Source organism: Silene latifolia, chromosome X, assembly GCF_048544455.1.
Source record: "Silene latifolia isolate original U9 population chromosome X, ASM4854445v1, whole genome shotgun sequence".
NCBI classification, from domain to species: Eukaryota; Viridiplantae; Streptophyta; class Magnoliopsida; order Caryophyllales; family Caryophyllaceae; genus Silene; species Silene latifolia.
The window spans coordinates 301,883,053-301,955,141 of NC_133537.1; the positions used below are offsets into that span (position 1 = coordinate 301,883,053).

Here is a 72,089-nt window from a genome sequence, read left to right on the forward strand (position 1 = left end):
TGCAGGTACAATTATCAACATAAGAATTGTATGTTCTGATTTGTTTGCTAGACAAACTTGTGTATGTTGTTTGTAATTTGTTTTGCATTTGCTCATTTACTACTTTTTTTATATTGTTATTGTCTGCTTAAAGAGTACAACAATGTAGTCGTTGTACATGTCTGTATATGCTTTGTCGTTGTGGTGCTATAGCTTTTAGGTGAGATCATTATGAAATGGTTTTTGCTTTTCACCATCTTTATTAATATGTTACTTAAGATTGTCTTGGATTTTAATGTATTACTCCTTATTTTGTTGCTGCGCCTTCATGTTGAAACTTGCTAAAATTGCTACCGCCGAACTCATTTCATCTAAGGGTTCTATGCTACTTATAATACCTGTTCATTTTGTATAGCTCCGCTTATTAGACGTTCATCATAATGCTTCTAGTTATTGAATTGTACAGTAATAAGTTAGTAGCGTTGTCAATAATGAAATAATTTGGTGTCTTGCCTGCTCGCGCACATTCTTAATCTATTGGAGCTCTATGTACTTTGTTAAAAAAAACACAGCTTGGGCATAATTGTGTACTGCGCATTTTACATTTGAAGAACGTAATTTAGGTTGTAGGTGGACAAAATGATGAATATTTATCCAATTAAGATGATCTTAAGACAACCATCTGGTACACGTTTGATAAATTGGGGTTTGAAGATCTTACTGGGTGATTTTATTTTTATTATTGATCCAACATAGAGCATTTCATGTGAAATTTTAGATTAAATTTGGCTTAAACTAGTCATATCATGCGTTTTGGATAGTCAAGTAATGTCAAATGCAAATGATTAATTAGTGTTACCGTGGACGTTACAGCTTTATCCAGGCATTGGTGAACGATTTACTCTTGTGTTGGCATAAAATGTTGTAAATGTGAAAGTATTAACCATGCCTAAATTAATTCAAGTTCCGTTCTCTTGTATCTCTTCCATATGCCTAGTAGTTTAATAACTCTTATCTGAAATGAACTTGATGCTTTTAGATACTCTTCAAACAGATTATTACAAGAGATATATTACAACTATATTTTTTTTCTCAGTATGTTTCTGTATTGCTTTTTATTTGTTTGCAGTTCCAGATGAAGCTAAGCTAAGGCATGTCTCAAGTCGTAATGTCATATTCACAAGAAGAGATCGACTAGATTAGTGCCTTATGGGTTGAACTATGTTCTGAATGTTTAGTCATGCAATGTACTCCGTATATGATTTTGTGAAGGATGTTTCAGTTGTGAAGATGTTTGTAGCACAGCTACATGTCATGTATATGTATGCTAATTTTGTTGGCTATTGAGTTTGAATAGGCCTCTGCCAAGATGAAAATTAACTTTTTCAAAAAAAAAATTAAAAAAAAAATTAATATTCCCGACGGAAAATCCGTCAGAAATATTGACTTTCCTGACGGAAATTCCGTCAGAATCATTTTTTTTCAAATTTTTTTTGGAAGCACTCAGATGCCAGCTGGCAACATCCTGACGGAAATTCCGTCAGGAAAGTCAATATTTTCTTGACTTTCCTGACGGAATTTCCGTCAGGAGTCACTTTTTTCATTTTTTTTTTAAATCACTGATGTGCCACGTGGCACAACAATTCTGACGGAAATTTCGTCAGTAGAGTGAATTACTGACGGAAATTCCGTCAGGATTGAGTTTTTAGTGACGAATGGTAGTGACGCCACGTCCTGACAGAATTTCCGTCAGGAATTCGCTTTCCTGACGGATAAGAGTTGTTTCTGACGGATTTTTTCCGTCAGGAATCCGCTTTTTTTTTTTGTAGTGCCGGAAACATGATAGTTGACATTAAGATAAGCAAATACGCTCTCACATATTGATGTAGAACATCTTCATTTGCATCTTCCGGAAGACCACTAAATTGTGTGTCATTACCACTAACCTATGAATAAAGAAAAATTGTGTGTCCCTAATGAAATTAACTACATGATCACTTACTAAAAACCCCTTGTGCGAAACTAAATGTGACCTACATCGGAGGGAACCAACGTCCCCCCCCCCCCCCCCAATATTGCCTTGCTCCTGTGAACCTCTTGTTGTGTGAGAAGTTCCGGGTTCACCGGGCCTGGTTGTTGACGTTATTCCATTAATCCTGCACATTTGAAAGGGTTGAAGAGTTGTTAGATTAGCATAAATAAAATAAATGTTGAAATAAAAAAAATTATGGAAATAAAAAAAATTAAAGACAAGTGTAAGTAGTAGAATACCCTTGTGAATTGTTAACTCTCATGGTACAAGTTTTTTTTATTGTGGTCTAAACCATGACACAAACTACATGACACCTTGTTCTTACTCTTCTCATCCATTTCATTAAGAAATCTTTTATTCTTCCGTCTTCCTTTTCCCCGTTTATTTAGCTCATCACACACTATTTTAGGCCCATTGTAAGGACCCTAATAAGCCTCATCTTTCAAAGGGTGAAATTTAGAAGCATATGAAGCTAAGTGTTCTCCGGTAATGTGGGCGATGTCCACAAATTGAGTAGCATTTAAACCCTTCTTTTTAAAAACGGCATTCACATGTGAACATGGATACTTGTATGTTTGGAACTTCTTACAAGTACATGTCCTCTTGGATAAATCAACGGTGTGCAAATGGTTACCATATGACATGGGTCGTGAACCTCTACGTGTTGTGACTTGGTAAACCCCTCCGACATGGTCAAAAGCTACAACCTTATGATATGCTCCTTTTTTGCAATTTTCCTCCAACAAGGTTGTGATATTCGTACTATAATGAAGCGCTTTAATCAATCGTTTCCTTGCAAACTCACGTCGCTCAACAAAGTACGCATTAACTCTAAAAAATACACACTTTACGAGTGCCGTTATGGGAAGAAAACGTGCTCCTTTATGCACATTATTAAATGCCTCCGCCAAGTTAGTAGTCAATATTCCATATCTATGTCCACCATCATGACAAATTGACTACTTCTCTATTCCAATTTCAACAACATATTGTTGTGCCTCTCTATTCAACTCACCTAGGCAATGAAATCCTATGTCAAACTTCTTGTTTTGAAATTGTATTACCATTGACCCAAACATTTCTTTCACTGCATTATTTCTAAATCTTGTATTAACATTTGAAGCCAAATGACGAATGCAAACTCTATGATAAGCTACGGCTCCTCCCCCCCCCCCACTGCCAACTTCACTCATTGCTTTCATAATCCCCTTGTGTCTATCGGATATGACACACAACCCACTTCTTTTGGTGACAAATACTTTTATGCAAGACATAAACCAAGGCCAACTATCGGTATTTTCGGCTTCAACAATAGCAAAAGCAACCGGGAAAATTTGGTTATTAGCATCAATTGACATAGCTGTCAAAATAGTTCCCTTGAGCTTTCCATATAAGTGAGTTCCATCAATGCTTAAAACTGGTCGACAATGTTCAAAGCCATCAATATATGGTTTAAATGCCCAAAAAACACGCTTGAATATTTGCACATTTGGGTTCGTTGTTGGTGTTGTATAAAATTGGACAATAGTGCCAGGATTAGATTCTTTTAAACCATGCATGAAACGAGGTAGCAACTCATATGATTTATCCCAATCTCCAAATATTTCCTCAATTGCTCTTTGTTTTGCATTCTAAGCTTTGGTGTATGAAATTGTGTCACCATACTTATCTAAAATGAAAGTAACAACAGAGTTAACTTTATATCCCCAATCTCCCTCAACAAGGTTACGAATCTCATGACTTATGAATGCTCGTTTCAAATTAATGTGGTCTTGAGGAACCATGTCACAAACACAAGACTCGTCATGAGGACCTTTGTATGTGATCATGGTAAAAATTTTAGAATGAAAGTCTTTTTGTGTAGCCCTTAAATGCCAATTACATAGTGTAGGAGACCGGCCTCATTTGAAGGTAATAGTATTAGGCTTTGATTCGGCAACTTTGAAAAATTGATTTGCTTTAACACAATATGATGTCACCTCATCGCTAAGTGAAGCTTTGTTTGGGAACACTTGTCTAACCGCAAACTCTTTCCCTTGTTCATGTCTTACCATATTTTCCCAAGTTTTTCAACTATTCAATTCATCCTCATCTAATTGATTAATCTTATTAAACTCAACAATGGGAGCACTAGCAAAGACAAGATCATCATCACCATCTTCTTCATTTGCCAACAAATTCTCATCAAGTATTGCCAATTCCTTATCAATCTCATCACCTTGTAAGTTACCATCAAATTCTCCATCATTTACGTCATAGTTTCAAGTGATACAAATTGAGCAACATCGTCTAGCCTAATACTTGGTGTAGGATTGACAATTTGACTAGTGGAAACTTCTACAAATATGTCCATTGAAGGAGCATGTGAATGATGAATATTAACCAATAATGCTTTAAAGGCTCCCTCATTATTAAGGGATACAATTTTGAACCCGGAACTTGGAAATTTCATCATCACCCTCAATTGAGTACCCAAACTTTGAATGCCGATTCCCTTATATATCTCTTCAACTAATTCAAGATATGTCATCTTTGTACTAGCTAAAATAAAACATTGATTACCTCTTATATAAGTTACACATCCATTTTGCTCCAACACTTCTCCATCCCAATAACAAATACGAGGAAAATCATAAATTTTCATTCTATACAAGAAAATTGAACAAATTTAGTATAAATCAACTAACTATAACCTAATTTCCCTAAAATACAGAACTAAACAATAATTAACATGCATAAATCGTTCATCTTAATTAGGGTTTCAAAATTTGGGGGTTTTAGACAAGCTTAAATTAACATATATAAGTTGTAGATCTAAGCACAAAACAACATAATTACCAACAATGAAGACAAAATAAGCTAAATCTACCATCAAAAGATGTAATTAAATAAGTTAAAAGGAATTAAATTACCTTGCTAATTAGGTAGAATGTTTAATTTGAAAAGCAAACCCAATATTGGCCAGAGACACGCCGGAGATTCGCCGGAGAGGAGAGTGGGGTGAGGAAAAAATGAGAGAAGTGAGGTGTGTTGTGTCGCACTTAGGGTGTTTGTGAGGAGAAACGGCGAATGGTTTGTATTTTATAGTAAAAAGTGACGGAAAAGAGACTGAAATGTTAAAAAAAATAAGGAATTCTGAAGAAACACGCCATACGTATTGGCGTGTTTACTGAAGACGACACGCCATTCCTAATGGCGTGTTTGATTTGTTTCCGTTAGCCCAACTACTGGATTGGAGTTGAAAAATTGGACTGAAGAAACACGTCATTGCCAATGGCGTGTTTTATTGCTTATACACACGCCAATACATATGGCGTGTTTGAACCCCACACAGGCTCGTAAAAACCGAGCCTACGTGGACAACATTTCGACAATTATTTTCAAAACCGACCCAAAACGACAATTATTTTATTTTTCGGCATTATTTCAAAAATGGATTCATTTACTTATCAAGTTACCTTTTTCAGTAGGAAATAAAGGTCAAAAGAGTCCATCTCTTTACTATTTTGATAAAGGTGCAAATTCAATTTCCTAAAAAAGAGGGGTCTTCATTACTCTTTAACTCCTCGAAATATTTATCCAGGCAACGCGCAATTCACAAATAGAGTACTAGTACACTCTTACCCAGACTCTTTCCCTATTAATATGAGCAAGGCAACTCATCTCCTACAAACAAAACCCCAATTGCAACAACCTAAAATGAATTCCAATAGAAAATCCGAAAAATATACCCATGTCGATATTCTAATAAACTCCAATTGGGTTTTCCTACTGTCAATTATATCCCTTGGATTTCGCTGCCGTCGAATATGGTGACAGATTTTCTAGCAATATCCAGCAAGTCTCGGACGTCATACCCAGATCCAAATTGTCGTCGTCAGTCCGGTGAGAGCGTGTTTATCTTTGTGTTATACTGTTGAACAAATTTGTTGAAGTTTGTGGGTTTGTTTATTAATACGGAGTAGTTTTTTTCCTGCGATTATTCAGTTTCTTGAAGATTTGGCTGGATTTCAGTCATAACTGCTATTTTGTGTATTGTACAGTACATTGGTTTCATTTTGTTTGGTTATTTCTCATTCTTATGCTACAATAGTACAATATGGGTTAGTCTCATAATTGTCTTTAAGACCATCTCATATGAGAATTTCTGTTTATGTATTTATTTGTTATTGTAACTACTACATTCGTGGCATAGATGATATTGACTTCTGATGAGAAGAAATATGGTGGTTAAGGAGCCATCAACACTGACCGGTGTCTCCAAAGAAGTATTCGAGAGAGGTTTGTATTTTCTTAACTCCGAAAGTGTTCTTACCCGAGCTCTTTATTTTCCATCTCTATGTCGAGCTCTCCAATTTTTCGTTTCTACTCATTGATGGTCTACTGAACTGTGTACAACTGAATTCCTGGCTTCCGTTTTGAGGAGTTGGTTTTTGTTATTACTACAAAACTATAGTAATCTTAAAGCTCAAGTGAAGTCACATGGCTCATATTCTCATATCTCTCACCCGCTATTTGCCTATTTGTACTCAGTATCATGGTATTACATATTTGTTTCAATATTTATCACCAAAAAAAAATCTATTTCAATCATAATCTCGAAACTGGTCGTCACGTCCTATTGTTGCTATTCAGTTTGAGTTTACTGATAAAGCTTAACAGAATGATCTCAATTTGTTTATCAATCTACAGGTCCAATTAGCAAAGTCCTATACTTAACTTTTCATGTTTCTTATCAATCTATAACGCTTATTCTAATAATCTCATTCTAAATGTTGATTATGTTGATTTGTGGTAGGATATTCGAGGGATGAGGGACCAACATATTAATGGATAAGTTGAGTGATAATAGTATAAGATGACTACTTCAGTATTTAAGTTAGCGGTATAATATTTTGAGAGACTTAATTTCTGGGTACTCCACATTTTGTATTAAATGATTTATTGATATTTAACGACTCTCATTTGTATATTTTGTCAAACATTTTCAGTTTTTCGTGAAAGATAGAGCCAACATCCATGATCAACAAACAAAAGACCAGCTTTTCTGAATGCTATTCTTTCTGGTGTGTTATTTCTCACTTCGCTTAAAAGAATGGAACTTTTGGCTTATTTTTCTATACTCTGATCTTTCTCCCTATTGCTTTTTTCCATTGGGGATTAGTTTCTTGGTAAGGGCTTATATTATAGTTTAGATTGTATACTTGCTCTCTAAAATTTGACACTCATTTTCAGAAGAGGACCAAACGGTTGTGGAGCTAAATCGTTTTATGAGTTACAAATTTTAGTCAATGTATATAAGTGTTTGAATAACCCATGACAATCAATTTTTGTGTCTGTCATAGATACAGTTGTTGACAAAATTTTGCTGTTGGGCTCCTGGTATGCTCTATTTCATTCTTAGCCTTTGTGATATGATCTCTTAATCAATCACTATGATCAAATCCTCTATATTACCAATGTAATTTTTAATGTATTTTATTTATAAATTCAGAATGTTGGCTTGTATTTTGAGATGTGGAATGCTGGTGTTCGTGGTCATGTCTCGCTAAGTGGTCTGAATGAAGGAAAGAGAGACTTGACGTGGCATAAATGGTCCTATATGGTTATTCTCCTTGCAATCCCTACACGTTTGTTTCCTTCTTGAGAAATGTAATTTGCCAAAAAAAAAAAAGCGTTGAGGCTGATAAGTTTCTTTACATGCCCAGACTCTAGACTATGTTCCATACTCCACCGGGAAATGAACGACTTGTTTTAGACATGGGCGACATGGGTAAAGGGAAAGTGTGGATAAATGGACATAACATATGGCAATATTAACCTGCTTAATTGTTTATACAGCAAAGGATTCCTGCGGTGACTTGCAACTATGCTAATTGATTTCCTGAGAATAAAAATGCTTAAAGTATTGGGGAGATCCTTCTCAAAGATGGTGGTTGGAGGCAGAAGAGGATGGGAATCACCGTATCATTACTAGATTTGATATCTGAAAAATTCGAATATGTATATCCGTTCGAACTTATATTTCGGAACGGATTTGAATCGGTTCGAGTGATTTGATATACGAAATCTGACAAAAGCAATAATATATGATGTTCAGTATTATTTAATTCAACAAAAAGAATATTATCTTAATGCAATTGAATCTCATCAAATTTGCACCAATTTTAAGATGCTCATTACATCTCAAAAAAACACAAAATTGACATACCAAGTAAACACAAACAAGGAATTACAAGTACAACATTGAAACTCATGTTAATTCATAATTTATTATACGAAAACGTCCTTCATTAACGTTCAAGAGTAACATGAGCGGGGTTTTTAGCTATCATATTTGTACCGTCATATTTGTACTGATTATGTAGTAGAATTATCACTTAGGCTGTAGATCGAGCTTATTACCACCGACTCATCATATTTTATTGATTTAAGTTTTTTTTTTTTTGAGATTTCCCAGTCTTTATTTTTTTTAACTTTACGTTTTTTTTTTTCATTTCGTAATATATTTAATTAAATTTATCAAAAAGTTAAAACAACCCCGTGAATTTTCACGGGTGTTACAGTAGTATTAAATTAAACTTGATCTTAAAGCAAGCGAAGCCTAAGCTAGCCATCTTTTTCACTCAGCCAAAAAAAAAAAAAAAAATAATATAGCTAAGCCACTGAACCACTTCTAAAGCTCCTTGCTTTGATGAGAGGCTATCACAAATTTGATTCCTACCGGCATCAAATTCTGCATACATTGTGCACGAGTGACCGCTTTTTCAATATCCCATTTTCCACACTGACCAAGTGACGATATAGGGCAAGGATCAACGACTAGCGTCCCTAAGCCCGAAAACCTAGCAGACAACCAAAGAGCTAATTCAACATCTTTTGTATACCCACGAAAGCCACGAAGTTTTATCACCTTTAGTTGCTTATGTCGATAAAAGGAACTTCTTTGTACCGGCGTTAAAATGTCTTTATCTTCATTTTTCAGTATGCTATAAGTCTGCATCCACAGAAAATATATATCAGATAATAAAAGAGAGAGGTTGAGTATCAACCCATAAACCTCTTGGAGAATAAATTGTCTCGAAACAAACCTGCCAAAGCTACCTTCGGCAATAACAAAAGAGAACAATATACAATAGTTATATTGTTAGAGAGGGTTGTGCCTTAGCTCATTTTTAGACGGGCTTCTGTTTATATTCCCAGGTTGAAAAGCGACTATGTCTTTATTTACGATCTCATTCATTCTTTATTTCGAGATATAATCTAGTAATCCACACATTCCTAAATCGGTTCATTTGTTGGATACAACTCAGCATAACTTCATATGAGCTCAAAGGATCACTTACTCCCTAAGTCCTCAGTTGGCCATTCCATATTGTTATCTGTGATAAGCCTTCTTTGTTTAGCTTTAACTCTACTCCCTCTATCATATTTGTATCAGAAGACAACTCGTACTATTAAGGAGTTTTAAGGAAGTGGCGGAAAAATGTCTTGGCTGGTTTACCCTTGAATTAGGATGTAGGACCGTTAACCTGTCTCGTTCTTGCCTAGAAAGTGTAAAAGTGAGTCAAACTCACCTTTTTTCACTTCTCTTAAATATGAAATTTTATCTGCAGTCGGACAAAGTGTAGGTGTGTACAACAATTAGGGGCGAAGTGTATATTTATGAAAATTTGTTGATGATTTGCTTTTCTTGAATTCCTTTTTATGCTTAGAACCGATCGATAGAACAATTTCAGATTCTAACTAATAGGAGACTGATTATTTTGTATCCAATGACTGTTGGACAGATATAGAGAGATTTTTCAGCAAAGATTTCCAACAGTCAAGCCAACAGTTACAAAAAGCCAACACCGAAAAACAGTGCAAACATGTTACGCACGACAAGGGAATAACAAGCAAGCTTTTAGAGCCAAGAGGAATATTTGATATCTCAAAAATTAACATGCTATAATGTGGAGGACAAAAAAAACAACAGGTGCACCTTCACATTCTGTTTCCGGATCCCAAAAAAAGAAAGAAAAACAGGTGTACCTTCAGGACAAATCTCTGCAGCAATGGAGATGCATTGAGTAGCCGAGTGCACAAGGCCATAAAACATTCTATGATGTTCCTTGACCAACTTAGTTTCAAGTATTTGAGTTTTTTAAACTTGGGGAGTTCTGGGAAGCAACCAACCATCTGGGAATAAAGTTAAAAATTAAAAAATACGAATATATAACCAAAGAAGAGATGAAAAAAGACCATATAATAAGCAGCAAAAAGGGACAGGAAGAGGAACACACTAACCCAGTGCCAGTCTTGTAAATCCAGTTTAAGAGACTCCAACCGAGAAAAGTAACTTGAGAATTTGTGAATGTTTTTTATCAAGAAGTCCTCGTTTATACTGGCTTCGACTAGTCGGGGAACTTTCTTGAAAAACTTCTTTACCGTGGGACCATGATAAGCAAAGGACACAATATTGACAGCATGTACTTCAAGGCTGTGCAAAGAGAAGCAATGCTTTATCTTTAGGCACCTTAGAAATGGTGACGGGCCAGCAATTTTAAGCCTTGCTAAAGACGATACTGAATTGAGATGCAAAACTTGAAGCAGAGGGAAATTCAAAAGAATAAACTCGAGAACTGTCTCAGTCATGTCTACGTTTTTCAGATGAAGACAAGTCAATGAACCAAGAGGGCAGTTGGTGAAAACATGAGTTGTAACGGAAAATTTCGCATAAGGTGAACTTTCAATGCATCTGAAATCCAACAAAAGCCGTTTGACTCTCCTTTGTAACGCAAACTTGATCCATTTATTTATCACATTTGAACTTTCATCAGAAATACCAAAACTAACTTTAAAAACATCTAGAGTAGAAGCTTTATGCACATTCAACACCTGATTTACCCAATCTATAAGCTTGAACCTAGATAGGTCAAGTATGTTCTGCTCAGTATGTTTGGGAATAGATTCAACAAAGTCCAATCCACCGGTCGTATGTGTCCAAAGATATCTCCAACTACGAGATATAACACTAGTTCTTGCTGCTTCCTTCAGGTTCAGATGAGATACTATTGAGATAAGAACATCATCTGGCAGCGCCTCAATCCGATTTTCCAACTTGCCTTCCAACCAGCGACACTGACACATTTTGAACATCATATATGCAGCAGTAATAGTTGGCTCAAATCTTTTGTTCAAAAGCAATTTCAATAGGTGGTATAATAACAACTTCATTATCCTCAGAACAACAAGCATATAAGTGGACATGCTCCAGAGTTCAGAGATGGCAGCTAAGACAAGCAAGTACTTACACAGAACCAGAATAAACTATTCCTGAAAGAAATTTCAACTTGCCTATCATGGATACGACAACATCAACATTATCTCAGTCTCTAAGGGGTTCTGCAAACTGAAGAGTAATGAGGTCGGATGTATGCAATCTTACCCTTGTATTAGCAAATACATATAGAGTATAAACTGTTCTAGATTACCCAAATTAAAATTTCATCGAGAGTGTCAGTAAATTACAGTTACTAGACAACGACAAGTACAGTCAGTTTAGTGAAACTTTGGCAATTTTATGATAAAAGGCATTCTGTTAATGGAGTGAGGGTAGGAACAGAAGTTTTAGTTTTTTTTTTGGAGAACATGAGACGCTCCTGATTGACTGCTCCCCCAAGAGTCCCAACATAATCAAAGCAAAACCATATAAAATTTCAAAAATCGTGAATTTAAGCGTATGTCGTCAACCTTGAAGGTAGAAGTTTCAACTTGAATAAAGCCTGTTTTGTCAATTATTCAGCAGTTAATTTGGCGAGTGGTGCCTAATTCCAGGATTCCAAAGCAGAGCAATATGGGATTTGAACTAATTTTTTAACTGATTTTTTTTTCCAACGAATTAGCACCATTGTGGTAAACAGGTAAGGATCTATTTTATAACAAGGAACTCATGAGCATAAGTTAATAGCTTTTTTTCACCCTAACTCTTCATTTAAGAATCAACTCTAGCAAAGCAGACAAACTTCACGATACACCATTGCAAAGATAGATATCTGACACCTGACGGGACCTGTAGATTAGAAAGACTATTCTTAAAAGTTACTCCCTCCGTCCCGGTCAATTGTTGTCCTTTGGTTTTGGCACAAAGACCAAGGAAAGGGAAGGGGGCCAATTATAAAATGACAAGTGGATCAAATTGAGTGTGAAGGATCAATTTACTCATCAAATGCAATCCTAAAATAGAAAGGATAACAATTGACGGAGACACACCAAAATGGAATAGGAAAACAAATGACCGGGACAGAGGGAGTAAAAGATAATCTTCTCTACCTTGAATAGTTTCAAGACGGTTTCCCCGATTAAAAAATTGCACCTTTTATTCCAAGGAAACAAAATCTAACACATAGAAGCATAACTGCATATGTTACTTGAGCAGACACAAAGAAAGATTTGAGGAAAAAGAATTCTCAAATGGTGTGAGAAGAAGCTGGGCACATGGTTGTCATACCTTATTTAAAGTTCTTAAATCCGAATCCATGGTTCTTCGAAATTTATAAGTTGATGCAATAATGTCAAGTCATATATTAGTCACACAAACACAGCCTGCAAAATACACACCAAAAAACGATCACTTCCATTATCTTCCTTCATTCTTACCAACCACATCGCAATATCAGGCACAAAATTCATGATCATTCCCTTGAATCCTTGATTTACTACCTCTTACCTATCAAATTGCATAAGCCTACTCTACTAGTGACTACATGTACTCAAAATTGGAACAAGAACATTTATATGACTGACAAATCCTTCTTAGATTGCCTTGTGCATATGCGCAAGGGAATAAATGATCCACCAAGTAGTCATTCCATCCAAAACCTACTCAACTAGTATCTACCCCTACTACATTACATTACACAACCCGCAAACGAATATAATGATCAACCAAGTAGTCCTACGTCCATCAAAAACCGACTCTACTAGTGACTACTTCGTTACCTTACAAAACCCACAAGAGAACACAGGCAAAAGACTTTTTCAACTAAATTCCACATAGAATTTTCCCATCTGAGCTAACTCCATTCCTTAACTTTTCAGTTACTCCAATTCTGCTATGAAAATCAACTACGGAGTATTAAAGCTGACAATACTTCTACTTGTTTATTTCTTTATTCATTCAAAAACAAAAAACACGATTCAATCAAGCTTCTAAATCGTAGCAACAAATAAGTAGTAATAAATTATCAGGAAAAAAAAAAAGAGCAAGAAATTCGAGAATTACCGGACAATATTATCTGCTTGGAGAATGGTACAATGTGAATGAAATTCAGATCTTGTATACCTCCGTAGTATTCATTCAGAGATATAGAGATAAAAGTTTAGTGGGAAAGGTAAAATTCTTTTATGGAAAAAGTAATTACCTTATACTAGGTTTAAATTCGTCAAATTGGGTCTGCTTTTAAAATTTTATTAACCTAGGTAATCATGATTAAGATATACTCTTTAATTTATTTTGGGTTAATGATTATGCATTAACTATGCCAAATGATAAGAAAGAGGAATACAACTCTCTCTCTCTTATCAATTCGTATGAGTTATCAGTTATCACACATTGTGCTCCCGTATAAAGTCCATTAGCATAATTTCAACTTAAATAAAAATTTATTAAGTCACACTTAACCTAAAAATATTCAACTCAATATTAAGATTCTAGTTTGTGTTTTAATGGATATCAAATTGCACATCCAACTCTTATACTTGCATAAATTTAATTTTATGCCTAGACAATTGACTTGAAATGACTGTACAACAAATACTCTTCTGTACCCTTTATCAGTAAGGATCATCTGTCCCACTTTTGTGTCCCATTGTGTGTGTCACTTCACTCACCTCTTGACACATCACTTGTTGCAAAATAAAATATTACAATAATTATATAAATTTGTTGATGTGTTAGAAGATGATTGGAGTGGCACACACATTGGGATACCAAATGGGACAGAGGATCCCCACTCACCCTTTATGCATTTGACTCATGTTAAGATTTAAGACGGATACTCCATCTTAAGCAGGACTTACCATTCATGCCTATAACACAATTTTGTTAGAAGACTTAATAAAAAGGTCCAAAATTATTAAAACATAAATTTAATTTTATTTACTAAAGAATGTAAATACATACCCGAAAATATAAAAGACACAAAAAATGGAGAAAGTACTCCATTCACATATAATGAGATAATAAATCAAACCTTTAAAAGTACACTCCACGCGAACAAAAGAGCAAAAAAGTATTATTTTTACTAATCCAATAAGAAAATTAGGAAAAATAAGCCAAAAATAAAAATAAAAATGAAGAGGCAGACAAACATATAAACCGACCTGAAAATAACAAAACAGAAATCAAATTGAGCTCTTTTTGCCCACCAGTGCCATTTTTAATTGACAAATTAACCCCACAAATTCATGGATGTAGGCCATATATAGTATGTAGCTATATCAAATGGAGTAACGATTGCCGGCAAGTATTACCAAAAGCAAGCCCAGAGCATCAACAGTGTTGCGTGTTCTATGCTTCAGTTTTTCCTTATTGACCGTACCTTGATTTTCAACAATTTGTTTTGATAAATTTATAAAGGGTTGTAAATCATAAATTATGTAAGGTTTGTGTTAACTTTCTGTCGCTTTTGTTGTGACTGACGGAAGGTAATTGGGACTGTCCATGATAATGCGTATTTATATTGATTTCATGGGGCATTTTCGAGAACAATCTAATTTAGACATACTATAGGGCGAAAATTTTGCTCTCTTTATCATATTTTGGCTCAATTATTCTGTTATGTAAAAGATAATTTCTAAAGATAATTAAATATGAATCTCCATGATTTTAACATAATATCAATCAAAATTTATTATATTCCTTTTCTGTATAAATTATGGAATATTTTGTTCCATATTTCATTCCTTACCCATTGAATTCGCAATTAGTTATCAATCAACTTTTTATTTTATTATTTTCTTTAGAATTTACTACTGGTGCTCATCAACTGCCACATAAGACTATGCTAGTAAATTAGGATGCCACATCAGCGGATTTGGCTACTGCTTTAGAGAAATATATGACGATAAATATATTTCAGTATTTCACTATTTGTTTGATGGCCCTTTTTTTGGACCGGCGGAACTTTACTGAACTGATCGGAAATTGAACTTAACGGATCTGAACTGAACTAAACTGAATTGACCTCATAAATAGTAAGAAACTCAACTGAACTAAACTTATAATAACTGAAATTAAGTCCAAATCACGGGGTCTAAGAATTAAAAATTGAAGAACGATAAGGGAGAAAGAAAAGATTGAATGTTATTGAATTGATGATGAAACGATACCTGGTAAGTTAAATATATACAACAAACCGAATATTTACTTTCTAATTGTTAGCCTATAAACAAGGTAACAACAATATAACACAGTACATAATTAGCTAAGATATTATACACTGAATATCATAATAATATCGTAACAATATCGTTTAATAAAAATACACTAGTTTTAGTGCCCGACGCTGTCTGAATCACCATTATTTACCTATTTAACTTTTATTTTGGGAAATATAGCAAATCACTCTCATAAGTTTGATACTATGTGCAATTAAGCCCCTTAATTTATAATGTATAAAATCGGCTCCATAAGTTTCTCTCTGTAATACTCCGTATTTAATAATTATATAATAATAATATTTCATTATATTTAGCGAGTTATGTTGAGACGGAATAATATAATATAATAATAATATAACATTAATAAGCCACATGTACCCCTTATACACCCATACTACATTACCCCATTTCATTTACATTTCCACCACACAAAAATTGAAAGAAATCTTAGAGAGAAAGAAGAGAGAAAAAGAGAAGAAAAGGAAGATCGTCTTTTGTCCCTCCGCCTCGAGTTCGTAAGGTAAGACCGTCTTATGCTAGCCATTATGTTATTTATTTTATACCTTTAACCCTTCCCGACCTTGACCCGTCTCTGGCCACTTTGAGACTGTCGTTGACCACCCGAATAGGGCGTTGACCGAGTGATTTTTTTGGTTAAGTTTTGGGATCTAAGTGAACCGGGTTAGGGCTTCGGTTTTAGGGACTTTATGGGTCAGTTTTGGTCTGATCTTGGGTAGGCTTGGGTCGAGGGTGGTGAGAGGAGTAGAGTGGTGGTCGTGGGTGGCTGCGAGGGCGGCGGGAAAGGCGGTTTCAGGGGGAGAAAGGAGGGATGTCGGGGTGGTGTTGTTGTTTGTCGTTGTTGTTTCCGTTGGTGTTGCTGTTGCTGCTGGTGGTTGGCACGGCGTAGTGGGTGGCCACTGGACCCACCGTGGTCAAGCACGGTGGTCGGCGCCGGTAAGGGTGGCGGTTTTGGGTTAGGCTCGGGCTTGTGTGTGTGTGAGTGTGACGGGTGTGTGAGCGTGGTGGGGCTATCGTGGTGGTTGTCGTCACTATAGGGCCGCTGGCCGTGGGCCACCATGGCTGGTGGTGGTGGTCCACTGTGGCAGCGGGGGTGGTGCTTGGTGTCGGTGATAAGTGCATATTCTATATATTTTTACCCCCTATATTAGCTCCATTTTACATGTCATTTAGCACTTATCATAGTGTTTTGAGCTAATATTTGTTATTCTAGTTGCAATTGCTTTTTTCCACATGTTTTGTAGGAGTTTAAGCTTTTAGGAGCCAAAATCCAACAAAAATGCAAGCTAGAGTGCAATGGCTAAACAAGACCAAGTATTGGACTAGTATGGAGTATTTGCATAGGTTTTCCATGGAGAAATTGATGGATTAATGTGTAATGCAAATATTGTCAACAATCAAAGTCAAGCCCAAACTCAAGTCCAAGTCAAGGTGGAAAGCATAGGATTCCAACATACCTAGGATGCTAAGAATTTAGGTCTTAACCGGGTGATTAATCGCTCAATTAATCACCAACATAGGATTCTCCAAGCAGGTTGGCTGTTCGTAGTGGGCTTACGTTTCTTTTGCCTCCCCTATATAAAGGAGAGGCACTTCATAGCTGGGGGCATCTTATTCTTACGTCTCATATACTTTATAATAGCCTTAAGCATAATTCTCTCAATAGTTTTCATATTAGTTTTCAATATTGTTAAGCTTGTAGTTCTCAAACATTTGGTTCTTAATACATTTCAAGCATTTGGTTCTACTTTGTTTCTTCCATACAAGTTCATTTCCATTACGGTATTTCTATTTCTAGTTTACAATTTCACATTTCTATTTAGTTATCGCATAATTATTCCTTTGCACGTTTATAATATTGCATTAGTATTATTTTTATTACATGTTATATCATTTAGTTTATATAATTCATACAATCATGTTTAGCATTTCTTAAAACAAAGTTTATAGTTTACATTGCATTATGAGTAGCTAAATTTCCTTAGTCTAGGGGTTAGGGAAGCCATGCAAAATCAAATATATAAAATGTTAAATTATGTTGATGTAATATTGTCTAATTGTTTCTATCACATGTTTGCACCTTAATGTTTAATCTTTGTTTAAGGCCTTATTCAATTGATTAAGTTTGTTCATTCGTTCTAAAGTCGAGAGGCACGGAATTGAATTAGACTAAGCATGTGTAGTAAGACGACCTAGTCATGGACGAGAGTTTCTCTAGGACCCGGTTTATGGTTGACACTAATGCCGTAAGGTGGGTGTCTCTAAGCCTAAACAATTGACAATGTTATTATTACCGAATTTATCATAATCGTATATTTACCTTTACATGTGTGACCCGACTCCCCTAGACTCCCTTTTATTATATAGTTTACACCATAATTTTTGTTAGTCATCAAACAAACAACCAAACCCAAAACGAAATCGATCTTGATAGAAATCTTCCCATAGCATTTCACAACGCAATTCCCGTCTCCTTGTGTTCGACCCCTATTACTACATTAATTTGTGTCTAGGGTAATTATCTTTGCATAGGTACACGATAAGGCTATCAGTCGGTTAAGGGAGGAGAGTTTGAGTCGGGTTTTAAATAGTTAAGACGAGTTTTGTTTAATTGAATTCATATTTAATGTTAATTAGATTAGCTAGTAATTAAATATATTTAACTAGTGTAGATCCCGCGCAAATGCGCGTTATTTTAGATAATAACTTACAAAGATGTCAAATATTATAGTTTAGTAACATGTTTAAATGATATACTCCGTAAGAAAGAATATTTGATACTTTTCACACCAGATACGATTGACGTTCTAACAGAACCTTATTATATAAATTACTTCACTATTACAAATAATATTATTATATGATTACATTAACAAAAAAAAACCTCAAGTAATGAATTAATTATACAATAAAATTAGAAAAATTGCAAAAGGAGTTGGCCAACTTGTAGTAGCTTTGTATCATAAGACAGAAAAATAGAATTATAAAAGACATATTTTTTAGCCGAACTTCTTATCATTAAATGTCAATAAATTTTTATCATAAAACTTTTCAAAGAAAAAATAATAATTTCGGTATCATAAAATAGACCGGAGAAAAACTTATAGGGAATGTAATATACATATTGAATCTTGTAAATATTTACATGTAAAAAATTATGCCCATTTATTAGATATCATACCTATAGTATATGCTACAGATACTTAGCCCAAATTAGGAAATATTTTTTAGGCGGGAAAAATGGGAGTTTCACCTATTCATATAATAAATAGGGGATTACTTTAATTAGGTGACATTTTATGAAGCGGTATTATTATTGGATCGGGTTTGCTTATGGAGCTTGCGAAAAGGTAGGTTTATCCTACTCAGTTTTCATTGTCGTATTTATTTATAAAATGAGTCTTTTTTGTCATTTAATTGCATCGAGTGAGTGTAACGCCCCGAAAAACAAGAAGGCAGCTTAAAATAGCTCTTTTTATTAACAAAAGACAACAACGGAAAATTGGGCGTCACCGCCATATTTTCCTTCCGGAAAAAAACAAGGCTTTACAATAAAATAAATACACTTATAAAACTAAAACTAAAACTCTATAATTATACATATTATACGTCCTACATGTCTTATCTTCTACATGGAATACTCATACTTGACCTTCCCTGTACCTGAAAAAGAGTGAAAGTAACTGAATCAGCCAACAACAGGCTGAGTATTACTCAGGTCACCTCCACCGGGCCCTACTTTCCTCATTTTAATATTTTAATAATGTCTCACAAGGCTGTGTGATGGGTCACATGGGTACAATTGAATCATAAAATAGACATGCACAACCTGTCATTTCGATATGTAACATTCCATTTTACTTTTATACCGGTCTACCAATATTAAAAGGAGAGACATTACGGAGTCAAAACTCCTCCGGGCCAAGCCCACCTCCATGTACATAGGATAAGAAATCCGGGTCTGAGACCCATCTCGGCCATTGCCGGATAACATAATTATCGTTCATATGGGGCCATACTTCCCCCTCCCCTCATCGTTCATGTGGGGTCATACTTCCCCCTTCCCTCTTTCCATGTACATAGGACAGAATAATGTCGTCTCTATCCAATAATCGTATCCCGAATGCTACAATTGGCCAATTATACATTATAACGACAACACCATTATCTCAACATACATTCATAAGACGGTAACTAATATAATATGTGAGCAGTATAACAATCATAAGATGAAATTAACAATAAAACTATTATAACCAATTATTTCTAATATCTTATTTCAAATGTAAACAATTAATTATATCGACGAAGGATCCCAAAATCATACCTTATTCTTATATACAGAGCAGTAATTGTATTTATACAAAATACTATAAACATTTCTCACTTTAGCGTATGTATGAGAGTAAGAGGGATTGGAACTCTTTCCGATTTTCCTCGTTTCCATGCTTAAAACTCACGGCCAAGTCTCCTATTTACAGGAATGAATTCCTTAACCATTAAGGAATAGAAAACATGACTCACAAATCTAATTTGTCATGGCTTTCCATTTGCGGTGCACGTAGTTATATCACAAAATGAATAGCATGAGTCATATGCCCTTAGAGAAAGGCACATGGACTGAGTCAAGTTGATCCGTTCCGGTCTCTCATACACCAGTCTATCCGATATTAACTATATTTCCGTATTAGCGGACAATAGAAAAATATGTCATCTTAGTCATTTAATAAAATAGTATATTGTTTTTTCGGGGTATTACATTCTAGCCTCCTTAAAATAAGTTTCGTCCCAAAACTTGAAAATAGAAAATTGAAAAGTTAAAAACTTCGTCTTCTCAAAACTTTAAAAAGTTATTAGAATATAACAAAAGTCTTTCAATCATATTTATAAAATGATTGAAAAGCGTATGTCTTATATAATGGAAGGCACGAATTCCCACCGCAAATAAAAATTCGAGTAATCCAATTCAAAGACAAACTCACATCATGCGTTAATTAGTGCTGAACCGGTTATTAGATGTCTCTAATAACAAGTCATAACATCTCACCAACCGCATAAAGTTAAAGAAAACAAAAATTAAAAAATTCATTTTCAAAATCTTAATAAAGCAATTTCCTTTTTTTTTTTGAATATACAATAAAATGCTTTGAAAATACACCAAGGACTAGCTTGAACTAGTTAAATATTTTTTTAATATGTGAAACAATTCAAGTATAAAATTTCAAATGGGAACAAAAATTTGTAATGAAGGAAGACAAAGAGTAGAAATCATAAAGGTTGAATGTCCCGAAACTTTACTATCTCACCCTGATAAATATGCCTATATATTATGGGGTACCCTATATTATGAGACTTGCAACTATATGCGATGCAAGCACAGGAAAAAACGAATAAAACATCCAAATTATACATCATTAAAGCAATGTACCAATTAATAAACAAGTAATCCGAGACACTTTATATCTACCCGACTCTCTATTAGTCGGTTTCTATTTTAGTCTGTTAGTTACGAGTTTTATAAACTAGCCCCACAGATCTTTTCCCGGCTAGACATACGGCCGAAGGCTCACCACGCGGTTGCAGGGCGGCTCTGATACCAATCTATAACGCCCCGAAAAACAGAAGGCAGCTTAAAATAACTCTTTTTATTAACAAAAGACAACAGCGTAAAACTGGGCATCACCGCCATATTTCCCCTCCGGAGAAAAACAAGGCTTTACAATAAAATAAATACACTTATAAAATTAAAACTAAAACTCTATAATTATACATCTTATACGTCCTACAGGTCTTATCTTCTACATGGAATACTCATATTTGACCTTCCCTGTACCTGAAAAAGAGTGAAAGTAACGGAATCAGCCAACAACGGGCTGAGTATGACTCCAGTCACCTCCACCGGACCTACTTTCCTCATTTTAATGTTTTAATAATGTCTCACAAGGCTGTGTGATAGGTCACATGGGTACAATTGAATCATAAAATAGACATGCACAACCTGTCATTTCGATATGCAACATTTCATTTTACTTTTATACCGGTCTACCAATATTAAAAGGAGAGACATTACGGAGTCAAAACTCCTCCGGGCCAAGCCCACCTCCATGTAAATAGGATAAGAAATCCGGGTCTGAGACCCATCTCGGCCATTACCGGATAACATAATTATCGTTCATATGGGGCCATACTTCCCCCTCCCCTCATCATTCATGTGGAGTCATACTTCCCCCTCCCCTCCTTCCATGTACATAGGACAAAATAATGTCGTCTCTATCCAATAATCGTATCCCGAATGCTACAATTGGCCAATTATACATTATAACGACAACACCATTATCTCAACATACATTCATAAGATGGTAACTAATATAACATGTGAGCAGTATAACAATCATAAGATGAAATTAACAATAAAACTATTATAACCAATTATTTCTAATATCTTATTTCAAATGTAAACAATTACTTATATCGACGAAGAATCCCAAAATCGTACCTTATTCTTATATACAGAGCAGTAATTGTATTTATACAAAATACTATAAACATTTCTCACTTTAGCGTATGTATGAGAGTAAGACGGGATTGGAACTCTTTCCGATTTCCCTCGTTTTCATGCTTAAAACTCACGGCCAAGTCTCCTATTTATAGGTATGAATTCCTTAACTATTAAGGAATAGAAAACATGACTCACAAATCTAATTTGTCATGGCTTTCCATTTGCGGTGCACGTAGTTATATCACAAAATGAATAGCATGAGTTATATGCCCTTAGAGAAAGGCACATGGAGTGAGTCAAGTTGATCCGTTCCGGTCTCTCATACACCCGTCTATCCGATATTAACTATATTTCCGTATTAGCGGACAATAGAAAAGTATGTCATCTTAGTCATTTAATAAAATAATATATTTTTTTTTTCGGGGTATTACAGTGAGTCGTATTGCATGTTGTTGGTCATGACGACTCAACGAGTCGGGATTTGAGGAAATGGTATCCATGACATGTTTGGCATGTCATGGTGTATATTGTTTGTCATGCATTTCATATTGTGACGGTTGTGATTGTATATGTTGGAGGATTTGTGTTGTTGTTTTGGAGACGTAAGACACTTGGGAGACCGTCTTGCACTTAAGTCGCCTCTTGGAGCTTCCCACTCCAAGAGGGATGTGCACATTAATGGCTTGAGTTATGGAGGGACTCGTGTGGTTGAGACACGACGTCTGGCAGAGGATTCGGTTGGCTTCCGGACCCGGTACTCTGGGCGTGTCCCGGTACCAGTGTGGTTGTCGGTATGTCTGGGCGTGTCCCGGTACCGTGGTGGTAGTTGTTGATAGTGGTTCATTCATGTTATGGTCATGTTGCATGTTCACACTGTGGACAGCGGGGGGCCCACGGGGGCGCTTGGGAGGAAGAGAACAAGCGTTTGCATTTTGTTGGAGTCGCCACCAATTTTTATGGGAAATTGGAACCGTTCGAATACCTCGTGCCATGTCAAGACACAAAGTAGAGACATGAACACCAAGCAATCGTTACCCTTAGCATTCTATGTCTAGAATGACTCTCGTGGATGCCAATGAACACGGATGTTCACAGAGATCTGTAGTAAGGGGTGAGGGTACGTATTAGGAAGCTCTTTTGATCGAACACCTAATCCCGCCCGCCTCGATAGCGGCCTCTACTAATGATTAGGGATATCATTTATACTTGATATATCGTCGATTATATGCATGCAATGCAACATCCAAGTTTTAATCCTAGCATATGAAGAATTAGCTAAGTCGGTTAACACGTAATTTAGCATACAATTAATGTCGAAGTAGGAATTTAGATTGATTGCTTGTGAGAGCATGTAAATAAATCATACAAATGTGATAAATAATACAATAATAGAAAATTACAATAATTACATTGGGTTAAGCGATTTACGTCGAAAATACCTTTAAAACGGATAATTTGAGAACGAATAAAAGAATGAATTAACGAACAAATCAGAAGGTGATAATACGAATAATAGTTAATTATACATATGCTATTAAACTAGGTCAGGCAACAACAGAAGTTCAGAGTCAGAACTCATCCTGGAACAGGCGCAGCAGGACTGCGCCCTTTGGAAGAGGCGCAGCAGTTGCTGCGTCTGTTCCAAGGGTGAGTTCTGGCTGTGAAGCTGGAACTGCAAATCGTTAATGTTAATTGGTGAATTTAAGGATTGATTACGATATTTACCCGGATGGAAGTGGTTATTAGATTATTTTCATGTGATTAATGGTCATAAAAGCAACAAACATGGATGAGACGGAATTAAGACGGATTATTTACATGAATGAATGAAGGATTGATTAGTGACATGGGTGAACTAAATAGGTTAAACATGATAAATTAACGACGAACATGCGATGAATATGACGACAAACAGATGGAAAATATATCAAAGATCGAATTCCAGAAACTCAGTATGAACGAATTGAATTTCTATAACCCGGATTGAATTTTATTGACGAAAACCCGCAAATATGAGATTATAAGGGATTTAAGTCGAATTTACGATGAATAAAACATGTTAAAGATGATAAATAATATACATGTGAAATTAATATGCTATTATGTCAAAAGAATTAAAGAAAACAAACGGAAACAAATAAGACGAACGAATTACAGAGGACGAAGGAAGAAGAAAGGAAGCAGGAACTGCGGCAGCCTCACGAAGAGGCGCAGCAGGAACTGCGCTCCTTCGAAGAGGCGCAGCAGTTGCTGCGTCCTTTCTCGACGGTTTGTCTTCTGGAAATCCGTAAAAAGAGGTTTTGAAGCACGGTTTTAGAAATCGGTTTTAACAAGTATTTTCGACATAAACGTTACATTAATGATACAAAAAGGTAAATAACAATAATAAAAGAGAGATTTACACCCTCAGACTTACATGTTTGACGAAACGAGAAGGACTAAGATATCGATTAGCGATGCTCGACTCGAACTATAATGCAAATATGAAAGTGCCCTCGTAAGAGGAAAACGATTAGATTAATTAAGTTGATTGATTGTGGAGTTGGTCAAATTGGTCGGTCATGCAAACGAGGCTAGTACTCAGAAGGATCCGAGCTTACGTGGTCGAATGTTCAAGCACGTAGACGCCAAAAAGTAAGAACGTGGGTCTAGAATGCAAAGGGAGAAGAGAAGGGCGGACAATCGCGTGAGAAATATGAGGAGCGAAGGCTCCTATTTATACTAATCACGGAATTAGGGTTTAGGAAAGGAGAGAAAGATCCGGAAATAACCGACTTAGGTTAAACACGGAAACTTGGACAAAAAGAAAACCTTTAGGAAAAGGCGCAGCAGAGCTGCGTCCCTTGGAAGAGGCGCAAAGACCGCCGCGTCCTTTCCTCAGCGGGTTCCTCCTGCGCAAGAAAGCGCGTTTGACAGCCTGTCGTATTTTAGGCATAACTTTCTCTACAAGACTCGGAATAAGGTGATTTCGGTGGCGTTGGAAAGCTAAGAGAAAGATCTAGAACTTTCTGTGAAATAGGTCTGACTCAAAAAAGTCGTTATCACCTCGTAAAACGGGCCTAAAGGTCGGGTTGTCATTTTAACTAAATGAAATGCACATTTTGTAATGTAAACTTTAAGTTTAGCCTAAAGAAGTGACATGTGACTCAAAATGAGATATAATCATGATATTTTATGACATATTAACCTTAGGTAGACAAGCACATTGCTTTGACTCGGGATTTGACGGTTTTAGGAAATGAAGACGGTTTTTTGACCCGGACTCCAAATGTACTCTAATTACTGTCAAAACGACCGTAATGACACCTAGATGACAATTAAGAGGTAGACATAAATGTTTGAGCAATCACTTGACGATAAACTTACGAACTGTCACAAATCGTTCCGCGTACCAAACATGCGGCCCAATCATCATCGGGTGGTTTGCGGGAGGTGCAGAAATGAGGTGTCTACACACACTCGAGTCGAGTCAGACTTTACTTATTTAATGAAACTGACGTTTGTTGTGTCTGTGTAATTGTCACCTATCTCTGGGGTGGCCTTTGTCGATCCATATGATATTATTTGGTCATATGGGAAGCAGGTTAAGTACAGGTTGTTTGGATAGCACGCGGGAGACGGGACGAGCTTGACGAGTCACGAGACGAGTTTAGTTGATTAGAAGAGTATAGTTGTCATGAGTTGCACTTTTATTCATTTATTTACGTTTATGTAAATCATTAAACTTTACATTAATAAAATGTTCTTTGATTGAAGTTTTGAAACCCTACCTCGGGAAACCGAGATTATAACGCTCCAATTATCTTGGCTGGATAGTTGGGGTGTTACAAAGTGGTATCAAAGTGACGATTTTGAAACCTAAAACCAATGAACCAAAAATGAATCTGGGAGAGTCTAAGTAAAATGAATCCGACATGAGTACAATAGGAGATCGGTTTTGGATGAGTAGGCGCCCTCATGCCAAAGCTAGTGCCTATCATCTCATTTGGACACTATGGGGGTAGCTAGGAGTATGGGAAACGTTATGTGAATAATGATATGAATGCATACGTGTTACGGTGTAAAATTTCAATGTGTGTTTGAATATGGCATTGAATATGATCATTGTGAAAGTGGTGTGAATGCATGTGTTTTGTGACTCGTAACAGGTTTATAGTTTGATAGAATCGTTCATGTGAAATATGATAGCATGTGATGAATGGATAAATAGACTCGTGTGAGTTGTATATCGTAGATATGATTAGTGTGTGTCGATATAAAGGACGGTAGTCCCGAATCTTGGCATATAGGTATCATTTGCGTGTTTGAGCTTGCTAGTGTCGTTGTTAAAACATGAATGATAATGATTTTTGGTAGAGTAGATATGATTATGAGAGTAATGTGCCAAAGATAATGAGTGTGAGATCAAACCAAATTGAATAGAGTAGTACTCGAGCGTGTTGACCAGTCACTCGACCGAGTGGACCTGTCACTCGACCGAGTGGGCAAATTAAGAAATTGGAAAACTTCTGGAAAGGTTTCCACTCGATCGAGTAACCTGTCACTAGACCGAGTGGAGCTGCACTCGACCGAGTGCCCTAAGTACTCGGCCGAGTGGGCCTATTTAGCGAAGAAATTCGTGTAAAATTTGCTTTTCTACCTTATCTTTTCATTTCTATCTCGAATCTCATAACTTCGGCATCGATTTATCTTAAAATAATTCAAAGTTTTCATATTGTGATTTGTTGTTTGGATTACACTTTGCTTCTCCACTTTTCTTTATCCATCTTCTCAAATTTTGACCGTGTAGTTGAGTTTATCTTCTTCATTTGCAATTTGTAATAGTTTTATATATACACCTGTTTATTCAAGTTTTATAAAATAATTATATGACTTTGTTCAAGTTCATAGTAATGATTGATTTTCTATATCATTAGAGTGGTCAAAAATCAGATTTTTACGATAAATATTTTTCCCCACCAGGGATGAGCTTGGAAACTTGTGCTTTGGAGTTGATAACCGGATTTTCTTGTTTGTTGATTGGGTCATGTTGAACAAGAAAGGGCTTAACGCTTGTTGTTAAAGTCGGATTTTACCTCGTATGTGAAAAATTCAATTTGAAGGTTTTGACTTACTTTTCATTTCCATGAGTAAAACTTGTTTTGATCGTCTTACAAAGACTACTATCATCTCTAGTAGTGTGGTAAATTGTCTTAGAAACAAATATTTCATTGAAATTTTGGTCTAAAATTTTGAACAACATGAACAATTTTTGATTTTAACCCAATCATGGTTTAATAGTATTGTAAGGCTATAATATTATTTGGGATTTTGCTATAAAATGGTGTGAATTAAAATTTTTCCGTCTTAAAGGTTAACAAATTTCCTGAAAATGTTGTGAAAAGTATACATAAGCTTTGATTTTACGCTTGTGACGTACCTTATTTACTCCTTATTAGTCATCTCTAAGTATAATGTTTTGTGAAGTCAAGCATAAGAAATTTCCGCCTTAAAGTTTTCTTTTAAAAAATGAATGATATACCTACCCGGATTTTCGACGTCCCAAAGTTATGTTTTGTACCAATCGAATAACAATGCTTTGAACTTGTCCTATGATGACATGTCCTATCCTAGGACATATTACCTTGTATTAAAATTTCTGAGAAATTTGAAATAAATGATCTTTATGCTAAAGTTTTAATATAACATTTCGCATTTGAGTCAAGTTTGAGTAAAATTGAATTAGAGTTGAGTTTTGAAGTTGTATCGTTTTCCAAAGTTTATTATATTTCAAGTGTGCTATTAGAGCAATTTTTAAGGTGTCCACCATTGATTTCCTATCCCCTCCATGTTATCTGATTTCCTATCTTTTCCATATCCGTTCTGGTTTATTTTAATTCTCATCATCCTTATCCGTTGAGTTAACCCGGGATGTCCGGGCATAGAGTTGTGTGTGAGCCTAAAAGAGTGTTTTCTCACCCTAGGCTTTAGGCACATGTCTCCGACAAGATGTGTGGAATTGTACGTACGTAGTCATCAGGTTTTATAATTTGAGAACATGTGAGAGTGACCTTTTGAGCACGGCTCAAGTATTTTAGCTAGCATATAATTGAGATAGAACTTGTAGAATGATGAGGGAATAATTGAGGAACTAAGGGTAAGAGAGAGCGATGACATGAGCTGGTAAAACTTGTAGAGAACGTGAGATGTGACTTGAAAAATGATGTGACTTGAAAAAATGGTGATAAGATTTAGGAATCCGGATACGAGAGAGAGAGAGAGAGAGAGAGAGAGAGAGAGAGAGAGAGAGAGAGAGAGAGAGAGAGAGAGAGAGAGAGAGAGAGAGAGAGAGAGAGTACTAGAGCAAGAGATGTATTGGAGATTTTGCAAGTGGTAACCCGATATTCAATTAAGAATTTGTTTAAGTTTCGAGTGAATCCGTGTGAGGTGACCTAATTATGGATGAATTGAGTTCTAATAATCGGGATATACATAATTGTGGATTTGGTAATACTAAGTTTGGTTTTGCAGCCATGAGAGTAAGAGTGGGGCATAATGTGACCGCTAACTTAAGTACTAGGAATGATGTGTGAAAGTGATTGTGTCGAACTCTGGCCCTGAGAGTGGTAGTGTAGATGTTGTTTGTAAAATTGTCTCCCACACGTTATTGTAAAACGCCCACGGTGTACATCGTGATTTGGTTGTAGTGCTTGAGGGAGTGATGATGTTGTTATTATTCATTGAGAGTGATGAGTGATTAGGCCGTGTCCATGAGATAGTGTAATGTGTTGTGTTTACCAATGTGACTAGAGTATCGTACAACGGTGCAACTGTTGATGATGAAACCGTATGTTTGTGTTGGCAGTATACCTTGGATATTTTATCTTAAATGTGTAGTAATGATGGCCATAAGGCCAATTGCTGTGTTTGATTCGGTTGTTTAATGGTATATGAGTCACCATCGAGATTTATTAGCATCTATGTGATGGAATAAGAAAGTTTGGAAATGGGTTTGAGAACGGAAATGTTATACCTAGGTGACACTCGCCCGAGTGCATGCACTATGCACTCGACCGAGTGGCCGCTTACTCGGCTGAGTGACCTCCTACACTCGACCGAGTGGACTGCTTTGACCCTTGTTTTGTTGATATTTGACCAAATATTGAGCATGTACCCTTATTTCACGGTCTATATTAGTTGACTTGTGTTGGATGACCATGATTGACCTCACATGTGTGATAAGTGTGAATTATTTACGTTTGACCATATGGTGTAGAATTTTGCAAGTAATGGAAATCGTTCATTCGGTACGAGTAGATTGATGATAGAAATGATATGATAACCTTGTTTGATGTATGTTTATCGACGTTATTCTATTTGGTTGTGTAAAAGTAAGAGGAAATATGAAAATTATGTGTTGCATAGTTATCATTTGCATGATTGTGATTGTGGTCCTCCGTACGAGCGGAAGCATTGGTAATAAATGAGAATGGATATTGAAAACATATGTGTGATCATGTGGTGGATTTGATGCGGTATATGTGCGACATAGCGAAAATGGGAATGTTGAGCATAGTTGAGTCACATGACGAGTGACGTTGCATCATTTGGTTGTTTCATAGAATCTGTATGGTTATGATTGATTTGAATACATGTGCATGTATGAGATTAGACGTGATGTATATGTGTGTAGTAATAATCGAGTTATACCCCAAGATTGATGCGTACACTTAGAACTAATTGAGTTGGGAGTTGTTATGAGATTAGGGTTTCGAACAGCGGTATGAACCTTGTACCTTGACGTTTGAGAGGCTCATATAGTGGGGTTATATCATGGCATTAGAACTATGTATGATTCATTAATGGATTTGCAATAAGTAGGAGAGAATGTTGAACCTGGAACATAATCAATTGTGGAACTTAGGAATGAGTATATGAGATCGTATTTTGAAGTTGATAGCTGAACTTCGGGACGAAATTCTCTTTTAGGGGGAGTGAATATAACAATTCGGAAGTTTAGGAAAAAGGAAGTGTGGAATGTGAGGAAATAGTGAGAGTTGTGAGGAAGTAGTGAGAATGGAACACCAAACTTTGGGAAGAGAGTACACATGAGATTTGAGAGAATAGTCGGAAAAGTAAGAGTGAGGTGAAACTTTGGGGACGAAGTTTATTTTAACGAGGGAAGATTGTAATACTCTGTATTTAATAATTATATAATAATAATATTTCATTATATTTAGCGAGTTATGTTGAGACGAAATAATATAATAATATAATATTAATAAGCCACATGTACATATACCCCCCTTATCCACCCATACTACATTATCCCATTTCATTCACATTTCCACCACACAAAAATTGAGGAAAATCTTAGAGAGAAAAAAGAGAAAAAAAGAGAAAAAACGAAGATCGTCTTTTGTCCCTCCGCCTCGAGTTCGTAAGGTAAGACCGTCTTATGCTAGCCATTATGTTATTTATTTTATACTTTTAACCCGTCCCGACCTTGACCCGTCTCTGATCACCTTGAGACTGCCGTTGACCACTCGAATAGGGCGTTGACCGAGTGATTTTTTTTGGTTGAGTTTTGGTTAGGGTTTCGGTTTTAGGGATTTTATGGGTCGGTTTTGGTCTGGTCTTGGGTAGGCGTGGGTCGAGGGTGGTGAGAGGAGTAGAGTGGTGGTCGTGGGTGGCTGTGAGGGCGGCGGGAAAGGCGGTTTCAGGGGGGGGGGAGGGAGGGATGTCGGGGTGTTGTTGTTGTTGTGTTGTTGTTTTTCGTTGTTGCTGCCGTTGGTGTTGCTGTTGCTGCTGGTGGTTGGCACAGCGTGGTAGGTGCTCATTGGACCCAATGTGGTCATGGACGGTGCCCGACGCCGGTAAGGGTGGCGGTTTTGGGTTGGACTCGGGCTTGTGTGTGTATGTGAGAGTGTGTGACGAGTGTGTGAGCGTGGTGAGGCTGCCGTGGTGGTTGCCGCCACTGTTGGGCCGCTGGCTATGGGCCACCATGGCCGGTGATGGTGGTCCATGGTGGCAGCGGGGGTAGTGCTTGGTGACAGTTAAGGGAGGAGAGTTTGAGTCGGGTTTTAAATAGTTAAGATGGGTTTTATTTAATTGAATTCTTATTTAATATTAATTAGATTAGCTAGTAATTAAATATATTTAATTACATTAATTAGGTGACGTTTTATGAAGTCGTATTATTATTGGATCGGGTTTGCTTATGGAGTTTGCGAAAAGGTAGGTTTATCCTACTCAGTTTTCATTGTCGTATTTATTTACAAAATGAGTCTTTTGTCATTTAATTGCATCGAGTGAGTCGTATTGCATGTTGTTGGTCATGACGACTCGACGAGTTGGGATTTGAGGAAATGGTATCCATGACATGTTTGGCATGTCATGGTGTATATTGTTTGTCATGCATTTCATATTGTGACGGTTGTGATTGTATATGTTGGAGGATTTGTGTTATTGTTTTGGAGACGTAAGACAGTTGGGAGACCGTCTTGCACTTAAGTCGCCTCTTGGAGCTTCCCACTCCAAGAGGGATGTGCACATTAATGGCTTGAGTTACGGAGGGACTCGTGTGGTTGAGACACGACGTCTGGCAGGGGATCCAGTTGGCTTCCGGACCCGGTACGTCTGGGGGTGTCCCGGTACCTGTTTGTGGTTATCGGTATGTCTGGGAGTGTCCCGGTACCAGTCTGGTTGTCGGTATGTCTGGGTGTGTCCCGGTACCGTGGTGGTAGTTGTTGATAGTGGTTCATTCATGTTATGGTCATGTTACATGTTCACACACTCAAGTCGAGTCAGACTTTACTTATTTATTGAAACGGACGTTTGTTGTGTTTGTGTAATTGTCACCTATCTCTGGGGTGGCCTATGTCGATCCATATGATATTCTTTGGTCATATGGGGAGCAGATTAAGTACAAGTTGTTTGGATACCACGCGGGAGACGTGACGAGCTTGACGAGTCTACTTGATTAGAAGAGCATAATTGTCATGAGTTGTACTTTTATTCATTTGTTTACGTTTATGTAAATCATTAAACTTTACATTAATAAAATGTTCTTTGATTGAAGTTTTGAAACCCTACCTCGGGAAACCGAGATTATAACGCTCCAATTATCTTGGCCGGATAGTTGGGGTGTTACACTCTCAATGTGCAATTACTCACATATCTTATTTTTAAGAATGAAATTTACTAAATTAAATACTTTGCTATTATTGAAATTCAAAATTATTGGTCAAATATTAATCCTAAAATTCCTAATTATTAGAAAGCATAATCAAATATTTTTTTATTTTTTTTAATGAAAAAAAATATTCATAATATGAGAAATTTTGGTGAAGATACAATGAAAAGTTACATGAGCAAATTTTTGTTTATATTAAATTTGGTTCACTTTTTTTATTGAACATGTAAATATTGTATTTAATTTTTATTAGATATATTTAAAATAATTTTTATAATAGAAAATAATAGGTTTTAGTTTAAAAAAAAGTTTATTTCATAACAATAATCCATCATATTGGTGGTCTACAATAATCACTCCATCCTATCAATAATTTCAATTAAATCCAACCTAAGCATCATACCTTCTAATATCGAACCAGCTGATATTTTTTGAAGTTTATGTTGGAATATTTGATAGTTTTTGGACAACCTAGCAAATATATGTGAAGTTTATATATAATATTTTCAAGTGATAAATCAAGAACTTGGTTTATTTGATACACATAAACACCACAAAATATCAGCTGGTTCGTTATTAGAAGATATGGTGTTTAGGTTGGATTTAATTGGGATTATTGATAGGATGGAGTGATTATTGCAGACCACCAATAGGATGGATTATTGTTATGAAATAACCCTTAAAAAAATGGTAGAAAACTTGATTTGTGCTTAATTGCACATTTTTGTAAACTTATGGGGCTAATTTGCTACAAGTGAAATTTAAGGGGTTGATTTGCATATAGCACATAAGTTATGGGGGTGATTTGCTACATCCCCGATTTTATTTTCTATAAAATAAAAATAACTTACACTTGCATAACTCATACATTTACCATTTTTATTTTATTATATTTTTCTTGACATATCTTGATATTACGACCAGCCGAAAGTAATCTGAAGAGAAATTCTTTAGAATTTTAATTGAATGGATTGTACTTTTGTTGTAGATCCTATACATTCTTTGTACTAATTGTATAGATTTTATTGACCACTTCTTGTGGTTTGTAAACCTGTTTGTAAAAACACTCAAACAAGAATTCTTTGGAATTTTAATTGAATGTAATTTTAGTGTGATAGTTTTACGATTTTATCTAGTATTTGTCCTTTTCAGTTAACTTCCTCTTTGCTAAATTAAGCTACTAAAGATGTTTTAGCATGTGTTTGGTGTTGGGTTTTTAGGAAGGAAATAACAATGTGTAAATTATAGGGGACAACATACGGAAAAGGTAATTATATAACTTGGTTACATCGTAGAATCATGCCCATATATACCTTTCTTCAAGAATTATTCGACTCTAATCTACATGCCATAAGTTTTACGAACACTATTATGAAATAAGACTGCAATACCTGTGATACAAGTAGCGGAAGCTTAACAAACTTTAACAAGCTTGAAACTTGTCACGTGATAAGCGTGATAATCTAATAGTAAATAACAAACACAAAAAAAGGTAAGTTAAGTGGATTAGACGTAGGTTTAATCACTTTATAGACTATATATCAGATGTACTACATCTGATTGCGTACTTTCTGAGCTTTATTATAAAGTTTTTGAGTTTTGTTTTAAATTTTATGAGTTTTAGTATACAGTTTTTGGGAATGTTAACTTTAAATATTAAACTAAAAATATACAATATTGCTCAAAAACTATGCATATAAATTCAAGTATGCTCAGAAAAAATGCATGTATGCTCAATAATTATAAGGATATGAGGTAATACATCAGATGCGTAATCTTTTTCTGAGTTTAATTGATAACTAGGTTTGTGACCCGTGAGATTCACGGGTTTATCTGTTTTAGTTTTGTTATTTTTATCATATTGTTTATATTTGTCCGAGCAATTAGTTGATCCATTTAAAAAATATAGTATTGAAATACATAAAAGTTAGTTGGTTAATGCCTTATTTCTTTGACAATTTTGGTTTATTTTCAAAACAATATATTGTATTTTTAGTTGTTATTTTGATTAATATACTAAAAACATGTGATTTTAAAAAAAAAGTTACCTTTCAATGAGTCAAGTAATTCATGACACCATGTAAAAAAAATTAAATTCTTAAGGTTACTTTTTGATTAGATTGTATAGATTTTGTACTAAATTTTTTATGTAAAAGTTTGAACGTCGCTTTGTCTTCCGGCAAATAAAGTTAGTAAGTAAAGACGAAAGAGCAAATTAATGCATAATGTTGAATTATTTCTCTTTTTTTTTTCTTTTTTGTGAGAATAATAAAATCTCACAATGTAAGGAGCTTAAAACATATAGAATTATAAAGTTTTTTATCTTCTCAATATTTTAATTGTCATAAATCATATAGTAGCATAGTTATGAACTTTAATAAATGCTAGTCTTACTATATCATCTATACCAATTTGTCAAAAATTCTAAATTTTAAATTTTTGCATAAATGATAAAATGAGTTAAATAATAACCTACTACAAATCTCATTGCAATCTCTTATGTGTTATAAGACATGCATTAAATAATATGACATGTACGCATAAATATTAGATAACTAGGTAGTATCTCGCGTTTCGCGCGGCCTGTTTGAAAATTTTGTTATTATAATTGAAGAAAAATAATATAATTCATATATGACATTTAATATCTTTACTTATAAATAAAAATAAATTAACTTTCTCAACTCTTATTTTTTTAGATTTAACTTCAATGTTTTAAAATAAAATAAATACAGTTTTAATTATAACTAAGAAGTGGTAATTAGTTATTCACGATAAATGTTATTATTTATAAATAATTTTGTGACTTATCAAATATCATATTAATTAAAATAAATGTATTCGAATAATGCAACAATCAACATTAAGTTCTTAGGTTAGATCATTTCACGACACGTTACGCTCCAAATCAATTAATATTTGTTCAAGACGATGTGAATATAATTTGATGCATTTTTCAATTTTTAATGTATAACGTGTGATGTTTATGTATCAAACATATAGGGTCAAAGCTCAACTTGTTTGAATGTTTTGGTGTGTATGTCTTGCATATGCTATGTGTCAAACAACATATTTATAAGAAATTTGTACCTTTTGTTTTTTTGAAACAACTATATATAAATTATGGTTAATTGATAAACAGTACCAATATAATGACCTTTTTTTCATAATCAGTATCAACATAATCAATAATTAAAAATCAGCACCATTTTTCTACGATAGGTATCAAATCGCCTAAAAACTTCATCAAAAAAAACCATCATTCAAGTACAAATCTTCACTCGTTATCCCATTATTTAAAACCTCAAATGTATTTTCATTAAGTTTTTCATAATTTTTTCAAATATCTGTACTCGTTATCGCATTATCACTTGTCCAATAAAATTTTTTCATTATTACATCATAAGAACTTATCTCTTAGTAGTTATCTTTAAGTTTTTTTTGTAATAAATACAATGACTCTTCCATATATATTTTTATTGATAGACTTAGGTTCTATTTGGTAAAACTAACTGAAAAGGTAGCTAAAACCTGAAAAGCTAATTGAAACCTTATAAGGTAGCTGAAAATTAGGAATTGATAAGGTAGCTGATTATATAAAAAAGTGTTTGGCAAACTAACTGAAAAGATAACTAATTTTGATGAAATGACGTAAACGGATATGATAATTATTTACAGATATAAATTTAAGGGGTAAAAATGGAAAATTAAATCAAATTAGGTACCTGAAATCTCAAATGCTACTCTAGGTAGCATTTCATTTCAGGTAGCTTATTTGGTTGAATAAGCTACTTGCCAAACGCTTACAAAAAAATAAGGTACCTGAAATTTTGGTCAAATAAGCTACTTTGACCAAATCACCTACCTGAAATGCCTTGCCAAACGGAGCCTTAATGGTCTATGTATTATAACTTTCTCAAAATGTTTTTCTTTAAGTAAATGTAACGCATTGTAAGATACTCACTTTAATCATCTATATATATCAAAATATTTCGATAAATATAATAAAAGTATACTCAATTTAAAGCACTTTTCACAATAAAGAGAATGATTTACATTTTAAAATTTTTATCAATTTTTTTATATAAATTTAAAATAAATCACCGTAATTATTATTTATAATTTTATAATACAATAATTAAACTCTAATTAATATTTTGCTACGAATTATGTAGCATTTATTATGTTTATATTTAATGTCCAGCTGTAATTAATAGCTGTATTTAATGCTGGGTTGACACGTGGCGCATCCACAACGTTTCAACCCAGTTTTATATATATACTAGGTAGTATCCCGCGCTTCGCGCGGCCTGTTTTAAAATTTTATTATTATAATTGTAGAAAAAATAACATAATTTATATATGAAGTTAAATATTTTTATTATAAATTTTTTCTCAAATTTAATTTTTTTAAGTTTAAATTCAATGTTTTAAAATAAAATACATACCATTTTAATTAAAACTTATAAGTGATAATTAATTATGCATGATCAACGTTTATAAATTGTTTTGTGATTGATCAAATATCATAATAATTAAAATAAAATTTATTCGAATAATGCAACAATCAACATTAAGTTGTCAAATTATATCATTTCACTATACGTTATGTTCCAAGTCAATTAATATTTGTTCAAAATGATGTGAATATAATTTTATGTAATTTTTAATTTTTTATGTATAACGTGTCATATTTATGTATCAAACATATAGAGTTCAAACTCAACTTATTCAAATATTTTGACCGTGGTATGTGTCAAACATATCTAACATATCTATAAGAATTGTACCTTTTTCATTTTTAAACATTTATATATAAATAATGTTTAAGAGTTTACCTGTAAATAAAATAGGTTAAACTTTATTAAATATATTTTTTGAGGTTTAACTTCAAAATATTTAAAAGATAACATATCAAATATTAACTAAAATTAATATTTATGTAATACTACGGTTTTATGAGTCTCTGGGTACTCTATCGAGTGGGGCTTACTCTGTCGAGTAAGCATGTTTTGATTTAAGAAACAAGATTGCAGTAGGGTACTCGATCGAGTAGCCTTGGTACTCGATCGAGTAAGGGGCACTCGATCGAGTACGTTAGTTACTCGATCGAGTAAGTGTGTTTTACGGGTTTGTTTTGACGGGTTTTGTTACTAATGCGGGATTAATATAAAAAGGTTCCGTCACTTTTCTTAAACACTTTTATCATCCTAAAACCTTTCTAGAAAAGATTGAAAGTTACGTTCTTCGCATTCATCGCATTAGTGGCAAATCCCAAGGCTTGGTTGGTCGGATCATCTTATTCTTTACACCGTTGTGATCGTCGTTTCAGGGGTAAGTTCCTTGTATAATTTATGTAGTGTTTCGTTGAGTTTCTTTAAAACCCTAATTGGGTAATTTGGGGGTTTTGGGGAGTATTGTTGTTGTAGATGGTGATTGTATGATTGTGTGTCTATAGGAGGTGATTTCGTTGAAGAATGATTACGATTAGCTGATTGTGACGATCTTGGTGATGGCTTATTTCAGGTAGGGTTTCCCTACTCAGTATTAATTACATAATGTGTGGTGATTGTTGATTGATTCAGACGGTTGTGATTTCGTATTGTTGATTGATTCAGACGGTTGTGATTTCGTATTGTTGCTGGATTCAGACGGTTGTGATTATTGTTAAAGTATACTACCGGTGTTTGTGACGGTTGTTGATTAATATTGTGGTTGTTGTTTATCTGTCTGTGTTCTTCGGGGTGCGTCCCTGGCTGAGTGGAGTCACTTGCGGGAGTGGCTTCACGCCCTTGATTCGCCTTCTGTGGAACCCGCCACAGAAGGGATGTGCACATTAATGAACATGGGTTTATCGCTCGACGGAGATGAGCGGGGCTTAGGTGGGAACGGCTGCGGTCCCCCACTGACGGCGAGGAGTAACCTGTTGCGATGGGTGCTCTGGCAGGGCTACACACTTTAGTGTGTAGTCAGTTGTGTGGAGATTGGAGATGGAGACCGGGGTTGTGTTGAGTTGTTTGAACTATTTGTGTACTTGTTTCATTGTGGCATTGTTTCTGTGTAATTAGTACTGACCCCGTTTAAATGTTTTAAAAACTGTGGTGATCCATTCGGGGGTGGTGAGCAGTTATTGAGCAGGTATTATATGACGCGTATGGGATAGCTGGGATGAGTCATCACGTGGCAGTTAGAAGTCTTCCGCTGTGTCAGACGGTGTTTTATAGCTTTGATAGTTTTAGCAGTAGCGTCTGAGAACCTTGTATATTAGTTTCACAGTTTTGGTTTGATCATGTAATCACTTTAAGTTATATTGTTATTTAAATTATGTTTCTTCATTGTCTTATGATTATCATTGCCTCGGGAAAACCGAGATGGTAACATCTTTATACCTGAGTGGTCCTGGTAAGGCACTTGGAGTATGGGGGTGTTACAAAATGGTATCAGAGCGACGATCCTGAAACCTGTAACCAATGAATCTAATGAACATAGGGATTCAATTAAAATGAACCCGGGGTAAAAGTTGTAGGAGCTAATGCAAAGGCTTGGGAGACGTCCTAAAGTCGCGAACTCGTCCTACAATTTTGAACCGGTCACATGGGATATGAGTCGGGATCGCTATCTGTTTACCTTGTGTGTTGTGTATCTATATATTAAGGTGTTGTATGAATCGATGGATGCGTGCATGTGGAGGATATGAGATGTGTAGTGAAGGATGATGATGATATGATTATATTTGTCGTTGATTGAATACATGAATTGCATGATAGTTGGTTTACAATGTTGTTTTGAATTGTTGGAAAAGTATATGAGAATGATGAATGATGTGGTAGAGAAAGGGAGTAGTTCATCTATGATAATATGTGATGAATAATGATGTTGCAGGATGGATGATTTATAATGGGGATATACTAGTAACATGTGATTAGGGGGTGTGATATGATTTTACGTAATTTTGTTTGCGTAAAGCTATATAATAAGTTCATATAATTGTCTACTGTTGTATCATATGCACTTTTTAGATGAAGAATGTGATTGAACTAGATGAATTGATTGGAAAAGATAAAGTGGCAATTGCATGAAAATATGAATTTCGTGATTATGAATATGTCTAGGTGACGAAGTGGATTTGTAATATTGTTGTATGTATTAGTAACATGGAAATAGGATTTGTAATTGTATGAGTATGATTTGTTTTACGAAAAGTTATAAAGTTAAGTATGCGGGAGTACATGAGTGATAAGTTGAATGTTATATGAGCATGATAAATGTTATTGTTTGGCTTTTGGTAGGTCGTAACATGTGGTTAGGGATAGTGGTTTTACAAGTATTGAGCCGCTTATATTCGCTTTGTTGATGTTTAAGTTGTTTGAAAGAGAAAATCAGATAATTATGTCGTCTGATTACAGCAAAGTTGTCTTTAAACTGTTATAAATTGAGATGCATAAATGATTTTGATGTGATTCCAACTGGAGATGATAGCTTGTTTTTTTACGATTCTAACGATAGGTCACACGCCCAAAACGACCAAGAAATGAGTGAGTTATGACCGTTTTACAAAAACTGGACAGTGCTGAGAAATGCGTAGGGTACTCGATCGAGTAGCCCTTACTCGATCGAGTGCACCTTGGTACTCGATCGAGTACCCCTTACTCGATCGAGTAGCCCTGATAATTTTTATATACGTGTCTCTGACTTTCACCTACTCGATCGAGTAAGTCACTTACTCGATCGAGTGGCCTGTACTCGATCTAGTGACCCCTATTTTGGGTCATATGCTTATCTTTTGACTTCGTTGCATATTATGTTTAATTCAAGTGTGTTATTTTGCTTCTTTAGGCATTATTTTACATCTATGTTGGTCTGGATGCGTAAGTTACCCAATCTTATGGTTTAGTGAGTGGCAACTATGGTGAGTATAAGTTCGGTGGAGAGGACATGAGTTATATGTGGTTGTGATAGATAGAGGAAAAAGAAAAGGAAGATTGTCAAGGCTTAATTGAGGCATAGATCATGTTTTGTGAGACGGGATGAGTGATATGATTGTGTGTTAAGTAATGTAAAAGTAAGTGAATGTGGGCAAAGGGTGATGTAAGTTTATGGAACGTGGGAATGAAAGATTAGAAATGAGAGACGCATATGGTGGTAACTTTGGATGTTTAAGGATTATGAAGGGAGGTAGTTATCACTCAGTTGGTTAAGAATATATGTAATGGAAAGGTCGTTATAGGTAAATGGAAAGAAATGGGGTATAAAGAGCTTAGATTGAGTTATGCAGCGATGTGGGTTTGCAGATAGTGAGTGAGTTTGGGAATTTGGTTTATCAAGAGGTGGAACTAATGTGTGATTTTCTTGGGCAGTTAACAGTATGAAATGAGTTTGGGATTAAAAAAAAAAAAACATACTAACTCGGTGAAGACGCAACAATGCTACTAAGAACTCAAAACGAAACCCCAACTTATAAAACATGAAACCATGAACTCTTAACACCAACTCCACCAACTATTCCTACCTCCTCACATCGCTCACGATGTCGTATCAACTACATCATATCTCTCTCAACACTAACTCCATACACTACCAACTACCGTCCACAAACGCTGCTAGCTCCGTAATATATCATCCACTAGCAAATCCAATATCAAGACACTCATCGACATCAAACGGAATGTTACATTCTACCACCCTTAAAAGGAACTTCGTCCTCGAAGTTTACTCACACTCATAGCATCATCTTCCAACAGTCAAAACTATCGAACTCATAATCATAATCATCATCATTCAACTGTCAACACTATTGAAATATTCTCGCACTCCTAGACATCACACTACTACAGGCACGGTCATGACCTTTAACAAAATCAACCACAACAGAAAACCATCCTTTATTCTTCATTAAGACTCCAACTTCCAAATATACTAAAACATCGACAACCATCAAACTCTCTTTGCCGCATGGTTGACATTTTCTTACAACAACAGCTATCACACTCCATACTCCATACTATCGAGTGGGCCTTACTCTGACGAGTAAGGGTGTTTTGCGATTTAAAATAGTTTCTGACATGTTGGGTACTCGATCGAGTAGCCCGGTTTACGGGTAATGTTTTGTCGGGTTTTGTTAATAATGCGAATTAATATATAAACACTTCCGTCACTTTCATAATACGCTTTTACAAACCTAATTACTTTCAAAAAGAGATTTCAACCTACGTACTTCGCACTCATCGCATTATTGACAAATCCCGGAGCTTGGAAGGTTGGAATTCATCTTTCTTTACATCTTTGTAATCCTTGCGTCGAGGGTAAGATCTACGTACCGAATTTGTTATATTTAATTAAGTTTCGTTAAACCCTAATTTTGGGAATTGGGAGATTTGTGTTAGTTTTGTGTGGTTAGTGATATATGTGATGTTATGTTAGGAGGAGGATTCGTAGAGGAGGCTTTTTGATAACAGCTGTTGAGATCGTCTGACTGTATTGCATTCCAGGTAGGGTTTCCCTACTCAGTATTAGTCCCATAATGTGTTGGTGGTGATTTGTGATTGTTGATTGTTATCATACGAGTATTGTGACGGTTGTTGGTTTGATTGTTGATTAGTAGTTGTGATTGTTTGTATCTGTCTGTGTTCTTCGGGGTGCGTCCCTGGCTGAGTGGAGTCACTTGCGGGAGTGGCTTCACGCCCATTATTCGCCTTCTGCGGAACCACAGAAGGGATGTGCACATTAATGGATTTGGGTTTATCGCTCGATGAAGATGAGCGGGGCTTAGGTGGGAACGGCTGCGGTCCCCCACTGGCGGCGAGGAGTAACCTGTTGCGATGGGTACTCTGGCAGGGCTACACACTTTAGTACGTAGTCAGTATTGTGGAGTTGGTGATGGAGTTCGGAGTACATCTGTGACGATTGAGCGGTGTTGTTTGTTGTTTTGTTGAGTTATATAAATTGTGTGATTAGTACTGACCCCATTTATTGTTTTAAAAACTGTGGTGATCCATTCGGGGATGGTGAGCAGTTGTTGAGCAGGTATGAGTCGAGATACATGGGCTAGCTGGGATGTGTCACCTTCAGATGATAGAGTCTTCCGCTGTAGCATTAGTAGTTTGTGAGACATTTTCAGTTAGTTGATTAGACAGTTGTTTTGAGAACAAGTAACCCGTATTTTGGGCATTTGGTTTTGGATTGTATTCTTTCACTAAACTTATACTATTTAAATGTTGTTTCGTTATTGTCTTATGATTATCATTGCCTCGAGGAATCGAGATGGTAACAGCTTTATACCTGAGTGGTCCTGGTAAGGCACTTGGAGTATGGGGGTGTTACAAAATGGTATCAGAGCCACCCGAATCTCATGCATACCATCCATACCTTTTCACGGAATAAACATATATCATGAATACACATGCAAGTATAACCAGTCATGTCAGACCACCCAAACTATCACTTTTGATCATCATTCCATTAAGTTACCGTATCCAACATGTATTACAGAACATTCAGATAACAACTTTATAATTATCACACAATACCACTTCTTGTGAGGTCAGAACCTCACACAAACATTTATATATAACATAGACCGATAATCACATCCAACAAGTCAATACTGAAGAATAAAGGATGGTTTTCTGTTGTGGTTGATTTTGTTAAAGGTCATGACCGTGCTTGTAGTAGTGCGATGTCTAGGAGTGCAAGAATATTTCAATAGTGTTGACATTTGAATGATGATGATTATGAGTTCGATAGTTTTGACAGTTGGAAGATGATGCTATGAGTGTGAGTAAACTTCGAGGACGAAGTTCCTTTTAAGGGTGGTAGAATGTAACATTCCGTTTGATGTCGATGAGTGTCTTGATATTGGATTTGCTAGTGGATGATATATTACGGAGCTAGCAGCGTTTGTGGACGGTAGTTGGTAGTGTATGGAGTTAGTGTTGAGAGAGATATGATGTAGTTGATACGATATCGTGAGCGATGTGAGGAGGTAGGAATAGTTGGTGGAGTTGGTGTTAAGAGTTCATGGTTTCATGTTTTATAAGTTGGGGTTTCGTTTTGAGTTCTTAGTAGCATTGTTGCGTCTTGACCGAGTTAGTATGTTTTTTTTTTTTTTTTTTTTTTTTAATGTATGGGTTGAACTTCGGGGACGAAGTTCTTTTTAAGGAGGGAAGACTGTAATACTACGATTTTATGAGTCTCTGGGTACTCTATCGAGTGTGGCTTACTCTGTCGAGTAAGCATGTTTTGATTTAAGAAACGATGATTCGTCTGTAGGGTACTCGATCGAGTAGCCTTGGTACTCGATCGAGTAAGGGGCACTCGATCGAGTACGTTAGTTACTCGATCGAGTAAGTGTGTTTTACGGGTATGTTTTGACGGGTTTTGTTACTAATGCGGGATTAATATAAAAAGGTTCCGTCACTTTTCTTAAACACTTTTATCATCCTAAAACCTTTCTAGAAAAGATTGAAAGTTACGTTCTTCGCATTCATCGCATTAGTGGAAAATCCCAAGGCTTGGTTGGTCGGATCATCTTATTCTTTACACCGTTGTGATCGTCGTGTCAGGGGTAAGTTCCTTGTATAATTTATTTAGTGTTTCGTTGAGTTTCTTTAAAACCCTAATTGGGTAATTTTGGGGTTTTGGGGAGTATTGTTGTTGTAGATGGTGATTGTATGATTGTGTGTCTATAAGAGGTCATTTCGTTGAAGAATGATTATGATTAGCTGATTGTGACGATCTTGGTGATGGCTTATTTCAGGTAGGGTTTCCCTACTCAATATTAATTACATAATGTGTGGTGATTGTTGATTGATTCAGACGGTTGTGATTTCGTATTGTTGCTTGATTCAGACAGTTGTGATTATTGTTAAAGTATACTGCTGGTGTTTGTGACGGTTGTTGATTAATATTGTGGTTCTTTGTTTATGTCTCTGTGTTCTTGGGTGCGTCCCTGGCTGAGTGGAGTCACTTGCGGGAGTGGCTTCGCGCCCTTGATTCGCCTTCTGTGGAACCCGCCACAGAAGGGATGTGCACATTAATGAACATGGGTTTATCGCTCGACGGAGATGAGCGGGGCTTAGGTGGGAACGGCTGCGGTCCCCCACTGGCGGCGAGGAGTAACCGATTGCGATGGGTGCTCTGGCAGGGCTACACACTTTAGTGTGTAGTCAGTTGTGTGGAGATTGGAGATGGAGACTGGGGTTGTGTTGAGTTGTTTGAACTGTTTGTGTACTTGTTTCATTGTGGCATTGTTTCGTGTAATTAGTGCGACCCGTTTAAATGTTTTAAAAGCGTGGTGATCCATTCGGGGGTGGTGAGCAGTTATTGAGCAGGTATGATATGACGCGTTTGGGATAGCTGGGATGAGTCATCACGTGGCAGTTAGAAGTCTTCCGCTGTGTCAGACGGTGTTTTATAGCTTTGATAGTTTTAGCAGTAGACCGTCTGAGAACCTTGTATATCAGTTTCACAGTTTTGGTTTGATCATGTAATCACTTTAAGGGGGCGTTTGGTTCGGGGGCTTTAGGAAAGGGAAAGAGAATCAAATGGGACGATTTCGTTTGTTGTTGTTTGTTTGACACAATCAAAGGGTAACCCAAACCCTCCCTTACCCCCAAAACCATACTCACCCATACCCCTCCTCCCCTCCGGTAACCCCATAACCCCCTTTCCCTTCTACTCCCTTCCACTACTGCCACCAACATCAACCGTCAACCACTTCCACCAACACCCACCGTCAACCACTTCCACCAACACAACCACCATCAGCGACGCCGGCGGTCCCTCATTCCGGCGCACTCACCGGCGCTCCACGCCACCCTTGCTTTCCTTTCGGACCCACTTCCAGCAGCATTTGCACCTTCCGAGCTATTTCATCCTTTTCGATTGAACCCTTTTTTGAACAATATAAAATAGAGACATTCTGCAATGCTGGCGCAATATCCACTACATTCTTGAGAACATACATCTCCCCCCACGCTTCCACCGTCAAGAAAACAAAGATTAATCATCTTCAACTTCGGCAAATTACAACTTGGTTGGGAAATCGTGCTGCAAACATCATGATGAAGATATAGCTAGACGGAACAACGAGGTGGTTGTCGGTGAGAAAACGACGGTGGGCCATCGGCGACACTACTGTTGGTGGTCTCAGTGTGGGTAGTGGTGACAAGTGGTGCGTGATGGCGGTGGCAGGTGGTAGAGTTAGTTTTAAAGGTGACGATTCCCTTTCTCTTTAATATCCAACCAAACAATAAAGGATATTAGGGGTGATCCCATACCTTTCCCCTTCTTACCCTTTCTTGATTTTATTCCCTTACCCTTTCCCGTACCAAACGCCCCCTAAGTTATATTGTTATTTAAACTATGTTTCTTCATTGTCTTATGATTATCATTGCCTCGGGGAAACCGAGATGGTAACATCTTTATACCTGAGTGGTCCTGGTAAGGCACTTGGAGTATGGGGGTGTTACAATTTAGCTAGTCATATCAATATTTATACTTGACATATACATATTTTAATTGAAGATGTTAAAGAAAAATGTAATGTTTTTTCTAATGTTTCATGTCATTTATAATACTATATTATTTAATAATCATTACTTTTGTTTTGATTATTCAAATGCACTCTCGATCACTGTGTACATACATACTCGTTATTACACTATTTAAACCTATGAAAATCTCACATGTATTCAATTTTTCGCAATATATTTTTTTTTCATTCCCACATAAAAACTTATCTTTTAGTAGTTTTCTTTTAAGTTATGTTTTTAAGAAATACAATGACTCTTATAAATATATAACTTATCTTTTAGTAGTTTTCTTTAAGTTATGTTTTTAAGAAATACAATGACTCTTCCAAATATATTTTTCTTAGGATTTAATGGTTTAAGTTTTATAACTTTCTCAAAATGTCTTTTTACGTAAACATAAAACATCATGAGACACTCACTTTAATCATCTCTACAAATAAAAATATTTCAATAAATATAATGAAAATTATATTCAATTTGAAGCATTTTTCGCAATGAACGCAATTATTTACATTTTAGAATTTTTATCAAAATAAATTTTTAATAAAATTAATTTCAAATCACCGTAATTATTTAAAGTAATTTTATAATAAAATTTATTAAATTATAATTAATATTTTGCTGAGATTTATACAACATTTATTATGTTTATAATTAATGTTAAGCTGTAATTAATACTTGTATTTATGGCTGGGTTGACACGTGGCGCATCCACAACGCTTTAATCCGATTATATATATATATATATATATATATATATATATATATATATATATATATATATATATATATATATATATAGAGAGAGAGAGAGAGAGAGAGAGAGAGAGAGAGAGAGAGAGAGAGAGAGAGAGAGAGAGAAGAGATCAACTAAGTCCCTTATATCATATTAAGTCCATAAGTCTTAATGGGGGCTGTTGGATCAAGCAAACCAATGGCCAAGATTGCACACAAAAAGCGCAGTAAACCCCACTCAACTTATATTTCATATTTACCTCTCTCCTCTTACCCACTAACCCATGCAAGCTACTGTTATGTCCATCAGTCTGTCATCATTTCCCTCCTCATTTCCCATAGAATTCAAAACAACTTGCGGTTTTTTTCCCCTCTATTTCCTGTCATTTCATCTTCCTTTTTCTTTCTTCACATTCCTGATAACTCGACTCGCCATTTTCATCTCTACCAATTAATTACAACTCGCCTGCAACCTCGCCTGTCTCCATTTTTTTATAAGGTATTTTTTCCATTCCTTATTTAGTGATTTGTACTTTGTTTTTTTGTTAATTATTGCCTTTGTTAAACAATCATAAAACGAGTTCATTTGATTTTTCAATTTTCAATTATGGGTTTGCTGCTGTTGATTTGTTCAATTGTTAATTATCGTTTTGCAGATCAAATACGAGTTCATTTGATAATTAACAATGGTTTTTGCCAAGAAAACTTCCAAGAAATCTGAATCAAAGGTAAAAAATTTCGTCTTTTTTGTATAACTCTTATAGAATGATGTATAACTTCAACTAAATATATGCATAATTTTAATCCCAATTGTTTGTCATCTACAGATGGATGTTGTAGAAAGTATTGACAAGGGACTTGATACCCAGGTTAAAAGTTTTGACTTTTATTTATCTGCAGTCAGTCGTATAACTCTTACTACATTTTGAATAACTTTAGTATTCAGTATGTATAACTCTTTTTACTAGATGTATAACTCTACTTTTATTCCGTTGTATAACTCTTCTGATTCTGTGACCAACTCTACTTTCATAATGTATAACTCTTGTTGTTATATGTATAACTCTACTTCTATTTAGTTTCTATGCTTAAGAGTTATACAATATATGCCTAGAGTTATACATTTTATACCTGGAGTTATACATTTTATACCTGGAGTTATACATTATATGCCTAGAGTTATACAATATATGCCTAGAGTTATACATTTTATACCTGGAGTTGTACATTATATGCCTAGAGTTATACAGTATATGCCTAGAGTTATACAGTATATACTTGGAGTTATACATTATATGCCTAGAGTTATACTTGGAGTTATACCTAGAGTTATACCTGGAGTTATACATTATACTGTATATGCTTACAGTTATACATTTTATTGTTAGAGTTATACATTCTATGGTTAGAGTTATACATTATATAACTTTAGTTTTCAGAATGTCTAACTTTTGTTATTATATGTATAACTCTACTGTTATTTCATATAACTCTTCTGATTATCTGTTCTTTTGAATGGTGAAAAGAATTTTGGATTTTACAGAATTTTGGTTGAAAAGAAGAGATGACAAACCATTCAAAATTCTTTTTTGTATAACTCTTATAGAATTATGTATAACTTCAACTAAATATATGCATAATTTGAATCCCTATTGTTTGTCATCTACAGATGGATGATGTACAAAGTACTGACAAGGGACCTGATTCCAAGGTTAAAAGTTTGATTTTTTATAACTACAGTCATTTGTTATATAACTCTGATTACATTTTGAATAACTTCTGCTTTCAGAATGTATAACTCTTATTATTATATGTATAACTCTTGATATTCTCTGACTAACTCTACTATCAGAATGTATAACTTTACTTATATTTTGTATAACTCTGACTGTTTATTGTATAACTTTAATTCACAGTATGTTTATTTCTTTGTTGCAAATATCTCTAATTGCAACTACAGTATGTCTAATTTTGGGTGTTGTCCTTATTTTTCCCCAGATGGCTGATGCCAAGCCAAGGGTAAAGAGGGTGCATGAAATCACGGTTTCGTGTCGACCTCAAAGGCTTGTCTCTCTCATTGAAAAGCTTAATGAGGATCAGGTGGCCGCTGTTAAGAAAATTGGGTTTGGTGGCCTTTTGGAGCTTAAGATTAGCAGCTTCCCACTTGCACACGTTCGCCTATTCTTGGAGTCCTTCTCTGATGGGTCATATGTGTTCAGGGCTTCTCGGAAGAAGGAGTTTATGATCAGTAAGCATGATATGCATGACTGTTTTTTTATTCCTTTTGGACCCAACCCGCTCCCGTTGGTACCTACTGGTGCGCAGAAGGGGTCCAATGATCCCGAAAATAAGGCGCTCAAGGACAAATGACGGCAAGCTTACGGAGTGGATAAAGCTTCTACTTCAATAAGTTTAGAGAAAGTTCACAAGGAACTTATGGAGTACGAGGAGGCGGACGATCATTTTTGTCGGCTATTTGTTTTGTTCTCTATGTCTTTATTCCTCGCACCCACCCCAAACAACGGGATAGATTTGAAGCTTTTAAGGGCTGTAGAAGACCCTAAAGCCATTCCGCATTTTGACTGGTGCTCTTATAATTTTGAAATTATGGTGAAAGCGGGGACAGACTGTAAAAAGGGGTTAACGATGTTGGGTGGCTGTATCCCCTTCCTCATGATAACCTACTTTCAGCGATATGATTACAAGGGTAGGTCGTGCCTCCACGATCTACCTTTGATTAAGCATTGGGATAAAACCTCGCTTGTAGAAAGGCTAAAATTTGAGGTGTCTCAAGGGGGATTGGGTCGTTTAACTTTGTCTAAGACCAAGTATCCGAGGTGCCTTCAAGATCCCTCTTATATTAAGAGTTTGGACAGTATTACCCTCAGCGACCCTCGTGAACCCAAACTACTGTTTCTATCATCCCCCCTCTCTCCTGCTCAACTTCTGAGAAGAAGTTCATTCAGATTGAACTACCAGCAGGTGTCGAGGATGACCAGGAATTGAAAGCTAGGGCCGTCGATGTAAGTTCAAACTATTATATATTTTGCAGATTGATTCTGTTTCAACTGAACGAACCCATCTATTATAATATAACTAAATTACTGTACTTCTTCAATGCAGCGTACTCACGAGCTTTATCTATAGATACAAAGGAATGTTATTGTGTTCTATTCATGGTACGCAGATGTAACCACAAGGATCAAAGCTGCAACTAGTGATCCGACTGGCCTAAAGCCTAGTCAGGCCTCTCAAGAATTCTTTGAGGGTGAAAAGATTCAAAAGTACGTCGCTGAAGCAGAACATATTGCAGAAAGGCTGCAGGTTTCTGTTGGTAACGCACCTGCATTTGGAGGGGTAGTTCATGAGTCCCCCAAAAAAGATGACGGAATCGATACATCTACGCGTCAAATAAGTGAAGTTCTGTCTAGTATGGCCAATGATGAGGGTGTCATGGGTGATAAGCCTTGTGTTGAGTCGCGTGGAGAGTCGGACAAAGCTGACGCGCCGATGAAATCAGTTGCAGTTTCATGGTCACAGATTATGGAGGAAGTGGGAGGTGTTACAGTAGATTCTAATCCGTTGTCAAATGCTAGCCCAGGGTTAGAGGATCAAGTTGTTCTGCCCCGTCAAGCGTCGAGAGTGTTGTTGGAGGCGAAGTACACCATGGAGGAAATTGACCAAGCTTACGGACGGTCAGACGACGCTGTAACTCGGCCCGGGGTAGGTGATGAGGTGCATGAGCAAGTTCATGGGGAGGGAATGAAAGAAAATGTTGAAACTCGGCCCGGGGTAGGTGATGAGGTGCATGAGCAAGTTCATGGGGAGGGAATGAAAGAAAATGTTGAAAGATTGTCAGACCATCAACCGTCAGATAAGGAGATGGAAAAATCTACGGTCCCATCATTGCCAATGGATACACAAGAATTGATGGAGTGTATGTTTTCTATTGTTGAAATGAAGGAAGCTTTATGTGGAGCTCCAGCGGACGGGAGTGGTTCTGGTGGCGAGGTAAGTTTGTGAATTTGTGCTAAATACTTGTTATAAGGTAACAGTATGCATAACTCCAGGAATTCTGGAGTAAAACTTATAATTACGTATAATAGTTATGTGGATCTATATAACTCCAACGACCATTTTGTATAACTCTAAGTGTATTATGTATAACTTTACTGAAACTTATGATTAGGCCTTGTAACTCTAATGCCTCTTTGTATAACTTTATTTTTCAATCTGTACAACTGCAACGACCGTTTGGTACAACTCTTAACCATATGTGTATAACTCTAACTCCAATATGTATAACTCTTATAGCATATTTGTAAAACTTCATACATGTGTATAACTCTTGCCCTTCTATGTATAACTATAATGCATTGTTTCTGTAACTCTGTGACCTCTTTGTATCACTTTTATTGTTCAATCTGTAACTTTTTTTTTTACAAAAGCATGGTGTTTAATTTTATTTATTTTCATTCAGGCCACTGTACTAAAGGCTGGAATTGAAAATGTGGAACAACATTCTATCCACGGGGGTGAAAACGTAGTTGTTGTCGATGGTGAGGAGGTCACCCCGGGGGATCTTTCAATGGAATGAAGTGGAAATCACACCCCTCTGACTTTCATGAGCACGGCAGATGTGAATGAGGCATTTGCCAGGGTTGATGAGCGCATGAGTAGTGCGGCCAAAGAAGTTGGGGTAGTTGAAAACGCCGGTGCTAGGGTGGAGCCGGTTGCACCCCCCCCCTCCCCCATTTATGTGCCGCGATGTGACATGATCCACCATCCTTTCTTACTTCATTCAACTGTCCCCCTTCCGTGTATGGACATTGTACCCGAGAACCACGGTTGTTCTGAGGATTGTGGGGCACCCGAACCTGACCAGCACGTATGCTCACAGTTGTTGCGATTTAATAAGGAATGTTTCAGGACGGTTTTCAGCGTGAGGAAGGATGTAATGGATTACGTCTTTGATCAATTCAATGACTATAATAAAGAGTAAGTAAAAGATAAGTTTTACCTAGATTTCAATATGACAGTGAAACAGGTCATGAACAACACTTGCTGCGTGTCTCATTTTGCTAATCCTTTGTAGGGAACAATTGGTCACATATAACACCCCAAATTGCATAACGCGTATTGATCTCCAGACGTTGATGCCCGGGTTTCAGATTATGAGCAATGTCATCGACTGCTGGTCTGTACTACTCAATCAGCTTACGCACGCGAACACCGAACCTGTTGCAAGTTCACGTTGTTTCTATGGCCTAGGTCACGCTGTAAGTGTGCTCGAACTCCGCAAGTAATTTTGTGACTAAATGTACGTAACTTGTGATATAGGCTGATAACCCCCGTATATCATTTTTATAGGACCTAGCAATTGCAATTTGGAAAGGCAGAAAAAAAAAACGTGGTTGTTGATCAATCTGAAGGCTTTCGTTCCTCGTGGGACATATGGCAAGAGTCGTGTTCTAGTCCATTCCAACTGGACTCTGATATGGTGAGCTCAGATATCAATATAGAGACATTTCCATACTGGAGTTATACATTATATGCCTAGAGTTATACAGTATATGCTCAGAGTTTTGATGAGTGACTAACTTCACTCCATAACTCTAGGCATAGAATGTATAACTCTAACCATAGAATGTATAACTCACTGCACATAATGTACAACTGTAAGCATATGCCTAGAGTTATACAGTATATGCTTACAGTTGTATATTATATGCAGTGAGTTATACATTCTATGGTTAGAGATATATTCTATGCCTAGAGTTATAGAGTGAAGTTAGTCATTCATCAAAACCCTGAGCATATACTGTACAACTCTAGGCATATAATGTATAACTCTAGACATAGAATGTACAACTCTAGACATATAATGTATAACTCTAACCATAGAATGTATAATTCCAATTATGCACAAAATGTATACCTCTAAGCTTCTAATTATGTTTTATAACTCTTAGACTTTTCAGGATAATCAACTAATCTTGTGGTGCATGTTTGTAGGTTTCGTCCCGTAGCCTTAATCGGCGATCAAGATCACTACTCTTGCATTTGCATAAATTTCCTCTCGAAAGCAGATCGAGTACCTTGATAATCGTTCTTACGAGGACGATCTTCTGACGTTACCATATGGAGGGATTGCGCGACATTCGTAACACTTATAAAACTGGTGACTAGATTAATTTTCAGCTCCATTGTTTTGTTAATTGGTCTTCCCTTTAAACGCCTTGCCTAACTTCTGCCAGGCTGATGAGATGGGAAAGTATATGGTGTCCAAAGGGCTCGACATAGGGAAGAAAGTTGAAGGGTTTAATTTTGTAAACATTAAATTCAACTGGCAGGGAGCAGGGTATTCTGACAATGGCTGTGGTCTTTACGTCATGGTTCATATGTTGCTATACCGTGGAGAGCCATTCGAGTGTACCATAGGGACAAAGGATAGCAATGACGTCATGCGCACGGAAGTTGCTGCCACCCTTATCCTCAGTGACATTAACGTGGAAAGGGAAGTTGTGTTATCTAGGGTAACAGCTTTTAAGGAGGTTAAAGACCGTGAATTGGAGTCGATGCGTGAGGCACAGAGGTTAGCCGACAACACAAGTGGAAGGAAGAGAGGTATCGGAATTGCCGGAGAGAACAGTACTGCTAAACGCCCTTGCTCTAAAGTCAGTTCAACCTATCGGACTCCACCTTCCAAAATAGCCCTGGGCCGGACGCCGTCAAGTCGGGCCCTCTCAGCTGTTAGTAGCCGCTCCCGGGGTAAGGGCGATGGTCTTGGTTGCACCACATATTGTGGGGAACCAGACGCCGACCTTACAGTGGTCGCCAAGATGCTCAAGTTAAACAAGGCATTAATTAAGGATATCCCGGTGTATCGCAAACAAGTGGCAGATTACGTTTTCCTTGATGACTACAAATTTCCAAATGGGTAAGCTGTCTAAAATCAACAAAACCACTTGAGTACTGTTTTATGCTTTGTATAACTTCAACTATGAAATGTATAACTTTACCAACTAAAGTTATACATATCGTTAATGGAGTTACACATTCCTAATCTGCAGTTATACGTTTCATCACTGAAGTTATGCCGTCATTTTAATAGCAGTTACCTTCCCATTTAGTAGACGTTATAGCCTGATTAACACCTGCTGTCTGAACCACTTGTGAAATATGCCCGGCACGCAACAATGAATAGGTTTCAAATGTTGTCCATGCTCCCTGAGACGCCGATGGATGATTCAGTGAATGAGTGTTGGTCCATGTTCCTTAATCGTTTGGAGGCAGAGGAGTGCGCGTTTTCTCGTTTGTCTTTCTTCGGTATCCGTCATATGGTATGGTTGTAATCAATCCTTTAATATGCTATAAGAGTTTCACATACCCTCTATGGAGTTATACATAGAGGGTATGATATTTAAAACTTTCACAGTAGAAAATATGACTAAAGTTATACATACCTTCTATGGAGTTACACATATTGTTTTGAGAAGTTATTAACAGCCAGTATGAAGTTAGTCATACTTCAATATGCTATAAGAGTTACTGTGCAACTCCATTGCACAACCCCTATGGCTCCTCTGATATTCTCATACATATACTTCTACCTGAGCAGGAAATAATCTTGGACTTTGTACGAAACCCTGTCCAACAAACACAGAACACCGAAAAGTTGTACAATGTGTGGGACGTCTTTAGAATCGACAGTGAATCTGATTTCAGCTTGAAGGCTGATTTAATCTTCGTACCCATTAAGATTGAAGCCCATTATACATGTGCGTGTATCAACTTTAATTCACGTACGATTGATCTTCTTGATAATAAGTACTACTCAAATGCGGGCCAGTCGGAGATATGCAAAGCGTGTCACATAATTGTAAGTGGAAGTGACATGTAATTACGTTCAACTCAAAAGTGTTGTTACCGCTTTACAATTGGACTTTTGACGTTTCTTGTTTGTGCCAGGCGAGCCTCATGAGCGACTATCTGGAACCTAGGGACGAGGACAGAGGGAAATTCCTACCGGAGTACCAGTTTCGCCAGGTCCAGTTTGCTTGGCAGAAGCAAACGATCAACGATACCAAGTCTCGCTTGTTCACAATGATGCACATGTTAATGTACGAGGGTGATACTTTTAGCCATGTTGATCTTGAGAGGAAGGTGAACCGTCGATATTTGGTAATCCAGCTGACAGCGACCCTTGTCCTAGCTGATATGAACATCATCGGGAAAGGAGTTCTGACCAAGGTCAATGGTTTCATTGGCGAGAAAGACTAGATCCTGCAGCAACTAGAAGCCAGACGAAAAATGGCGCGGAAAGCAGAGAAAAAACCCGGGAAAAAATAGAATGTATTTCCATTCATTTTGTAGTCTCTGTTTTGCAACTCTAGTATATTGTCAAGAAACTCCTTAACAACTTAGACAACTTTTTCGGAATAGATTGTTATTATATCATCTTGGTCTGTTATAATTAAAATCCAAGTTATGCATACAAGGGTAAAAGTTACACATAATTAGAAGTGTTATACATATAAGTATAAGAGTTATACACTCTGTGAAGTAAAGTTATCTAAATTGTGTACAAGAGTTATACAACACATGACTGTAGTTATGAAAAAGGCAAAATTTAATAGGCTATGAGTTATACAAAAAATGCTAAGAGTTATACGTTGAAGGCTTTAGTCAAATATATCCCCAATTTTACAAACAAGGGCAAAAGATACACATAATTAGAAATGTTATACCGATAACTATAAGAGTTATACACTCTGTGAAGTAAAGTTATCCAAATTGTGTAAAAGAGTTCTACAACAAATGACTGCAGTTGTGAAAAGCTAGCTACTGAATACCAAATTGTGAAGTAAAGTTATCCAAATTGTGTAAAAGAGTTATACAACATTAGCTTGAAATTGCACATTCATATTACTGAAGTTATACAATCTGGAAGTTGAAGTTACCAAATTACATCATTTAAGTGCAAACTCCATTCAAAATAGACAAAAGCTAGCTACTGAATACCCCTTCCGCCTCACCAGATTTTTTACCTTTTAAAGAAAAAAAGATTGTAAATAATTTGTTGAGACGGAGGTATTTTTCTACTGCCTACTACTACAGCCTGTTAAGTTTCTCTATTCTTCTTCTTCTTCTTCTTCTTCTTCTTCTTCTTCTTCTTCTTCTTCTTCTTCTTCTTCTTCTTCTTCTTCTTCTTCTTCTTCTTCTTCTTCTTCTTCTTCTTCTTCTTCTTCTTCTTCTTCTTCTTCTTCTTCTTCAGATGCTGGTGAAGACGGTGGATGCTCATAAAATGGGTTAGGTCAGTTCTATTTATCGTGGTGTGCCATTTGTTTGCAGTTATTACACATGCGTTTTGGCTTACAAGCCAAGGCAATGGCTTTAGCCTTAGCTGACACCATTCTTTTACCACTGCCTTTGTTTTTGGATTGTTTTGGTGGAATTATTGTTACCTCGTCACTAGCGGGGCAACCAAGAATTTGCTCCAATTCCCGGTGCTTAGTCAAAACTTTCTTGTACGGTAAAAGTTTCTCCTTGAAATCTCTAATTAAGGAGCTTAAGTTCACAACTTCAGTCACACTCATGCCACGAAGTAAACCAATGGTCGCATGAACTTCTGATCACAACTTCACCATCTCAACTTCTTTTCCATCAGCGCTACTATTTGAATCCGTTTGTTCACCATCACATTCTGATAATCTGAATTGGAATGCATCTTTTCTCCATCTTGTAGAAACTTAATCATCTGGAATTGTCTTTTTGCCGTTAGCCGACAAAATCCATACTATATGCCGGCACATAATTCCCATCCTTTCAAACATCATACAGCTGCACCGTGCAGCCAGTGTCCCTGTAATCAAATTAAATTATGAAGTTACTGTCATCTAAATAACGTCTCCATCCATATGGTAGTAGAAGTATACATATAATAATAAGAGTTATACATTACGAAAGTAGAGTTATACATTTGGCAACAAGAGTTATACATTATAAAAGTAGAGTTATACATATAATAACAAGAGTTATACATTCTGAAAACTAAAGTTATTCAAAATATAATCAGATTTATACTACAAATAATCTGAGTTGGTGAACAATTGTATAACTTCTAAAGTTATTCTGAAAGTAGAGTTATACATATGGCAACAAGAGTTATACATTATGAAAGTAGAGTTATACATATAATAACAAGAGTTATACATTCTGAAAACTAAAGTTATTCAAAATGTAATCAGATTTATACAACAAATAACTGCAGTTCAGTGAATAATTGTATAACTTCTATGTTCAAACAATGTAACTTTGGCACGATATCTAGCAACTTCAGTGAACTACCACATAGATAAAGATTATGCCAAAATGTTGTTACCTGGGTTGTAATCTATGTTGAAACTTTCTCTCTTCTTGAATCCTTAACGACAGTCACTTCAACTCCATCGACTCCAGCATAGCCCCCGGTCTTACATGTATCGATTGAGCAAATGACCTCTAGTTGGAATTCCTTGAAAACCACACGGGTATAAACATTTGACGCGTATTCCTCTATGGGTAAATGCGTCCCCCTTGCTGGTGTTGAGTGTCGGTTTTCATGGTCAAGTCTCTTCTGTGTATGCAGTTGATGGTCTATAGCGCTTTCAAAACGCATCCAAAACTCCACTAACGTACCTAACTTCTGCTCAAACTTCTTAAAAAAACTATTAATGCTCTCTGATCTCTGGGTTGTCCTCATTACACCACCCATGTTCAAGTCCCTGCCATGCGCCATCACCCATTGGCTCCTTTTACCGTACGCTTCCGTAAACCACTCTTCGTTCACAAGACCATGCGCTTCCATTATTTCTGCCACCTAGCGTCAAAGTCGTCTGCTTCTAGGTTGTCGTCCCATATAATGTTGTTCAATTTCTCAAGGAACTCCTTATAATCCTCCCTTGTCACCCCGAACTTCGTTGGCACATTGTTCATTATATGCCACATGCAAAATCGGTGGCGTGCAGTCTTGAAGGCAAGGGGTACGACCTTAATAATGCCCGCATCCTGATCTGTGATAATGTACTCAGGCTCTTTTCCACCCATAGCATTCAAAAACCTGTTGAAAACCCACTGGAAGGATTCATGGTCTTCATGGGCAATCAATACCCCACAGAATGTTACTGATCGCTTATGGTGATCTATACCAGTGAATGGCGTGAAAATCATATCGTACTTGTTTGTCGAGTATGTTGGGTCGTACGACACTGCATCTCCAAAAACGGTGTAGTTCCTTCTAGCTGTTCTGTCAGCCCAGATTGCCCTTCGAAGGCTATTATCCTTGTCAACTTCATAATCAAAATAAAACCCCTGCCTATTTTGTGCCATATTCTTGAACCGGTCTATGAACAATTGACCGCCCCGTTTATGGATGAAGCATTTCACATCTCGGTGGACGTTCTTAAAATTAGTTAAGGATGCACCAATGTTCTCGAACCCGTTTACGAGTTCCTTACACATGTTGTACGTCCTAGTTGCTCCTATCCTCAACTGCAGTGGACAACATATCCTGATCAGTGCTGACTAATAATAAAAAAGTCCTCAACTATAACTCTTACACCTTTTCGTATAACTTCATGAAACATATGCATAATCCATTCATTGATTGTGCAACTTCTTATTATTTATAACTCTTATATCTGAAAGTATAACATTGACTACGATTATGTATAACTCTAACAACTTTCTATATAACTCTAAGGCTGTTATAAATTATTCTAGAATTTTAAAAAATATTTAGAAGTTTCACAATCAATTACTTGAGGTTTACATAACTCTAAGATCTCGGTGTATAACTTTAGACTACACTACGTATGTATAACACCAACGAGTCTTGTTTGCCATTCAATTATTGGAGGTTTGATTAATAGTAAACTAACCCTTGATTTGTACATTATCAAGTACTTGTGAAAATCTTCTATGTTCCGCGACATCTTTTGAAACTGACGATCCTAACTAGATACAAGCTCGTGATTATGCCCCATGTGGAATCGGTCAATTACTAATACTCCATTCTTCATAAATAGTCTGACATGTGCTTTACACCCTACCTTCTTGACTGTATATTTCCTCTGTTTCGCAGTTGTTAATCCCCATTGCATTTCTTCTTCCCTAATCCCGGTCTCATTTTTTTTAATTACTGCCTCGCCTTTTGGGACATATGTGAATCTGTGGACAGCGGGGGGCCCACGGGGGCGCTTGGGAGGAAGAGAACAAGCATTTGCATTTTTGTTGGAGTCGCCACCAATTTTTATGGGAAATTGGAACCGTTCGAATACCTCGTGTCATGTCTAGACACAAAGTAAAGACATGAACACTAAGCAATCATTACCCTTAGCATTCTATGTCTAGAATGACTCTCGTGGATGCCAATGAACACGGGTGTTCACGGAGATCTGGAGTAAGGGGTGAGGGTACGTATTAGGAAGCTCTTTTGATCGAACACCTAATCCCGCCCGCCTCGATAGCGGCCTCTACTAATGATTAGGGACATCATCTATACTCGATATATCGTCGGCTATATGCATGCAATGCAACATCCAAGTTTTAATCCTAGCATGTGAAGATTTAACTACGTCGGTTGACACATAGTTAGCAAACAATTGGGTCGAAGTAGGATTTAATGTTCAATTACATGTGAAAACATACAAATGATGCAAGAGATATGATAAATACAATAGGAAAATAAAATTCAATAATGAAATTACAATAATTACAATGGATTAGGCGATTTATGTCGAAAATACCTTTAAAACGGATAATTTGAAAAAAAGAATAAAAGAATGAATTAACGAACAAAACAGGAGGTGATAATACGATTAATAGTCAATTATACGTAAGCTAATTAATTAGGTCAAGCAACAACGGAGTTCAGAGACAGAATTCAACCCGGAACAGGCGCAGCAGAGCTGCGTCCCTTGGAATAGGCGCAGTAGTTGCTGCGTCTGTTCCTGACCTGAATTCTGGCTGTGAAGCCGGAATTGCGTGTTGTTAATAATCGTGGGTAAATTCAATGGTTGATTAAATTATTTAATCGGGTGAAAGTGATTAATAGGTTATTTACATGTGAATAATGGTCATAAAACAATAAAACATGGATAAGACGGATGCAAACGAATTATTTACAAGATTAATGAGATTAAATATAAACAAATATAAATTAACTAAACAAATTAATTAGTTTAAACATGATGAATTAATGATGAATGTGATGAACAAACGATGAATAACAGGTGCAAATATGTCAATGACGAATTCCAGAGACTCAATATTGATTGAACCGAACCTCTAAAACCTGAATTGAGTTTAATGACGAAAACCCGCAAATATGAGATTACTTGGGATTTAAGTCGGATTTATTATGGATAAAACATGTTAATGATGATGAATAATATACATGTGAAATTAATATGCTATTGTATCGAAGAATTAATGAAAACAAACGAAACAAATAAAGGACGAACGAATCACAGAGGACGAAGGAAGAAGAAAGGAAGCAGGAACTGCGGCAGCCTCACGAAGAGGCGCAGCAGGTACTGCGCTTCTTCGAAGAGGCGCAGCAGTTGCTGCGTCCTTTCTCGACGGTTTGTCTTCTGAAAATCCGTAAAAAGAGGTTTTAAAGCATGGTTTTAGAAATCGGGTTTAATTGGTATTTTCGACATAAACCTTACAATTGATGATACAAAAAGTAAAATACAATAATAAAAGAGAGATTATACACCCTCAGACTTACATGTTTGACGAAACGAGAAGGACTAAGATATCGATTAGTGAAGCTCGACGCGAATGTAACGAAAGTGCCCTCGTAAGAGGAAAACGATTAGATTAATTATGTTGATTGATTGTGGAGTTGGTCAAATTGGTCGGTCATGCAAACGAGGCTGGTACTCAGAAGGATCTGAGCTTACGTGGTCGAATGTTCAAGCACGTAGACGCCAAAAAGTAAGAACAAAGGTCTAGAATGCAAAGGGAGAAGAGAAGGGCGGACACTCGCGTGAGAAATATGAGGAGCGAAGGCTCCTATTTATACTAATCACGTGAAGGAATTAGGGTTTCGGAGAGTCTTTGGAAGTGAATCTCGGAAAGATATGAAGAAGATACAAAAATTACGCAGAAAAGGACCTGGGAAGAGGCGCAGCAGCCGCTGCGTCTCTTGGAAGAGGCGCAGCACCTGCTGCGTCTGTTCCCAAGGAGTTTCCTTCTGCGGAAGAAAGATTTTCGTGTTTAAGTTATGGTAGGACGGAATAATTTGGTTTTCCTTAATATTTTATGTGAATATTACGGGAAATTGTTTACCAAAGGATAAAGATTATGAAATATGGAATAGAAATATCAGGAACATTCAACATTCGACTCGGGATTTAACGGTTATCAGAAAATGAAGACGGTTTTAGGCCCGGACTCCAAATGTACTCTAATTACTGTCAAAACGACCGTATCGGCACGTAGATGAAAACTAAGAGGTAGATGTTAATATTTGAGCAATCACTTGACGATAAACTTATGAACTGTCACAAATCGTTCCGCGTACCAAACATGCGGCCCAATCATCACCGGGTGGTTTGCGAGAGGTGCAGAAATGAGGTATCTACAGAGCCCCCACTTTGACTGAGGCTTGGACAAGGCAAAAGTCAAAGTATAGCCATCAAGTCAATCGAAGATTACAACTGACGACGGCGTGGCGATGCGAGGCGCTCAAGGGTCGAGCCAAGGACCTGTCGTCGGGAACATTTTAGAGTCCGTCGACTATCGGGGAGGGTCGTTTAAAGTCCGTTAGACTACGTAAGGAGGCTCTTGACCATAAGAAGAAACCATACCGAGACTTCTTCTCGAGATGCTTAGGAGGTGCATGGGAGCTATTGAGCTAAGGGTAAGCATAGGAGCTAAATAAGGTGAGTAGCAGGACACAGGCGGGAACTGCTGAGAGAAGACTGCTTGGGTAGTCTTCGAGAAATAATTGCGAAATAGCAGGACACAGGCGGGAACTGCTGAGAGAAGGCTGCTTGGGTAGTCTTCAAGAAATAATTGCGAGTAGCAGGACACAAGCGGGAACTGCTGAGAGGAAACAATGTTTATCTCCATGTCTTGAGAGGGAAAGTGTATCCGCTTACTCTCATTGGGGAACATGATCAGGAATTATTCTCCATGTCGTGAGAGGGAAAGTATATCCGCTTACTCTCGTTATAACGAAGGCGTGTCGAAACACTTGTAAAGGAGTAAATGCTCGTTGCGACAAACAAAGGTCTTGGAATAAATAAATGATATGCAACAGTCTGCTGCTGGCTTGGAAAATTCGGGCCGGAACGAAAGAAAATCGTCAAACGGACCAAAAGGATAAAATAGCATCGGGGAAGAGGCGCACCAAAGATGGGCCCACAAATAACGAACTCATAACGAATTTTTGAAAATTCGTATGGAGGGAACACAAGGAAGAGGCGCAGCAAGAGCTGCGTCTCTTGGAAGAGGCGTAGCGCCTGCTGCATCTATTCCCCAAAGTGTATTTTCTGCGTAAAAACGCGATAATCAGAAGGTTTTGCAAATCATTTGTTCGAAACATAAATTACACATTTCTCTCTCAAATCTTCACCATTTCCACCGAGGTTTGATCCAAAAGCTTGCATTAATCATGACTAATCGAGGTATGTGTCTCATTCTTGTATTAATCTTCCGTATTGGCTCAATTTTGGATCGGAAAAATTAGGGTTTATGACCCAATTGATCGAAAATTTGGGGCTTTTCCCCAAATGCATTTGCCTCGTGATATTGACATTAGAAATGGATAATTGGTAGCATAAGGAACATAACCATGTATTTGTCTCGAATTTTCGTTGAGTTTTGAGCCCTTGAGTAACATTTGAGACGGTTTCACAGCTAAACCATAAATTGCTTCGAAAATAGCCTTAGGATTGCCCATTTGCGATGAAACTTGATATTTGGAATCCTTGAATGATGGGTAAACTTCCTACCATCTCGGAATTTTGGTTTGTGACAGCTTTTTCAGGACACTTTGCTAGGGCATAATCGCCGTTATAACGAAATGCTTCCGAAATTTCGAGTCGAACCCAAGACTAGGCTTCAAATTAGGCTTGACTTGACCCAAATTACCACATGAGTGATCGGGTTGGCGAGAATGTGGCCAAAGATGGCGCGAAAGGAGCGGTTTCAGGGCTTCCAAAGGCTTGAAAATCCCTTAACCAAGGCTTGTCGTCACGTGACGCGGCCTAAATTTGCTTTAATGTTGCAGGTGACGAGGCTTCTACTTCTGGGAGGACTCCCATGGAGATAGACGTTGCTGCTGTCGAGGAGGCTTTAGAGCAGGCCTTCACCGCCGCGGTGATGGCTGCTGGGGACGAGGTCCATGAGGAGGAGGCTGTTGAGGAGGAGGAGGCCCCGAGACGGGCCAACGTTGGACGAGGAGGTCGTCAGCTGAGAGGAGCTCCTGCGTGGGCTGAGACCTGGGAGAGTAGGCACTTGTTGTGGGCTGTAGAGGGTCACCTGTCCTACAGGACGGTGAAGAGCTTGGTAAATAGGAATTCACTACTCATCACCCCTCTTTTTTCATTCATTTGTTCATATCTCTTTCAATTTTCATTCAAAACTAAAGATAGCTTTTGTTTCAAATCATAATAGGAGGCCGGGAACATCAGGTCGTTCTCGGGTTACACGACAACGATGGAGTGCTAAGAGCGACTGTCGGCGGAGGAGCAGCGCGGAGCGTTCGGTTCTTTGGTGCAGGCCTGGAGGGGTATCACAAAGAGGAAGCTGCGGGCTAACCTTAGCCTGGTCCGCGCTTTCTTGGACCGATTCTGAGATACGACTTCCACGTTTCACATGCCTTTTGGTGAGGTGGGAGTCACTCTGGAGGACTACGGCATGATTTCAGTGTCCGCGTGCGGGGATCGAGGGCGTGGAGTGGCGGAGCTGCTATGAGGGTGGACTCGGCCGAGGCTAGGAGGTTGATCGGCTGGAACTTATCGCCGAGGGTCATCACGATCTGCGGGTTTGGTGCCCAGCTCCTCGTTCGAGACTACTTTGCGGGAAAGATCCCCGGCTGGTGACGATTGACGGGAGGGAGACGGCTCCTCCTCCTGTCTGGTACCGGAGCAGAGGGTCCATTTGTGGCTCGGTGGTTTTGTCTTTGATTTACCTCGGAGACAAGGGCGAGAGGTCTGTCGACGAAGCTTCTTCTCTTCCTTTCGACCCGAGCTCCCTAGGGCGTTGGGGACCGGGTCATTGCTTGGTTTTGCGGTCCTCATCCGCTTCATGAGGGCCATGGTTCGTCCGGAGTTGATGGAGAAGGGACTTCTCCTGGTTGTCGGACTGGACTCTCTTTGGAGGTATGAACCTTCATTTAGACCAAAATCAATTCCTTTCCTTATCAAATTATGAAAGATCGTCATTGACTATCTTACTTCGCAGGCGTGGGTGTACTCCTAATTCCTGGGCCTCGCGCCCAAGAGAACGGAGCCGCTGGAGAAGGCCTATCCCGTGGTGAGGGATTGGGTGATGTGCAGGACGAAGAGCAAGCGTTCTTCTCACGGTGTCTACCGGCGGGACGTGAACGCTCTTCAGCTAGACAGCGTAAACATCTCACTTATATTTATTTGCTTCTATATTGCTTTTTAACTCGATCATAAGAATGATTCCTTGTTTGTCTTGTCCCAGTGGGTGCCCAGGCCTTGGGCGGAGTACGCTGACATGCCTCCTTTTGTGGCTGAGGTCCTTCGATCTAGGAGCTCGAGCCGGCTGCTGTTGAGGACGTCGATGGGTCCTGTGTGGTACTTGGGCGAGCGCTTGGCTCGTCAGTGCTCTCGGGACGTGTTGACGGTTCCCATCGATCCTCCTAGGACGATGTTCAGGGAACCTTCTGAGGCAGAGAGGGAGGCGGACTTGGCTGGCGCTAGTGGTGACGCCCTCCTTCTTACTGGCGAGGACTACTCGGCGTTCCTCTACAGGAGGCTGGCGTACTGGCCGGTAGTGGTGAGCATTTTTTGCCCTTTCTTCTTTACTTGATTTTTTTTGAGAACTATGATGAAAGATCATCGATTAATGAGAAACATTTGACTTTACAGGAGGTTGAGGCGGCGGGCATCGAGCCCCCAGAGTACCCCGAGACCCTCGAGTACACTGACGCGACCGGGAGGACGACGATTTCCGAGCTGCGTGACTTTGACGTGGCTGTGACGGATGCTGGCACTCGGAGACGGGCAAAAGATCGATTCGGAGGGTAAACCTCTAATTTTGCATAACTTTTTGTGTAAGAACACATTTGATTGAGTTTGTTCAATTTGAGAACTTCTTTTTGAAAATGCAGTCGGCAAAAGTCTCGGTTCGTGGCGTTATAGAGGGTGGCCAACCGGCCTTGAAGCACCGCGTCGAGGCACTTATCGGCGGTCGAGACCGTCAGGTACGAACCTTGTGCCTGTTCTATTTTTGAATTTTGATTTTCCGATTTTCTTGAAACGATTGACATGAGCCAATTTTGTTGTTTACAGGGTGACCGCGAGCTGGAGCGAGAGTTGACCCAGTCTCGGGAGGAGATAGCTCGCTTGTTGAGGGAGCTCGAGGTTCGAGATTGCCGCTCTTGCGGCAAGAGTTGCGGAGCTGGAGGGCGACCAGCAGTAGCTTTGTGTAGTTTTTTGTTTGTTTGTTGGCCGTATTTTGCACATTTGTACATTTGGACCTTTATTTTGAACATGTTGGACTTTGTTTGGGGCTCGAGCCCCCAGTTTGTTGTACATTTCCCTTTTTGGTTGTATATACGATGGCCTGAGTGCCTTTGCTGCTGGGTTGCGTTGCTTGTACCTGCAGGTTAGCTTTGAACACGCCGTCATGCCGCCGAAATCTACATAGAAATCACGCAAAACGTACATTTGTATATACACATGGCCTTAATTAGCGCAAAACGAAAGACTCAAAAAAATGCAAAAATTTGCAAAAAATTTGCCGGAAATGACCGGACGGTAGGGAGGGTTATCCCCTAAAAAAGTAAAAAACAGAAATCTATAAGTTAGAAGTGAGATGATTTAAAAGAAATGAAATAAATGTAAATCGAAACGAGAATTACTTCCTAAAATGAATTATGAAAATTATTTCCTAAAATGAAAATAAAAATTATTTCCTAAAATGAAAATAAAAATTATTTCCTAAAATGAAAATGAAAATGTGCAAGTGCGGTAAAATGGCGAAAATGTCGATGTCGCCTCGAAATGCGTGCCCGCGGAATTAGGAAACTAAAACATGGTAATTTTCACGTATTTACCAAAATAATAATCCGTAGGAATAGGAAATTATTCGTCATGGAATTAGGAAAGATCCAACGCGGAAAATCACGGAAGTTAAGCTGAGGAAGAGGCGCAGCATGAGTTGCGTCCCTTTGAAGAGGCGCAGCAGGTGCTGCGCCTGTTCCCAAGTTGTTCTATTCTGGCAGATTTTTGGAAACATAAATTAGTATAAATAGAAACGTCGATGGAGCTTTTATTCACACAATTCTTCCGTCTCTTCTTCGTCTTATTACATAAAATTCTCAAAATAAACTCCTCATCATGAATACTTTGGAGATTCACTTGAAGGAATGGACCAACGAATTTTCGAACATGGAGAAATATGATATGGGCGCCTATAATCTTGGATCATTGTTGAGTTTAAAACTCATCAAGGTTGTTAAACCGTTCTTGGATGCTTGTCTTGACTATTGGGACCCGAATTACCATGTTTTTGCGTTCCCTGGAGGCGATATTTGCCCATTTCCTGAAGAAATTGCCGCTATTGGTGGGTGGGACCCTGAACACTTGCCTGCCATTCCTTCTACTTCGCAAGGGTACAAGAGCAAATTTAGAGACTTGCTTGGGTTGACTAGACTCGAGGTGGACCGTTTAGTGACCTTGAAGGGAGTGCGAATGTTGGACTTCATAGATCGATTCATCAACAGGGCCGACCCCACCTTTTCTTATGTTGCTAGTGTAGATACCTCATTTCTGCACCTCCCGCAAACCACCCAGTGATGATTGGGCCGCATGTTTGATATGCGGAACGATTTGTGACAATTCGTAAGATTATCGTCAAGTGATTGCTCAAATATTAATGTCTACCTCTTAGTCGTCATCTACGTGCCGATACGGTCGTTTTGACAGTAATTAGAGTACATTCGGAGTCCGGGCCTAAAACCGTCTCCATTTTCTGATAACCGTTAAATCCCGAGTCAGAATGTTCTGGAATGTTCCGGATATTTCTATTCCATATTTCATAAATTTTATCTTTTAAGTAAACAATTTCCCGTAATATTCACAAAAGATATTAAGGAAAACCGGATTATTTCCGTCCTACCATAACTCAAACACGGAAATCTTTCTTCAGCAGGAGGAAACCATTTGGGAACAGACGCAGCAGGGGCTGCGCCTCTTCCAAGAGACGCAGTGGCTGCTGCGCCTCTTCCCAGGCCCTTTTCTGCATGTTTCTCGTATCTTTTTCATATCTTTCCGAGATTCACTTCCAAAGAGTCTCCGAAACCCTAATTCCTTCACGTGATTAGTATAAATAGGAGCCTTCGCTCCTCATATTTCTCACGCGAGTGTCCGCCCTTCTCTTATCCCTTTGCATTTTAGACTTTGTTCTTACTTTTTGGCGTCTACGTGCTTGAACTTTCGACCACGTAAGCTCGGATCCTTCTGAGTACCAGCCTCCCCGTTTGCATGACCGACCAATTTGACCAACTACACATCAATCAACTTAATTAACTTAATCGTTTTCCTCTTACGAGGGCACTTTCTTTGCATTCGCGTCGAGCATCACTAATCGATATCTTAGTCCTTCTCGTTTCGTCAACATGTAAGTCTAAGGGTGTATAATCTCTCTTTTATTTATTGTATTTTATTTTATTGTATCATCAATTGTAAGGTTTATGTCGAAAATACCATTAAAACCGATTTCTAAAGCCATGTTTTAAAACCTCTTTTTACGGATTTCCAGTAGATAACCGTCGAGAAAGGACGCAGCAACTGCTGCGCCTCTTCGAAGGAGCGCAGTTCCTGCTGCGCCTCTTCGTGAGGCTGCCGCAATTCCTGCTTCCTTTCTTCTTCGTTCGTCCTCTGTTATTCGTCCCAAAATCCTTTTGTTTGTTTCGTTTGTTTGTCAATTCTTCATCGTAGCATATAATTCACATGTATATTTATTGTTCATCATTAATATGTTTTAATCATCACAAATCCGACTTAAATCCCTAATAATCCAATATTTGCGGGTTTTCGTCATTAAATTCAATTCCGGGTTGTAGAGATTCAATTCATCAATATTGGGTTTCTGGGATTCGTCTTTGATATAGGTTTCATCTGTTTATTCGCATGTTCATCGCATATTCGTCATTAATCCGTCGCATCTAACCTAATTAATCGATTTAATTCGTTTGACTCATTAATATTGTAACACCCCCATACTCCAAGTGCCTTACCAGGACCACTCAGGTATAAGGATGCCACCATCTCGGTTACCCGAGGCATGATATTCATAAGACAATAACGAAACAACTTTAAAAGTAAATAAAGTTTAAAGTGATTACATAACAATACCAAACTGATAAAAAGAAATAAAAGATACTCAGACGGTCTACTGCTAAAACTATCAAAGCTATAAAACATCGTCTGACACAGCGGAAGACTTCTAACCGCCACGTGATGACTCATCCGGCTATCCCATACGCGTCATACCATACGCTCAATAATCGCTCACCACCCCGAATGGATCACCCGAGTTTTTAAAGCATTTAAACGGGTCGATTACTAATCACACAACTCAATATATATCAACAATAAGATAAACAGACTGCTTAACCGTCACACACACAACCACACCAATTCCAACAATCTCAATCACCGACCGTCCCCTTTGGACCGACCCGCCGATGGGGGACCGCAGCCGCACCCACCAAATCCCCGCTCCTCATAATGAGCGATAACCATGTCCATTAATGTGCACATCTCTTCGTGGCGGGTTCCGGAGAAGGCGAAACTAGGGCGTGAAGCCACTCCCGCAAGCGACCTCACTCGGTAGAGGACACGCCTCGAGAACCATAGACAACAATCACAATCACAATCACAATCACAACCGTCACAATACAATTACTATATCAAACAATCAATCTCAACACATCAACAATCATCCCATTATGGGACTAATACTGAGTAGGAAATCCTACCTGGAACAACAACACAATCAGACGGTCTCAACAGCTGTATCACAAATCCTTTTCTATGAATCCTCCTCCTAACATATAATCACATAATTACTAACAATCACAAAACTAACACAAAACCCCCAATCCCAAAATTAGGGTTTAACGAAACTTGACGAAATACTATAAAATTGGTATGTAGATCTTACCCTCGACGCAAGGATCACAAAGGTATAAAGAACGATGGAATCCGACCTCTCAAGCTCCGGGATTTGTCAACAACACGGATGAATGCGAACAACGTAACTTGAATCTCCCTTTTAATGTTATTAGGTTTGTAAAAGTGTATTATGAAAGTGACGGAAAGATTTATATATTAATCCGTGTTATTAACAAAACCCGTCGAATTATCACTCGCTAACTGAGCTACTCGATCGAGTAGCTAAGGTACTCGATCGAGTACCCCCTTACTCGATCGAGTATCCTAGTTACTCGATCGAGTACCCAACAGGTCAGAAACTATTTTAAAATGCAACTCACCCTTACTCGACAGAGTAAGGCCTACTCGATAGAGTACCCAAAGACTCATAAATACGGAGTATTATAGTCTTCCCTCCTTAAAAAGAACTTCGTCCCCGAAGTTCAACCCATACATAAAAACAAACATACTAACTCGGTCAAGACGCAACAAAGCTACTAAGAACTCAAAACAAAACCCCAACTTACGAAACATGAAACCATGAACTCTTAACACCAACTTTACCAACTATTCCTACCTCCACACTCGCACGATCACGATGTCGTATCAACTACATCATAAACTCTCCGACACTAACTCCATACACAACCAACTACATAAACATCAAACGGAATGTTACATTCTACCACCCTTAAAAGGAACTTCGTCCTCGAAGTTTACTCACACTCATAACCTCATCATCCAACTGTCAACACTATCGAAGTATTCTCGCATTCCTAATATTGAACTACTACAAGCACGTCCATGACCTTTTAACACTATCAACCACAACATATACAAATCCATACCTTATGCTACACCAACACTCTACTTCCAAATATACTACCATATGTACAACCATCAAAATCTCTTTTATCGCATCCTACTCCTCTTAAGATAAATGTTACGTCCTCGTAACTCACTAATACTAAATCCTAGATATATCTTTTCATTATCCTCATCACCATCGCATGTCAAAGATAACCTCCTATAATCTAAACACTCGTCATGCACCTACCCAAAGCTCTCTTACTTAAACAACTCTCATACTTCACTTCACTTGTCACACCACCTAACCTATACCACAAAATCCTTAACTTAACCCAAAACTTCACTTGTTCCCTACTACCGCAACATGACACACCTCTATATAAACTACATAAAACTCTTACCGCCAAAAGCATAACTCACGATCCACACTTGTTACGTACACTCACACTAGATCCTCAAGTTCCTTTCTTTCATTACCGCAAGACTTACACATAACTTAACACGACACTAATTACTCAACACCCTACACTCACTGTCTCAACAAAGGATTATGAACCACCTGCATATATCAGATCATGACTATGACTACTGATGCCTCAACTTAAAACAAGATCAAAATTACTGTAACAACTTCGCACAACTGTGTCCCGTCAACAGAATGTCACTATACCATGACAACAACGAAAACATGTACAACTCTCTTTCATATCATACTCTACCCTCATTCCAAAACTTAACTGGTAAGAAACATCAATAACAAAACAACTGTCTATCTGTACAAACTGAAACTCACAGGAAGCAACATCAAACAAAACAACAATCTATGTATGACTGGTATGTACTTTCGAAACTCGAATCATAATCATCCCGCCTACTCCACCACAACCGGTGACGGCATCACAACACCGCCACCAACAACCACACCGCAGTGCGAAAATACCCGCATCACAACACTAAATACCGTGTCGGATCACCACCGAGGCACCACAACCGCACCGATAGACATCACAACTTACTCAAACCCATAAACACCGACTCAAAGATAACTTCTCGAGATAAGAAAAACTTACTAAAATCCACTTCATTAAATCACAACGCAACATATTATATGGATAAACAGATAAGCACCTCATGAACATCATCTCTACCATTTCACGGAATACGCATGTGTTATCAATACACATAAAATTATAACTAGCCATGCCAAATCAATCAAATTATTACCTTTTAGCCTCATTCCATCGTTTGTCGTACCCTACATATATCACAAACATTCATATAACATCTTTATAACTATCACACCATACCGCTTCTCGTGAGGTCAGAACCTCACACAAACATTTATACACATCATAGACCCACAATCACATCCAACTAGTCAATCCTGATCACGTAAGTTACCACTCGATAAAGGTTACCTGTCGCCCGAGCTTAACTCATATGCCCCTCATAACATATTTTCCCATTCGCATAACCATCACCTCATGCCATACCACTAATATTCAACCACTAGCGCTCGCCTCATATAACCACATCTTATACTCCCTTACAACCATACATATCAATCCGGCCTTTGTAAAATCAACCTCTCTAGGACTGCTGTCTTTCTTATCTATCATCACCCTTAACCACTAGTGACAACACCACAATACCACCACTGCTCGTATATCCAATCTCTTACACTCATATCAAAACAACACGGTTTTTCTCCTATCTTTCGTTAACATCCCCAAATAAAGAACATCAAACCCATCAACAAAATTACCTCAACGTTATTCCCAATACTATATTAATTGTATCGTCATCTAACTTTCCACCAAAAATCTCATATCGTGCAGATATTCTACCAACTTCTTATTCCCTTAATTCCTCAAAACCCATGAATAATCATGTTGTCCCGAGACTCCTATGTAACCGTTAACTCAAATCCCCATGATAGTATCATACATCTTGACGATTCCTTACTTTTATATCACATAACTCCGGTCAACAGTTTTCCTAGTTTTACTCCCCTCATTCTTTTCTTTTACTCTCGACAAAATCAATTAACCATAAAACTCCATATTACTTCTTCTTAACTCTTTAGTGTTCCGGTTGCTTTCTCATTGCTCCGAGACTCACATCCCATTATTTATATCGATATCATCTCATTCTTTCTTACCATGGATCTTCTCTTATTATGCTATCACTCACACTTGCCACTAATCTATCCATAAAATCAACGTTCACTGTTCAAACAATTGCATCTCCTTCGTACATCTCTAGAAATCAAAATTTATTTCATACCGTTAAATGCCCAAAGAAATCACACGTAGTTTCACCTCTTAATAAACCAAATCTTCCAAACTCGCTCACTGTCTACAAATCCACCTCGCAACATGTCTCCATAAAGTTCACTATATACCACTATTCTCAACCCCTTTTAAAACGAACTTTCACTACTTATATTCTTGACTCACTCGACTCTTAACCATCTCCC

The 72,089-nt window shown here is 37.4% G+C and overlaps 1 protein-coding gene across 2 annotated transcripts; it reads right to left on the reverse strand.

The window, feature by feature from the left end:
• Positions 1-8,451: 8,451 nt before the first annotated feature.
• LOC141617215 (putative F-box/FBD/LRR-repeat protein At1g22000) lies at positions 8,452-13,555 on the reverse strand. Of its 2 annotated transcripts, XM_074434401.1 has the most exons (6): positions 13,278-13,552; positions 12,504-12,598; positions 10,301-11,134; positions 10,046-10,192; positions 8,964-9,008; positions 8,478-8,856 (listed from the first exon to the last, which is right to left on the reverse strand). In XM_074434401.1, exons 2-6 carry the CDS (start codon positions 12,531-12,533, stop codon positions 8,827-8,829), a joined length of 1,086 nt encoding a protein of 361 aa, XP_074290502.1. In that variant the 5' UTR covers positions 12,534-12,598; positions 13,278-13,552; the 3' UTR covers positions 8,478-8,826. The 2 variants fall into 2 exon arrangements, with proteins under 2 accessions (XP_074290501.1, XP_074290502.1); XM_074434400.1 differs by having other exon boundaries at positions 8,452-9,008; positions 13,278-13,555.
• Between the last annotated feature and the right edge of the window lie 58,534 nt (positions 13,556-72,089).

Coding starts and splice junctions, on each gene's coding strand:
- LOC141617215 (XM_074434400.1), bottom strand. CDS start 12,533: ATGGATTCGGATTTAAGAACTTTAAATAAG. Junction 11,135..12,503: donor ATTTAAGAACTTTAAATAAG/GTATGACAACCA, acceptor AAAATGTGTCAG/TGTCGCTGGTTGGAAGGCAA. Junction 10,193..10,300: donor ATTTACAAGACTGGCACTGG/GTTAGTGTGTTC, acceptor CTTTATTCCCAG/ATGGTTGGTTGCTTCCCAGA.